The 72,089-nt window shown below is 42.3% G+C and overlaps 1 protein-coding gene across 1 annotated transcript; it reads left to right on the top strand.

Moving 5' to 3' along the window:
• The first annotated feature begins 37,892 nt into the window (after positions 1 to 37,892).
• On the top strand, positions 37,893 to 68,023 carry LOC132395104 (uncharacterized). The gene is made up of 8 exons (XM_059971417.1): positions 37,893 to 38,130; positions 43,672 to 43,786; positions 49,051 to 49,195; positions 53,045 to 53,149; positions 59,006 to 59,150; positions 60,577 to 60,725; positions 63,370 to 63,509; positions 65,223 to 68,023. Exons 2-8 carry the CDS (start codon positions 43,681 to 43,683, stop codon positions 65,321 to 65,323), a joined length of 891 nt encoding a protein of 296 aa, XP_059827400.1. The 5' UTR covers positions 37,893 to 38,130; positions 43,672 to 43,680; the 3' UTR covers positions 65,324 to 68,023.
• The last annotated feature ends 4,066 nt before the right edge of the window (positions 68,024 to 72,089 follow it).

Raw genomic sequence — 72,089 nt, 5'->3', positions numbered from 1 at the left:
GCAAACATAAAAGGCATAAAGCTAATCTGGGAGCAGAATATAAAAGAGTTTTTGCCATATGTTATCCCCTTTTTACCAGTTATGCTGTCTTTAATGTTCCTCATCAGCTATGGTTGCCTCATTCTCCCTTTAGTTTCTTAATCCTTGGGATAAAATTCAACTGTCTTTCCCAAATTGCCTCCTGTAGTTCCTGCCATTGCTGCTCCATCATCTTCCGTGCTGGGGTCCCCTTCCAATTAAATCCGAATCACTGGCATATGTCAAGACGTTTGTTGTCTTTGTAACGGCAATACAACAAAATACACAAAACAATAGAGAAAAAAACTGTGAAGTACATTAAAAACTGTTAAGTATATGAATATTTAATAGTTAAATTACATAAGTAGTGCAAAAAATAGAAATTATAAGAAGTTTTCAGGTAGTGTTTATGGGTTCAGAAATCGGATGGTAAGGGCGGAAGAAACTGTCCTTGTATCATTGAGTGTGTGTCTTTAGGCTTCTGTACCTCCCTTCTGATGGTAGCAATGAGAAGCCCTGGGTAATGGGGGTCCTTAATGATGGACACCACCTTTTTGCGGTATTGTTCGTTGACGATGTCCTGGATATTATGGAGATTAGTGCCCATGAAGAAGCTGAGTAATTTTCCAACTCTCTACAGCTTAGTATCCCCCCACCCCCATGACTACACACCAGACAGTGATGCAGCCATTTGGAATGCTCTCCATGGTACATCTGAAGAAATTTGTGAGTGCTTTTTGGTGACATACCAAACCTCCTCACGCATTCAATGATATATATGTAGCCACTGATGTGACTTCTTTATAGCTGCATCAATATGTTGGGTGTAGGCTAGGTCCTCAGAGATATTGACACCCAGGAACTTGAAATTGCTCACTCTTTCCACTTCTGCACTTCAATGAGGGCTGATGTGTGTACCCTTTCTGAAATCCACAATCAGTTATTTGGTTTTACTGATGTTGAGTGCAAGGTTGTTACTGCGACACCACTCAACTAGCTGGTATATCTTTCTCCTGTATGCCCTCTTGGCACTACCTGAGATTTTGTGAACAATGTTGTATTGTCAGCAAATTTATAGGTGGCATTTGAGCTGTGCCTAGCCACACAGTCATGGGTACATAGAGAGTAGAGCAGTGGACTAAGCACATGTCCTGAGGTACGGCAGAGTTGATTGTCAGCAAGGTGGAGATGTTATTTCCATTCTACACAGATTGTGCTTTTCCAGATAGGAAATTGAAGATCCAGTTGCACAGGGTACTACAGAGGCCCAGTTTCTGGAGATTTCTGTTCAGAATTATAGAAATAATGGTGTTAAATGCTGAGCTGTAGTCAATAAAGAACATCCTGACATAGTTATTTATACTGTGCAGGTGATCCAAGACCACATGGATTGTCAAGGATATTGTGCCTGCTGTAGGTTTATTGTGGTGATAGGCATATTGCACTGGGTCTAGGTCCTTGATGAGTTGATTCTAACCATAACCAACCTCTCAAAGCACTTCATGACAGTAGATGTGAGTGCTACTGGATGATAGTATTAAGGCAGCTCACACTACTCTTCTTTGGCCAGCCTCTCCCTCATTCCTCTGTAGTTACTTTTACTCACCTCTAATACCATCACATCAGTTTTCAGCTTCACTCTCTTAAACTGTATGGTGAATTCTATCATATTATAGTCAGCACTTCCTAAGGGCTCCTTGAGCTTAAGTTCCCTAATTAAGCTCGCTGCATTGCACAAAACCAAATTTTAAAAATAGCCTGTTCCACGGTGGGCTTTACCACAAGCTGTTCTTTAAAAATACATCTTGTAGGCATTCCACAAATTCCTTTTCTTGAAGTCCACTTCCAACCTAATTTTCCCAGTGTACCTGCATATTAAAGTCATCCATGATCATTGTAACATTTTTGATCTCCTGGTGTATTTTGTACGCCACATCCTGACATCCTGACTACTATTTGCAGGTCTGTATATAACTCTCATCAAAGTATTTTTACCCTTGTGTTTCTTCTATCTCTATCAACAAAGATGATTGGAAACTTTGTAAAGGTTTTCCGTCTTACATGCTGCATTTTAATTTGAAAAATAAAAATTTCCAAGGTATCTAAATTCTGTATTCTCGCCTCTTCAATCATCAAGGGCCATTTTTTTTTACTTTATGCACATTAAAGCAATAATCCCCAATAGGAAATCCATTTTGCTAAACTGGGAGCCAATGGGAAACCCTGTTATTTAAATCTTGCCAGAGATTTATGGCAGTAAGTGGTTGAAACCAAAGGAGTGATTCAAGTACTGTTTTACTAGCTCGCAATATTCCACTTGGTTTGATACTGTCACAGGTGCCAAGGTAAGTTTAAGAAACTTAGTTTTGCTTGCCATCTATATAGATAATTTCAAAACATAAGTACTTTGAAGAATTTCAAGGGAAAACAACATAATGCAGAATATAGTATTACTGTCACAGTTACAGAGAAAGTGCAATGCTGATAGCTAATAGGGTACTAGGGAATGACGCAGTAGATTATGAGGTCAAGAATTTATCATTAAGATATAAGAGGTCTGTTCAAGCTGTCCTTGAGCCTAGTGGTTTGTGTTTTCGCCGGACTGATGGAAGGTGAGAGAAGAGAGGATGCTCATCATGAGAGTGGGCTGCTTTCCAAAGGCAGCAAAAAGTGTAGGTAGAATCTGTAGAAGAGAGGCTACGTTTTGAGATGTGCTGAGATGCCTCTATTCTTGGGCAGAGCAGTTGTGATGCAGCTGTATAGACAGAGAATCTGAGAGCACCACAACATGCTTTTTGGCTCATCTATTCCCTGCTGAATTATGATTCTGACTAGACCCATCAATCTGCACCCAGAGCACAACCCTAATTAATCCTCCATCCATGTACATCCAAATTTCTTTTTAAATGTTGCAGTTGAACCTGCACCCATCACTTCCACTGACAGATCATTCCACACTATCACCACCCTCTGAGTGAAGATGGTCCCCCTCATATACCCCTTAAATATTTCACTTCCACTCTTAACCTATGACCTCTAGTTCTACACTCACCTAACCACAGTAGAAACAGCTGGCTTACATTTACCCTGTTGATTAGCCTGATAAATTTGTATACCTCTTTGTATAACTTTGCATGCAACCAAAAGCTTTGAATGACTGCCATCAAGTGACACTGATCTCACACATCTTGAAGTCCCTAAAGACGCTGGACCTGGCTCAGCTCTGACCCCTGGTCAGATCAGTCCTTGATCCACTGCAGTTGCCTGCCAGGAGCTCACTGGAGTAGACAATCCTGCCATTTGCCCGATGAACAGAGCCTTCTCCCACTTGGATAAACAGGGCAGCATTGTGAGGGTCATAGTTTTTGATTTCTCAAGTGCCTTCAATACCCTACAGCCCTCAGTACTGGGGGGGGGGGGGGAGCTCTGCTTAATGCAGGTTGGCACTTGCATTGTATCCTGGATAATGACTACCTGACTGATAGACCACAGTTTGTGCAGCTTCAGAGCTGTGTGTCACACATGGCTATAGGCAGCTCTGGGGCCCCACAGGGGACTGTATTGGCTCCCTTCCTGTTTGCACTGTATACCTAAGTCTTTAGAAAAAACACTGAATCATGTTATCTGCAGAAATTCTCTGATGACTCAGCAATAGTAGGGTATATAAAGGGAGGACGGGAAGATGAATTCAGGATCCTGGTGGAGGACTTTGTCAAATGGTGCAAACTGAATCATCTGCAGCTCAACTTCAGTAAGACAAAGGAGATGGTGTTGAACTTTAGGAAGACCAATTCTGCACTGCTGCTTGTCACTATTGGTAGTGAGGACATTGATCTGGTGAGGACCTGGGAGTGCACCTGACCAGACTTGAATGGAGCACCAACACAGAGGTTGTGTGCAAGAAGGGTCAGAGTTACCTCTACTTCCTGAGGAGGCTGAGGTCATCTGCAGTATGCAAGCCTTTCCTTCACATGTTCTACCTGTCCGCTGATGCCAGTACAGTCTCCTATGTGGTGGAGTGCTGGGGCAATGGCATTAACATGGGTGATGCCAACAGGCTCAATCAGCTGATCCGAAAGGCTGGTTCTATTATAGAAGTCAAACTGGACACACTGGAGGCTGTGGTAGAACAAAAAATCCTTCAGAAAATCCTGGCAATTCTGGACAATGTTTCCACCCTTTGCATGCCACTTTGGCTGAACAGTTATCGTAATAGACTAAGACAACTGCACTGCTCTAAAGAGTGCTACATGAAGTCATTAGTCTCTATAATGAGTCATCCTATAGACAATGAAGTGACCCTTTTCCTATAGCTCAGGTCCTCAAGACCCAGCAACATCCCTGTAAAATTTCAGACTTATTAATATATTTCCTGCAGGTAGGTGACCAAAATGCACACAACACTCCAAATCAGGCCTCACCAATGTCTTATACAACCTCAACATAACATCCCAACTCCTGTATCCAGTAATTTGATTTATGAAGGCCAATGTGCCAAAAGCTTTCTTTATGACCCTATCTACCTGTGACACCACCTTCAAGGATTTATGGATCTGTATTCCCGGATCCCTCTGTTCCATCGCACTCCTCAGTGCTCTACCAGTCACCATGTAAGACCAACCCTGGTTGGTCCTCCCAAAGTGCACAACCTCAAACTTGTCTGCATTAAATTCTCTCTTTCAGTCCATTGTTTCATTTAGCAATATAACTGTGTACTGTTGGATGACAATAAACATCTAGATACCACACCAAGTACTGAGTGCAGTTCTGCTCTCCCTGGTCTACAGATGAAGTCATTACATTGAAGAGGGTGCAAAAAAGATTTACAAGGACATTGTAGAACAATAGGGCTTGGGTTACGAGGAGAGGCTAGATAGGCTAGAACTGTTTTTCCTGGAGAATAGAAGGCTGGGAGGTGACCTTATAAAGGTTTATAAAATCACAAGGGGCATACAGTATATAATATAAATAACTAACATTTCCCCAGTGGAAGGGAGTCTAAAAAAGGGGCATAAGTTTAAGGTGAGAGGGAAGATATTTAAAGGGGAGCTGAGAGGAAACTTTTTTTCACAAAGAGCATGGTGCTCATATTGAATGATTTGCCACAAAAAGCAGTAGTCCTAAAATTATTATTCATAAGGTTAACCATGCTTCAGATATTGAACTGTGGATTTGTATTTAAATTCATTGCTATTGATGTATTGACATAAATTTTACATTCAATTTTCTTAATAGTTATTTTTCATTCAAAAATGTTTATTCTGTTTCACTCTGATGCAGATATCCCTTCACCATTCCAGTTTCTTCTTCCCTGCTTTACAATGATTTTAATTGTTTTTTTAATTTTATTGAAGCAAGCTTTCCATTTGTAAGTACAACTAAATTAGCTGAAACTGGGAGGATCCTTATTAATGTCAGCAAATGAAAAAAAGAAATAACATCTCCTCCATGCTGACAGTCTACACTGTTTATTTATTTAAATAATAACTTATAGCAGAAAAATACAACTGCAGATGCTGTGGATCAAAGAATACGAACACAACGCTGGAAGAACTCAGCAAGTCAGGCAGCATCTGTGAGAAAAGAGTAGCCAACGTTTCAGGCCGAGACCCTTCATCAGGCCCGAAATGTCAGTTACTCTTTTCTCACGGATGCTGCCTGACCTGCTGAGTTCTTCCAGCATTGTGTTCCTATAACTTATAGCAGTTTGTTATGCCTGCACTGTATTGCTGCCACTGAGCAACTAATATCACAACTAATGTCAGTGACAGTACTCCTGATTCGGAATCAGATGGTTGGGAGATTGCAGCTGTAGCTGTAGTTTTTCATGCAGAAAGGTACCATCTTGTCTGTCTTAAACACAAGAGACTCTGCAGAGACTGGAAATCCAGAGACACACACACACACACACACACACACACACACACACACACACACACACACACACACACACACACACACACACACACACACACACACACAGAGTCAGAGGGACTCAGCAGGTCAGTCAGCTTCCATGGAGAGGAATAAACAGTCAATGTTTCAGGCCAAAACAGTTCATTAAGTCTGAATGCATCTTGCCTGTCTCCTCTTTTCTTACTTCCTCATCCTCATATCCTGATTCCTCAGCAAGTCCCCTCATGATTGTGAGGTTGTATATCATGAAGTGGACTCTATCAGTGACAGATAGAGGTTGTCTTCACTAGAGTCTGGGCACTAGTCTGATTATGTCAGCATTGTCACATTTCTTATGACACCATGGCTCTCAGTGTTAGCGTGATGTGTCATCAGTGAATATAATGCACAAGGCTTCGATGGCTCTGGGCCTGAACTCGCTGGTGTTTCGAATGAGGCCGAATCTCATTGAAACCTAGCAAATATTGAAAGGCCTAGATAGAGTGGACGTGGAAAGGATGCTCACTAACATGCAGAGAGTCTAGGACAAGAGGGCATATCCTCAGAATACAAGGCAGAGCATGCCCACATGGTTCAGTTTGGTCAGTTCCCTCTCCATCAATACACAAATGCTAACTATCTTTTAATTAGTTTACTTCCAGATTACATTCAAAGACATTTGTAGAGTAAACTATTGCATGCACATTGTAGATACTTTTGTATTAAGTCATAGTGGAGCTAAAAAGAACTGCAGGTTTAAAGATGAAGACATAAGGAAAATCATCCAGTTTACTTCCATACAAGCAAACAGTCTGAAAAACATCCAAGGGAAATAAAAGCTCAATTATCAATTTGTTGCCAACACTAAGAGACCTGTTAAATCACTGAGCCACATCAATGCAGTGTACTAAAAAGCAACATATTACCAACACAACGAAAATGTCAAATCTGATTAAGAATTGCCTAACAAGAGTACATTTATTGACAGACATCCCTTCACTTAATCATCTGGATCCCAGCCACTTTCACAGTCATCATTCACATTATATAGATCATTAAATACATGGAGGAGCTTTCATTCTAATTGGTTTGACAATTGCATTGGACTCAAATCATAACATTGGAGTACGGTGGAATTGATAAAACAAGAAAAGAGGGCATTTGGCCATCAGACCTGCGCTGGTTCTCTTCAAGAGGAATCTAGTCTGTCCACTCCCAAATCTTTCACAGTGCCCTTCAATGTTTGTTTCTTCAAGTATCCATTCAATTCCCTTTCAAAAGGAATGATTGAATCTGCTTCCATTCGATTTCTAGGCATTGAATTTTAAACCATGCCTCCTCGCTGTCTGTAAAGACTTCATCCCTTTTGCCAATCATTTTGAATTTAGATCCTTTGATTCTTGGACCTCCTACCAGTGGAAATTGTCTATTATTGTTTTAAATCTGATTAGGTGTGCCGTGATTTTGAACTCCCCTAAAGTGGAGTCAGCTCTGATTCAGGTCCTTTGACTCAACCGGTCTCTGCTGACCAAGATTCCTTCCTAAGCTAGGAGCATTTGCTCAGCTTTGGCCTGCATTTCTTTAAGCCAGTAGTTCGGAACCTGGGGACCACAGACCACTTGGTTAGCAGTAGGGGGTATATGGCGTAAACGTTGGGAATCCCTGCTCTAATCCTTTCCTATACATTTACATTTTTAATGTTGCTAATGTATCTGGCTCAACCACTTTCTCTGGTAGTTCATTGCATATACTGACCAACCTTGGGTGAAAATGTTGCCCCTTGGGATCCTATTAAATCTTTTCCCTCTCACCTCCCATCTATGCCCTTTAGTTTTTGATTCAGCAAGCTTGGTGAGAACATTCACCTTCAACCCTCTTTTTTTTGGGGGGATGGATTCAAATTTCTCCAGACCATTTATTTGACTGAAGTTTTGCCCGTAGGAACAAACCGTCAATTCTGCAAATTGTCAGAAGACTTCATATCCTTCCAACAAAGCAATCAATAAAATTTGCCATGATTCCTTAGTTATGTCAGAACCAATTTTTCACAACCACCTCACCATCGTACACTGCACCTTTATTTATAGAGCACCGCGTACCATGTCTTATTCTAATCATTTCTTCATTCTGCAAAAGATTTCTACATGCATCTCCCAGTTATAGAAAAAACTAGATTTGAACAGAAATCATGAAGTGTATAAATTTATGGGCTGCCAAATTAAGGGAAGTATTATCCATTAAATGTGGCATCTTGGATGAATATTTCACTAAAAATCCACATTCATATTTTGGTTCTCTAGAAAACCATCTGTTGTACCTGCAGCTTCTGTAGGTGGTAAACACAAGATTCTGGAAATCCAGAGTGACACACACAGAATGTAGTTGAAGCCCAGTGATCCCTGTGGATGGATGTTGTGTCAGAAAGTGCTCTGGACCAAGACTAGCCCTCCCTGTGGTCAATGACTGAGATCAGTGGGTCCTGTGAACGGGGGCTGGTCATCTCTCAGACTGGTGGGTGCCGGAATTGGAAACCTATGGAGGCAGGAGCAATGTTCCCTCTAAGGTGTACACATGTGTGCGCACACACATCTTTTGCTACTAGAGTACAAAGGAATTTAAACTCTGCACGAAAAGTTGTCACCCTCTACCTCACTGGCACGTTAAGTACATCTCACGATCATACACAATCACTTCTCTTTTTCCGGTTTCTGATGCCGATGGTGTTGACAATGTGAAGTTTGTGATGATTTGTCTGCAGATTTTAGAACTGGCTGAGTTATCCTGTTTTTAATTGGAGAAATTATTGATACACTATGTCGAATTCCAAAGAAGCAAAAGGCTTGTTGCGCAACAGAACCGCGTGTACTGTCGTGATACTAAAGAACCGCATGTATTGTTGTGACACAAAAGTTGCTAGAGAATTTGCAAGGGGGAAGAAGTGGAGTGATAGTTGGAAACTTGACTTTTTAAAGCGTCATTTAACAAGCAAATCACACATGGATGGTGTGCAAAAGCTCTGGCAAGAAATTCCTTTGTTACCTGTCACAGGCCTGCTACGTATGCTTTGTGAAAGTGCAGATGAATGACAGCAGAGGAGATCAAAGTTCATATTGACAGAGTTTGTTAAAATGAATACCTCTATATATAAAATTCAGTGCTAACATGTTGTTGCCACTGGGCAAAAATTACACAGCACAAGATTTTTGCTCGCACTGGTCATTACAAATTAGAGAGAACATTGAACAGGAGGCACCAGGGCCAGTGATGCCCCCAAGGATGTCTAGTCCCTGGGTTGGAGTGAGTCATGGAGTGAGTCCCTGGGTGTGAGTCCAGAGTTCAATGCCTGGAGTTTAGGGGTCCTCTGCTCCGTGAGTCCTTGGGTTGATACTGAAAATAGTAGTCTTATGATCGAAGCCCTGTGTCGACATTTCTGGAACTTGGAGGCGCGATGTCCATGAGTCTGCAAGTCCACTGGAGGCTGAAGGCCTAGAGATGTGGTAAATAAATGAATCTGAATATTATTCTGAAAAATAAATAAATCAGAATATGAACTTTTCTCAGAAGCCCACTCGGAGATCTAATTACAGTCAGTTTCTGTTGGGCAGACCACACTGTTCACACACATCAATCTCCCAAAACAGTATAAACGCAATATAAGGCTCTTTGGTAGGATTAGACTACTGGACAAAGGAACCACGTAATTAAAAAAACCGGGTTCTTTGGAATCCCTGGTCTACAACCACTCAGATTGCGGTTAGAACATTAGGGGTAGCAAAGATAACCTCAAGACTGTGGGTTGAGTCCTCACAACTAAATAGAAGAAGCAAACTATGTCAAAACTACGCCAGCACCTTTTCCCATCTATGGCAGAGATCATTGCTTTCATTTTAAGTACATCAGTCATCTCCAAACAGAGAGCATTGGCGAGGAAACAAGTTCTGCTCAATCCCAAGGGGCTGCCTTAGAAGAAGATAATCAATCTCCAAAGAAAAAAGTGGAGGCCGAGAAATAGTTAGAGGTTCGACCTGCAAGAAATATATCAAGATTAAACATAAAATAAAGAGAATTGAGAGCAAGAGACGCCTCAAGTTAACTGACGGTACAAATTCTGAGGAAATAAATAAAGATGTAGAAAAGAAGTACAAAAAGATGATTTAAAATGAAGTGAGTGGAGCTGCTGTTAATAATGAGCTGAGTTGACCATACAGACAGGGGAATAGGAGTCAAAGATATAGAACTAGTTCTAGCCATTATAGTTTAAAAGAGTCATGATCGCACTGGGAAGGATATTATATCAGGATTCTTTTCACCTTATCCTCTTCAATGATTCTATCTTGCTGTGCACAGTCAGATATATAATCTCCAACTGCTTTCACCAGCAACATGGTGTGTGGGTTTCCTCCGAGTGCTCTGGTTTCGGCTCCAAAGACGTGTGGGTTAGTAGGTTGAATGGTCACATGATAGTGTGGTGTGGGTTCATTGGGTAGGAAGGGCCTGTAATGATGTTGTATCTCTAACTAACCAAATAGCTAGCTAGATAAATTAGATATATGTATGCAGATATGTAGGTGAATAGACAGACAGATAGATAGACAGATAAATACACAGATAGATAGATATGTAGAACACAAGAGATTCTGCAGATGCTGGAAATTCAGAGCAACACACAAAATGCTGGAGGAACTCAGCAGGCCAGGCAGCATTCAAGGAGAGGAATAAAGAGTTGACGTTTCAGGCCAAGGCCCTTCATCAAAACTGGAAATGAAGGGGGAAGAAACCAGATCTCAATATTACCCCCTCCTCTGTTATCACATTAAAAGCAACACTTGTCTTCTTACATTTCATATTCCAGAGTTTGGCATATATCTTGTTACAGTCAGTGACCATCTTACCTGTTTGTTGAAAACCATTCCCCCATGCTAGCTAGTGATTGGCCCATTTATGGCGCATTGCAGCCCCTCCAACTAGCAGCTATTTAGCTTATGATATCATAGCACCAGTGGAATATAAACCTAGCACACAGACACCACACATTCTCTGTTTGTTCTCAAGGTCACCGGTAGTAATAGGCCTCCGCTAGTCTCGACAGACCATGGATTTGCACCTTGGAAAGTTTCCAGGGCGCAAGTCTGGGCAAGGTTTTTTTTAATGGAAGACCGGCAGTTGCCTAAGCTGCAAGTCTCCCCCCTCCACACCACCGATGTTGTCCAAGGGAAGGGCATTAGGACCCATACAGCTTGGCACCGGTATCGTCGCAGAGCAATGTGTGGTTAAGTGCCTCGCTCAAGGGCACACACGCAGCCTCAGTCAAGGCTCAAACTAGCGACCTTCAGATCACTAGACCAACACCTTATACACTTGTCCACGCGCCAACACAGATCACAGGTCGCAGATCTCAAGGTCACCACAGGCTGTCGGTTATGGTGCTCTGGAAACTGTAAACAATGAAGGTGTGCTGCAGTAAAGAGGGTCCGGGCACACTCTTTAAATAAGTATTTGCCAAGGAGTGCGCGTTTTGTACAGCCACTTCAAGTGCTCAATCTAGATGTATGGAATGTAACCTGAAGGGTTTACTGAATGGTTAGTGTCTGTCTTGTCCTGTAAAAAAATTGTTAACCCACTTATTGGTAATCAGTGTCTTCAGTCCTAACTCAACAAACTCGTGAACCTGATTTCCCACAACAACTGGCAGAGAGCAGAGTTCAGTGACTGAACAGAAGATGAATATCTTTAGAAGGAAAAATAGTAGAAAGACCCCCCCCCCCCCACCCGCCCCACAGTTGAAGAGTGCTGACTCGTGGGGAAGATAGATAACAGTGTAAGACTGGGGAATCTCACAAACCTATGTCAGACCTGCACATATAGGCATCTCCCAGCCAACAGGAGTCATCTGCCATTTGTTTCGAATGCGTCTCCTGAAGCCTATATAAACCCAGCTCTCATCCACAATCCCTGTTCAACCATTGAACAAGCCAGCCTCAATCGGTTGCTCCTAGACTTCAGTTACCTTGTTGCCTTGTCGTACTAACTATCTGTTCTCAGTTGTTTTGTGCCCCCACCCCCATCCCTGTGGCTTGTTATTTTGGAGATTATTATTAAAGTTATTGCTCTGCACTAAATCATCTCCACTGATCTGTGCCTAGGTCAAGCCTCCTCTACATTTCCTGACAGGATGGGTGAACCGGTGATTGATGGAGCAGAATTCGTTCGCCTCAAGGAAGTTGTTTGCTGACACAAGTACACGCTCCAAAAGCAGCAAGAAACCATTAACTATTTGCACACCACTCTCAACCAACTCTGCCTCAATACAGCAATGCTGCACCAGTCACCCTCCTCCCTCGGAGCCCGAACTCCTCAGTGGATCTACAACCTGACGCTACAATTCCAAGTACATCTTCCACTTCAAACTCCAGCCATCTCTACATCCTATGGACCGAGCTAAGATTGCTTTCTTCATCTCTCTCTTGTCTGGGCCTGCTCTGACCTGAGTTGCCACTAACGAAGACAATAAAGCCACCATTTTCAACTAACTGCTGAGACGCCCTGGGTTTTTGACTATCTGGGAAGTGGAAAGGAGGCAGAAGATCAGATACTTTGCCTGCGTCAAGACTCGCACTCGGTGCTGGATTACACAGTGGAATTCAGGACCTTCACGGTAGACGGTGACTGCAATGCCGAAGTGTCACTGGCCTATTTACCATCCCAGCCTCTTGGAGTGCTTGAAAGATGAGCTACCTATCCAGGAGATGTCTACCGACCTCTGAAGCCTCATCACTCTGGCCCTTCATATTGACAAGCATCTTAAGAAACAGGCCTCCAGATCTTCTGCATCACGGAAGTGTCTTAGAGCTTGTGGTGTGCACACGATCTAGGCATTTGAGGATCAAAGAGCACAGCGAGTGCATCCCATTCATCCTCATCTACTCTCCCAACACTCATCTCATTTTGGGTTACCCTGGCTCTCCACTCACGACCCTTTCTTCAGCTGGTCATCCGGTTCATTGCCGAGTTTGGCACCCACCTGCGGGATCACCTGCCTACAACCACAGTTGACCTCATCCCGTAAATCTGAGGAGACAGAGGAAGCCCTTGACCCGACCAAACTCCTCCAGGAACACGACGACTTAGTCACCGTCTTCAGTAAAAGGGAAGGCAGCTCCCTGCTGCCTCACAGACCACGTGACTATGTGATGACCACCATGTCTACCCCCACCCCAAGGTGGCTTGCTCTCCCTCTCCTCTCCTGGGACGCACACCATGGCTTTCTTCGACCATCCCAGTCCCCAGCCAGTGCAAGATTCTTCGTCGTCAAGAAGAAAAGTGGGGGTCTCTATCCCTGTACCAACTATCGTGGACTCAACAAAATCACTGCTAAGAACTGTACCCTCTTGCCTTGATAGGTAGCAGTTTCAAAACAGTCCACTGGTCCCGGATCTTCACCAAACTGGATCTATGGTGCGTGTACAACCTAATCCACACCTGCCAGGTAATGAGTGGAAGACAACGTTCGTTATACACACTGGCTATTACAAATACTTGGTGATGCCCTTAAGACTTTCCAACAGTCCAGACAGTTTTCAAGCCTTCATTAACAAGATCCTCAAGACATGCTACATTGGTATGTGTTCATTTACTCTGACGACGTCACCATCTTCTCCAAGGGCCTGCAACACCATATCTGCCACAAACAAGAGAAAACCTGTAGATGCTGGAAATCCAAGCAACACACACAAAATGCTGGAGGAACTCAGCAGGCCAGGCAGGATCCATGGAAAAGAGTACAGTTGACATTTTGGGCCAAGACCCTGCATCAGGACTGGAGAGAAAAAAAGATGAGGAGTCAGAATAAGAAGGTGGGAGAGGGGAGGAAGAAACATAAGGTAATAGGTGAAACCAGGAGGGGGAGGAGTGAAGTAAAGATCTGGGAAGTTGATTGGTGAAAGAGATACAGGGCTGGAGAAGGGGGAATCTAATAGCAGAGGACAGAGGCCATGGAAGAATGAAAAGAGGGGAGGAAAATCAGAGGGAGGTGATGGGCAGGTAAGGAGATAAGGTGAGAGAGGGAAAAGAGGATGGGGAATGGTGAAGGATGAGGGAGTGGGGCATTACCAGATGTTTGAGAAATTGATGTTCATGCCATCAGGTTGGAGGCTATCCAGGCGGAATATAAGCTACTGAGGGCAACACCTTATAAGCGATGAAGACAACCCGACTGTGGCCTCATCGCAACAGTGCAGGAGGACATGGATCGACATAACAGAATGAGAATGGGAAGTGGAATTAAAATGGGTAGCCACTGGGAGATCCGGCTTCTCCTGGTGGACGGAGAGTAGTGCTCGATGATGCGGTGAAGCTATCTCCCAATCTACGTTGGGCCTCACCAATATACAGGAGCCACACCGGGAGCTCAGGACACAGTGGATAGATAGATAGATAGATAGATAGATACTTTATTCATCCCCAAGGGGAAATTCAACATTTTTCCAGTGTCCCATACACTTATTGTAGCAAAACTAATTACATACAGTATTTAACTCAGTATAAGTATGATATGCATCTAAAATCACCCTCCCAAAAAGCATTAATAAATAGCTTTTAAAATGTTCTTAAATAGTTTACTAACTTTCAGAACTTTAATTTAAGAACTATTTACTAGTTTACTTAAATAGATGACCCCAACAGACTCACAGGTGATGTGTCTCCTCACCAGGAAGGACTGTTAAGGGCCCTGAATGGTAGTGAGGGAGGAGGTGTAGTGGCAGGTGTAGCTCTTGTTCCATTTGCCAGGATAAATGGGAGCTCAGTGGGGAGGGATGAATGGACAAGGGAGTTACATAGGGAATGATCCCCATGGGAAGCAGAAAGTCGGGGGAGGAGAGGGATCCAGTTGAAGATAGTGACCTTAGGAGTTTACAAAGATTTGGCATGACATCTAAAACTTTTACAAACTTCAGTAGATGTGTGGTGGAGAGTATATTGACTCTCCACAGTCTAGTATGTTGGGGCAGTGGTGTGTAAAGGCAGGTTTACCACTTGTCATACTTGCAGGGAAAAGTACTGGGGAATATCAATGGGAAGGGTTGTATGGACAAGGTAGTCAGATAGAGAGCAATCCCTGTAGAAAGGGGAGAGTGGGGGGGTGGTGGACAGGCGGGATAGGTGTTGTGCTGTCTTTACGACAGTTATTTAGTTTATAATATTTTCGCTTAGTAATTCATTTGATAGTATTTTCTAGTTAGAATTAGAAGTGTTTAAAGCATATTCATTGCATGTAAAATATATCGGCATGCGATGACGTCCCATCTGGTTTCGCCGCATCTTGTGGGAAAGTACCGGTTTGAAATTAACGCGAGGGTGGGGGCTCACCACGAGGCACACCTGAGCAGAAGTTGTTTTGCAGGCATTAGAAATCACAGTGAGAGCAACGCTGTAAGTTAATAGATAATCGATATATTGAACTAAGATGTTAATGCCGATCCTGTTAAAAGTAACGACGGTCGATAATGTTTATGCTTTCGTTAGTTAAAGAGTTGCAGATAGTTTGCATTGAAGTGTATTTAAAGTAGTCAATGGCGCAGGTAAACTCTCCCTGTGTACTGCACCTTAGTGTAATGTAGTTATAGTCACCTTTACAAGTATTTACAATTGAAATGTGATATTAAGGAAGGAACAAATACTGTGTCAATCTTGTATTGTTTTATCAACAGTGTTCACCATATGTTAATGTGAAGAGTGAACAGTAAATGGTTAATCTTACTGCAAACTGGTTTCATTGACTGTGGTTTATCTCGACATTGAATTCGGCGTTATTAGTTACACCCGAAGGAGAACGTTACAGGTGTCCTTAGTGGTAAGATCCCATTGGAGATAGCAGAACTTACAGAGAAAGATGCCCCTCTCCCCACATTTTTATTCTAGCTTCTAACCCCTTCAATTCCAGTCTTGATGAAGGTCCTTGCTCTGAAACGTCAACAGTTTATTCATTTCCATAGATGCTGCCAGGTCTGCAGAGTTCCTTCAGCTTTTTTTGTGCGTTCCTCTGGATTTTCCAGGATCTGCACATTTTCTCATTCATGATAGTCAGACAGATTTGACACTGGAGACGTTCTATGACAAGACTTTGGGTCTCTGTTGTTACGAACCCGGTAACTGGGTCACTTACCAGCAAAGATAGAGAGGTCTGTTGAAGTCTGATGGTACTATTTTTAACAGTATTTATTGATAAAAATACAGAAAAATAATATCAATGCAAACATACAGATAATATATGTCGTCAATACCAAATCTAAAAGCGCGGGTATAATAATAAGCAATAAGAAATAGCTCTATTGTTTTCTAAGGGATAATGTATTGTCCGATGGAAATATAGAAGTCACTCAGTTCATTCAGGCTGCAGCTTTTGGTTAGAGAGAGAGACAGATTTTTAGAACTTGCCCATTTTCTTTTTTAAGATGTCGATCCTTCGAAATGTCGTCTTCCGTGGTAAGGCCTCAATCCCGGGCAACGGGAAAGGACACACGTGGGCCCTCCACCGGCTGTCGCTATTGAACGCTGTCAAGGGATTTCTAGCGTTTCTCCTGGTGCGTCTAGTTCCCCAGACCCTCTTTTACCCTGACTCATGGGGTCTCAGATGTCAATCAGGTTGGGATGATGCAATCCCTCAACCAGCCCACTCTGGTCATTCCCTGAGGGCTTCCATGAAGTACAGTACTCAATACACAATTCCGTCTCCAAGAGACAATGGCCGTTTCCCGTGGCTTTGTATCGCTGAGGGGCCAGGACATTCCAAACCCCTTGTGGATTCTGTGTCTCTCTCTCTCATTTCCTGGGTCCCAGACCCACATTAATAGTGATCTTGCGATTCTCAAAAAGGAGGGGGCTACTTTGTACCCCTCGGCCCCTCAGAGTTGGGGCACAGTCGTAACACTGTCAGCTCAGTGGAATTTTTGTTCCTATCCTTCCTAACATTGCACAATACAGCAGAGCAACTGTTCCAGAGATGAAGGGGTTAACCTATGAGGAGAGATCATCACCTGGGACTATCCTCATTGGGATTCAGAATAATAAGAGAGGGTCTTATAGAATTAAGATAGAAGAAGGAAAATTGTTTCCATTGATAAGTGAGACTAGAACTAGAGGACATAGCCTCAAGATTTAGGGTGGAGATGAAGTGAATCTGCAGATCTCAGCGAATAGTGAGTCTGTGGAATTCTCTGCCAGGGAAGTAGTAGAGGCTGCTGTGGTGAGCCACTTTCCAGCACACTTGAACCGGCTCACAAAACTGTGCGTGCCGGCAGAGAGGCCGGCCCCAAAAAGGGCGCCAGGCCTTCTTCACCAGCAAGGGGGAAAAGCCCACGTGCGGGAAGGGACTGTGAATATGCATGCAGCATTCCCGCCCGGGGAGGCTTAAAAGCGAGGCCGTGAAGTTTGAATAAATCTTTTATGCAACTGCAACTCACCGTCTGCGTGTCGTTATTCCAGCGCTGTGTGTAGCAGACCGCTACACTGCCTCATTTAAGACACAGATTTTTGCTTAGTAGGTGAATTAAAGGTTATGGGAAAAAGGCAGGACGTGGAACTGAGTCCACAGCCACATCAGCTGGCTAGGTTCTTAAGCAATGCTTCCATATTGGAAATCGATCGATAGGCCCAGAGAATGAACCCACCTCCCTCTCCACTCTTGGAAGGTTTCGGCTAATCTTTGCAGCCATAACTTTCAATACAAATTTTTAAAAATCTGCAGACTGATACAAATATATGGAAGACAATTTGAGTTTCTTGAGGGGAGTCAGAAGGATGTAGAAACAACAGTACCATTACGACTCTTCACTACAAGGACAGCATTCCTCTAGTTCCATAACATGGGTACAATAAAGAAATTCTCACTCATAATCCAGAACCATTATTTCTCTTTCAATATTTTTATTAATTTCTACAGAGAAGAATACAGAGTACAAGAACATATATAAGTCAAAAAAAGATAAAATAATACCAAATACATTATATTTGAATCACACTTGCAATCTCATTACCCTATATTCACGTAAATTAAATCGTAATATTGAAAAGTGATAAGTGGTTAAGAAAGCATACGGTGCTTTGGCCTTCATCAATCATACAACTGAGTTTAGGAGCTGAGAGGCAATGTTACAGCTACGTTTGACCCTGGTCAGACCCCACTTGGAGTACTGTGCTCAGTTCTGGTCACCTCACTATAGGAAGGATGTGAAACCATAGAAAGGGTACAGAGGAGATTTACAAGGATGTTGCCTGGATTGGAGAGCATGCCTTATGAGAATAGATTTTGTGAACTCGGCCTATTTTCCTTGGAGCGACGGAGGATGAGAGGTGACCTGATAGAGGTGTATAAGATGATGAGAGGCATTGATCGTGTGGATAGCCGGTGGCTTTTTCCCAGGGCTGAAATGGCTAACATGAGAAGGCACAGTTTTAAGGTGCTTGGAAGTAGGTACAGAGGAGATGTTGGGGTATTTTTTTTTACACAGAGAGTGGGGAGTGCGTGGAATGAGCTGCCAGCGGCAGTGGTGGAGGCGGATACGATAGAATATTTTAAGAGACTCCTGGACAGGTACATGGAGCTCAGAAGAATAGAGGGCTATGGGTAACCCTGGGTAATTTCTGAGGTAGGGACATGTTCGACACAACTTTGTGGACCGAAGGGCCTGTATTGTGCTGTAGGTTTTCTATGTTTCTAGAAAACCTGAATAGATAATCTATCTTGGTATCTTCTTTTGGTTATCACCATCATGACTGCTCATATTCATTTGGTTAGATTTACTCTGTTCTATAGTAACATAGGACCAAGAGCCAGATGCAGGAATGACATTAAGTCTAATACAGATATCTTGTCCACCAGAGAATACTATGCTGATTTCTTCCAATATCAGATTTTACAACAGTTCAAAAATTTGAAGTACAATAATTATTAAAGTATGTATGCCATATTTATTGTTCCTTTCCATGCATGGTGGTGCATTGGGTGGCAACCTTCCCATTTCAGAAGTGGAGAGAGTGAGCAGTTTCAAGTTCCTGTGTGCCAAGATCTCTGAGGATCTAACCTGGTCCCAACATATCGATGGAGTTATAAAGAAGGCAAGACAGCAGCTAAACTTTATTAGGAGTTTGAAGAAATTTGGCATGTCAACAAATACACTCAAAAACTTCTATAGTTGTACCATGGAGAGCATTCTGACAGGCTGCATCACTGTCTGGTCTGGAGAGGCTATTGCACAGGACTGAAAGAAGCTGCAGAAGGTTGTATATCTAGTCAGCTCCATCTTGGGCACCAGCCTACAAAGTACCCAGGACATCTTCAGGGAGCAGTGTCTCAGAAAGTCAGCATCCATTACTAATGACCTCCAGCACCCAGTGCATGCCCTTTTCTCATTGTTACCATCAGGTAGGAGATACAGAAGCCTGAAGGCACACACTGAGTGATTCAGTAACAGCTTCTTCCCCTCTGCCATCCAGTTGCTAAATGGACAGTGAAGCTTTGGACACTACATCACTTTTTTAAATATAGAATATTTCTGTTTTTGCACATTTTTAAATAATCTATTCTATTATTGTAATTGATTTACTTGTTTATTTATTATTGTTATTTTTTCTCTTTATGCCAGATTATGTATTGCATTGAACTGCTGCTGCTAAGTTAACAAATTTCACGTCACATGCCGGTGATAATAAACCTGATTCTGATTCTGATTTATTTAGCATTTTATCTGCTTTGCCATGAGGTCGAGTTGGTAGCTCTACGTTCAACCCAGCACAGATGAAAACCATGCAAGGAGCTGGGTAGATTCGAGGCCGGGATCACTCGCCTCCAAGTCCAGTGCAGATGCCACTACACCACCGACTGGCAGACGTGTGCTGCCTACAACCCGGAAATTTTTTCTTCCCATAGAGAGCCACAAAACAAAGTAACACCATGGAACTCTCTCTAAGAAAACACCAAAAGCCCAACATGCAAAAAAAGAAGAATTCATGCAAATGGAAAAAAATGAGTGAAAACAGAATATAAAATATTAAACCACAGAGTCATTGAAACAGTCTAGGAATTCTACCACAATACAGAAAATTACTCAGGTAGGAAAGACAAAATCAATCGACATACCACTCCTTCCATCCAGTCTCAGTTAGCAGCAACTGATGCTTGTGCAAGCCAGTGACTGTGCTATTACTGAGGTACTAAATATTTGCGTAACCGTGACCGAAGTATTTTTGGTCCACCTCAACCACTAAGAGAAACTGAAAATTTGTACACAATTTTTCTGCTGGAGACTGGCTGCGATATCAACCAGTTAGATGCAAGGAAGACCTCAGTCTGAGAGAAAGACCAAGTTTATTGAGATACCAAAGGTATTTCTGAGATACTATTAATGTTCAAAATACCAAAGAAATCACATTTTTGGAAGCTTCTGGTGGAATGGGAAAACTTTCCAGGAGGGAAAAGATGGCTACCCCTGGGGAATACCATTCTCCTGATATCCTTTTTAAAAAATCTATTCTGTTGCGATTTCTTTAGAAATGGTGATGTAATCTGAGGATTTCGAGGCTTATAAAGTGTCATATTGTCACAAGGTAGAATTATTTGAATGTGTTTTACTTGCTGTTTGGGAATGGGCACATATTACTCCCATAATGCAACAAGTAGGAGTAAGTTCTTTACTCAGAGAGTGGTGAGTGCGTGGAATGGGCTGCCAGTAACGGTAATGGAGGCGGATTCAATAGGGTCTTTTAAGAGACTTTCAGATAGGCACATGGAGCTTAGTAAAATAGAGGGCTATAGATAAGCCTAGTAACTTCTAAGGTAGGGATATGTTCAGCACAACTTTGTGGGCCGAAGGGCCTGTATTGTGCTGTAGGTTTTCTATGTTTCTATGTTTCTAAGTAGGATCACTAGGCCTATCAATACTACCATTTGTGTTATATTTAATGTTATCAGAACAATCTGCATCTTTGGTTGATGAAATCCCATGGTCTGACAGAACAGACTGGTTAAACCCTTGGTCAGTTAAAATGTCCTTGGAAAACAAAAGAGTTGGGAAGATGTGTCAATTCTTCTCACTGCATCAGAAGCAATGTGAACACCCCTGTGAAAGAAATGAACTATCTTCAGATCAGTGATAGACATTACCAGCTAACCTAACAAACTAATGGTGACAAAGACAATGATCAAAACTTGCATCAAGGAAACGGCAAGAAATGTTTGCAAAGAAGAAAACCTTAAAGGTGGACTAATATGGACCTTGATGCGTCATAACACATTTATGGAAAATTTCAGAAATGTGTGCAGCTGAGCTGAAGGAAATTAATATTTTAAAGAGAAAATCACATAAACCCTACATTGCGAGGAACTCAATGAATTTTTTAAGCATCAGATCACAGAGAGCTCTTCTAACATGGGGTAACGTATCGGAATGGTTGGTGGAATTTTCATCTGCTCCCAAGAGGAGTCAAATCTCAAAGCTGATTTCCATGAGGAGAGAAACTGAATTAGAAATTTTCACAGCGAAAAGGTGGGGGGGGGGTGATGATGAATATTCACTCTCTAGAGTCAAGGGGTCTGTCTTTCTTTTTTGCCAAATTCAGATTTCTAACTTAGCAGTTGAAACTTCTAGGGATCAAAGTATTGTTTTTGAGTAAGCTAAACTTCCAATGAATATCTTTATTTAGCTTCTTGACATATACAGGAGCTGGTTTTCAGTTTCTAATGTAAATAGAAAGCAATAATCAGTCTGAAGTTTGAAGGACAGTTTCGCAAACAAATAAACATACTGTCTGTAGATCACAGAATGCAGTTTAACAGCACCTAGGCTGATTGTTCAAGCGTTGCAGTGTAAGAAATTGAGGTTATTTAATTGGGTTCCTTTCAAACTAGATTATGTGGCTAAATTATTTACTGCAAGGAAGCCTGTAGACCAGATTGAGATTATCACTCAGCATATTATATAGCTGATCTGTTAATAGTAGGACTGGTTGTATACTCAAAGAGTCAGCATCATTAATCATTAATCATTAACCCACATCATTAATTGTGGGTACTGGGAATTCTGTCTCCAGAAGCTCTTAGACCATTTGTGTAAAAAGGTACCTGAAAAAAATATCATATACGCTTGAGGGCACCCAAGTAGCAGAAGAAACAGTATAAATGTAGAGAGTACTCAATCTTATTAGGAATGGTCCAAGAACACCAAGAAGAATGACAGAAAGACTGGGAAAATTAGAATCCATTCCTTAAATTTCTGTGATAGAGGATTTGTTCATCTGAATTGTTGGTATGGAGGTCAGCAGGAGATGCTCATGGAGTGAGTACTGTTTTAGATTAGGTCCATAACCTTCACTTTTTTTAACCTTTGATCACCCTTATTCAACTTATTTTTACCTACACCAAAAGATTCTTGCTATTTCTTTGGACTTATTGTTAAGAGTTTATTGTGAATTTTTGAAGATATGTACTCAGAAATGGCTCTTAGATCTAAAGGACGAGAACCTGGGCGGAACCCGAACGGTAATGGAAAGAAACAAACTCATCCGCAACGCACTGAATTAATTTATTAATTGTTATTGGAGGTTTTGGATAAAAAAATTTGATGAACAACAACAAATTTTTAAACAAGATATAAAGGCTTTTCAAGATTATATGGATAAGACAGATTCAGTAATTAACCAGCAGCAAGTTCTTATCGCATCTCTGCAAGAAGACGCTCGGAAATGAGATTTGATAATTGAAAAATTGCAACAGGACTTACTTTCGACCATTAAACTGGTGGAAACAATTAAAGCCAAGAGTGTCGACTTTGAGAATCGGTCCAGAAGACAGAACCTACATATACTTGGTCTTCCGGACGGTATTGAACAAGGCAACCCCATGAAGTACTTTGCTCAACTTTTAAAGGATGCGTTCCCATCTGTATTTCCAGATAGTCCTCTGTTACTTGATCGCAGTCATAGAATTATGCATCGATCACCGAGTGCTTCAGCTAACCCTTCGGTTGTAATTGTCTGGTTTCATTATGTACATGTTAAAGAACAAATTATTCGTGTGGCTCGGCGGGTAGGAATGGTTAAATTTCAGGATCACAATTTCCATTTAGTAGAAGATTTTAGTCCTGAAGTAATGAAGGCAAGGCTTCTTTTTAAACCTCTGATGTCTGAATGTTATGAGAAAAATCTAAAACCTGCGCTCTTATACCCTGAGAAGCTTAGAATCTCGCCGCCGAACGCTCCATGCAGGATTTTTCCTTTCTACATCTGAAGCAAGAAGTTTTCTGAACGAGAACTTCCCTATTGCTACGGACTCTCATGCCTAATAAATGAGTGATTTTGATCCTGTTAGATTGTTTTTGATTCCCCAAACCAGATTTTGTTTCTGGCTATTGGTGTAGGTTTATTCTATACTTTATACTCAAGTTAAAGTGTTCTTTCGACATATTAATCGTTTTGTTTTACACACTTTAACCATTATACTATATCGCTGGCTATTATTTCTGTTCCTTCGAAGGTGTATTTTTAACCCTTCGAAGGTGAATATTTTTTTTACTAAGATGGTGTTTTTTTGAAAAAACATTTTTGGTGTTTTTTTTAAGATGGTGCTTTTTTTCTCTCGTCTTCTTCCTACTATGCATCACTTATCACGGTTTAAATATTTTTTGGTTTGTTTGGGTTTTAACCCGATTTATAAGTTTCTAGTGTTTATATTCTCTTCGTTTTTTTTTACTACCAATCATATTAAGAAGTTTGGTTTTAGTATAGTGATTATAATTTTTAAAGTTTGGGTAGATTTTTTTTTAATATATATCCTTTATATACGGAGTGGTCTTCCGCTGATATGGGGGTAGAGTTAGTTTCATTTTTTCCTTTTCCCAGCCTATTTTTGGCTGTGGTTTTTTTTCTCTCTCTTGAGTGGGGGGTGGGTGGTCTTTTTTCTAATTCTATATTTCTTTTACCAGTTTTTTTTTAGTTTTTTCATTTGGGCTGATTTTGAACTACAAATATGTCTGTGATGTCATCACTTCCGGGTCTGCTCTTTATTTTTGTTCCTCTTCCGGGTGCATGCGTTTATAATTTGGTTAACCCTTTTTATACCAAAGGGTTGATTTTAGAAATATGGCTCAGACCATTAATTTTGTTTCTTGGAATACTAATGGTTTAAACCATCCGATTAAACGAAAGAAGATTTTCAAAGTATTCCAAAGACTTAATGCTCATATCATTTTTGTACAAGAAACTCATGTGAGGAAGGAGGATAATTATCTATTTTTTAGGTTTTGGAGGGGTCAACAGTACCATTCGAATTCGAATGCCAAAGTAAAGGGAGTTTCAGTTTTTATTGACTCATCTATTGCATTTGTCCAACAGGATATCTTTTCGGATCCGAATGGTAGATTTTTGTTAATTATGGGCTTACTTTTTAATAAAAAGGTTGCTATGGTCAATGTTTATGCTCCAAATGTGGATTGTCCTGATTTTTTAAAGTCCTTATTCACTTCTTTACCTAATCTAAATGAATATAAGTTAATAATGGGTGGTGATTTTAATTGTTGTTTAAATCCTTTGATGGACAAACCTATATCTATTCAGACTTTACCCAATAAGTCGGCCACTTGTATCAACTCTTTCTTGACTGATAATGGAGTTATTGATATTTGGAGATTTTGGCATCCTAAGGACAAAGAGTTTTCTTTTTTTCACATGTTTATCATTCTTATTCGAGAATTGATTATTTTTTATTGACTCTTGTTTGATTCCTTCAGTAAATGGTTGTTATTGTGATATTATAGCTATTTCTGACCATGCTCCATTAAAACTTTCTATTAAAATTTACGGATACAGTTCCTAATGTTAGACAATGGCGATTTGATTCTACCTTATTGCAAGATCCGAACTTTATTAAATTTATGATTGAACAGATCGATTTCCTCTTTTCAACCAACTCCATGGAAGATATTTCTTATGGACACTTTGGGACACTTTTAAAGCATATATACGTGGACAGATTATCTCTTACTCTGTTGGTCTGAGAAAATGCATAAAGAAGGAAGCTCTTTTATTGGTTGATAAAATTAAAGAGATTGGCAAGAAATATTTGATTACTCCTAGTAAGGAGCTTTACAAGCAAAGGGTTGAACTTCAAACAGAATATAGTTTACTACTTACATCTTCAATTGAAAATCGACTGATGAATTCCAGATCTGATTTTTATATACATAGTGATAAATCAGGTAAACTACTAGCTAGTCAATTGAAGAATGCTTTGGTTAAACGTCAAGTTACTAAGATCCGTCAGCAAAATGGGGATTTGACAGTTAACCATGATGAGATAAATAAATCATTTCAAGATTTTTATACTTCCCTATATCATTCTGAATTTCCTCAGGGTTGTAGTACCATGTGTGATTTTCTTGGGAAATTGAACTTCCCAAAATTATCACCAGATGATCTTTCAATATTGGAAACTCCTATGACTGATGCAGAAATCAAAGGGGTTATTTCCTCCATGAATTCAGGGAAAGCACCTGGTCCGGATGGGTATACAGCAGAATTTTAAAAATGTTTTTCCGCTACTCTCTCTCCTTGGTTAAAAAGGGTTTTTGAAGAAGCAATTAGATTGGGCAATTTGCCACAATCTTTTTATAGAGCTTCCATTTCTTTAATATTGAAGAAAGATAAAGACCCTACTGATTGTGCATCCTATAGACCAATATCCTTATTGAATGTAGATTCCAAGACTTTTTCCAAGTTACTTGCATCCAGGTTGGAGAAGATATTATCCCAAATTATCTCAGAAGATCAAACCAGTTTTATTATAAATCGTTATTCTTTTTTTAATGTTAGGAGGTTATTGAATATTGTGTATACTCCTTCACATAATATTTCAGAATGTGTTATTTCATTAGATGCGGAGAAAGCATTTGACAGAGTTGAATGGCCATACTTATTTAATGTGTTGGAGAAGTTTAATTTTAGTCCAACATTCATTTCCTGGATTAAACTGATTTATCATACCCCGGTAGCCTAGGTGTTTACTAATAATCAAAGATGTCCCTTTTTTTGTTTATTTCGGGGCACTAGACAAGGCTGTCCTCTTAGTCCACTACTATTTGATGTTGCTTTAGAACCCTTGGCAATTGCTATCAGAGAATCACAGGATATTCTTGGTATTAATCATGGGACAGATACTCATAAGTTATCTTTGTATGCAGATGATTTATTATTATTTATTTGTAATCCTGAGAAATCCATTCCTGTAGTTTTATCCTTATTGGCTCAATTTAGTGATTTTTCTGGGTATAAATTAAATCTTAATAAGAGTGAATTGTTTCCTTTAAATAGACAGGTCCCAATTTATGGAAACTTACCTTTTAAATTAGTTAATGACTCTTTTATTTACTTAGGGATTAAAATCACAAAAAACCATAAAGACTTATTTAAGGTTAATTTTGTACCCTTAATTGATCAGATTAAATGCTTGTTTACTAAGTGGTCACCATTATCTTTATCTCTGATAGGTCGGATTAACACTATTAAGATGGTTATTTTACCCAAGTTCTTATATATTTTTCAAGCGGTACCAATTTTTATTCCGAAATCTTTTTTTTACTAATGTTGATTCAAAAATTTCCTCAAATAGGTAAAATATACTTACAGAAGGCAAAGAAGGAAGGTGGATTAGCATTGCCTAATTTTAGATTTTATTATTGGGCAGTTAATATCAGATATTTGATATGTTGGTTGAAAGAGTGGGATGGATCTTTTAGCCCTCATTGGGTGAGCCTGGAAATTAAATCGGTACCAGGTTTTGCACTGGGTTCTATTTTGGGGACTTCTCTCCCTTTTGCTCTTTCTAAATTACCGAAATGAATTGACAACCCAATAGTTAAACATACTTTATGTATATGGTTTCAATTTCGGAAATTTTTTGGGTTGACTCAGTTTGTTTTAAATATTCCTATTGTATCCAATTGTTTTTTTCACCCTTCAATTATAGACCAAGCTTATTCGGCTTGGAAAACTAAAGGATTATTACGATTTTCTGATTTATTCTTGGATAATTGTTTTATGTCTTTTGAGCAATTATCTAATAAATATAATTTGCCTAGATTTCATTTTTTTAGATATTTACAGATTAGGAATTTTTTAAATACTGTACTTCCTACTTCTCCAAATTTTGTGTCTTCAGGCATTTTGGAGAATTTGTTTGAATTAAACCCCTTTCAGAAAGGGCTTATATCAAAACTTTATAATATAATTATGAAGATACATTCAGAGCCCCTTTATAAGACAAAAAATGATTGGGAAAGAGAACTTAACCTTATTATTCCTATTGAGAATTGGGATAAAATTCTTCAATGAGTTAATACATCATCTACATGTGCCAAACATTCACTAATACAGTTTAAGGTCGTACATAGGGCTCATATGTCCAAGGATAAGTTGGCTCATTTTTATTCCTATATAAATCCTATTTGTGATAGATGTCAATCTGAAATAGCGTCTTTAACTCATATGTTCTGGTCGTGTCCGCTTTTGAAAAGATATTGGAAAGATATCTTTGATATTATCTCTGCGGTATTGAACATTGATTTACAACCTCATCCTATTACCGCAATTTTTGGTTTACCAATGATGGACTCATTTCATTTATCTTCTTCCGCTTGTCGAATGATTGCATTTCTTACACTAATGGCTAGAAGATCTATTTTGTTGAATTGGAAGGAAATTAATCCTCCTACTGTATTTCATTGGTTTTCTCAAACTATGTTATGTTTAAATTTAGAAAAAATTAGAAGTGGTGTATTTGACACTTCTACTAAATTTGAAAAGATATGGAGACCATTTATTCAATATTTTCATATGATGTAATAGGACCCTGTTCCAAGCCTATTTGATTTTCCAGTTATGATTACATATATGTCAAGAGGATCGGATTTGACGACACTGATGATTTTGTATTTTTGTGAGATATTGCAAACAGCCCCTTTTTTTCTCTCTTTTTAATTTATTTTCTTTTTTTTTCTTTTTTGTTTTTTTCTTCTATTAGTTATTAAATTTTTAGATTAGTTTTTTTTGCATAATGATTTTTTTTCTTTTTTCCTTTTTCTTTTTTCTTTTTATTCTATATTATGATACACCTAGGTTTCCCTTGTCTATTTGTATATTGTATCATTTACGATGTGGGAATACTCATTTATACTGTAATCATTGTTTTTGTAATCTTTTATAGTTAGTTGAAATATGTACGTTTGTAAAACCATTATCTATGTACCAATTTTATTTTGTTGTTATTAATAATGATAATAAAAAGATGGAAAAAGAATTGTTGGTATGTCTTTAAAGGATTTGTAAATCCTTCTTTGTTTTAGAAATTGTTTGTAATTTGGAAATCCTTGTTAAGATAGGAAACCTCTGTGACTTTTAAGTGTGTTTTGATAAATTTTCTGTATTTAAAAGTGCAGCACTAAAAATAAATGAACTGTGTTTAAAATACTTTGTCAGCTGAAAGCATCTCATCCTTGGTGGGGGGGGGGGGGGGAGGGTCCCTCTACTCAAATAGTGGGTACTGGCAGCTAAACTCTCCATGGAGGATACACTGGGAAGTAAACTAGTCTTTGAAGAATAGGTAGTTACAGTATAATCTCCCTTTAGTGAGGGTTGCTGTAGCTATCTATATTTGATAAGGCTTAAGATCTTTGTTTGAGTTTAGAACTTTATGATTAGCAAACCAATACCAAACCAAGAGTAGGTTAAAATGTTGGAACAACATTGTGGGCTGAAGGGCCTGTAGTATGCTGTAATGTTCTATGTTCAAGCATCCTGAAGTTCCCTGGTCAACTTAGTTTTATTATGATTGTTAACAAGTATAAGGACAATTATTAAAAGCTGATGGAACTCAAAATGCACTGCTTTTCCCATGGTCATCTGTACATTCATTGCTCCAGAGTTGGGCACAAAAATAAAGAAAGAAGGCTTTCTAAAGAATGTAATAAGCAATCTGTACATTTTTATCCAGGATTCTAAAGAAAGAAATATAGTGTATAGTACAGTTGGACGCATTGTCCATAGGTATGCAGCCTACTTAAAGATAACACAATCAAATGTAATTTTTAGATACATACTTAATTTCAGTGCATATGCTTTTTAGTAATTTCAGTTAAAGGGATATTTTAACATCCTAATTATATTATTCATAGAATAATTGCATACTTAAGTTAGATCTTATTTCATTTACAAGATTAGAAAGCCCAAGTGCAATGAATTAAATGCAACCATTGTGATTGCCAGCATAATAATTGAACAGAGCTCGATGTAGCAACTAGTCAGGGAATAATTTTGGCACTCATTATATAGTGATTTGCTTGATTCAGTTGCTTGTCGTTTTTACTTGCACACACATCATGCACCAGCTACAAATTTGATTAACTCTAGGTTTCTTAACTGTAGGGGGTGGGGTAGAGATATGTCTCTACCAAAAGAGGTGTAAGGTGCTCCTTTCCTCTGCTATCCTGCAGGTCACCCTCGGGCAAGGTGTAGCTCCTGTTTAGTCCCTGGATCAGGGTCACTTGAAGCCAAGGCAGGAGGTGGTGGATGACTGTAGGAGCAGCTGGTGCAGATCATGAGTCCTGGTTATTCGACCACTGACGTCAGGCAATCCATCTCTAAAGAGTTATTGATATTGCCCAGAAGAAGGTAATGGCAAACCAGTTCTGCAGAAAGTTTGGCGAGAACACTCACAGTCGTGAGTCCAGGACTGCCTACATCATACGACACAGCATATAATGATGATGATGAGGTTTCCTCATTGGCTGCTTACACAGCAAATATGCAGGTATAAAGCTATAAAACAGAGCAGTCATATTGAAGGCACACTCAAAAACCGTGTCCTGGACAAAAATGTAGCAAAGTCAGATACTTGGTTTATTATTGATGAGGAATTTAATATTCTGCATGTATCAAAGTTAATAAGCTAAAATTCATTAAGTGGGTAATACAAATGCAGTGGAGATTTGGAATATATTCATCTAAGTCACATCAAGCAGAGTATATTATGAATATACTGGAGAAGGAACATTTCCAACATTGTTCATGTATCAATTCAATATTGTACCATCCACAGAATTAATTATTGATATAGCTATTTCTCAGTGAAGCCTTCTCTGAGATGTTCACTGCAGTGAATCAGGTTTCGGGACTATTACTGCAATGGTGGGGATATTTAATCACAATTCTCTCTCCCAGGGATCCTTGCTGAGCCAAGAGATCTTTTTAATTAATGTTAATGATAGTTACGATGAAGAGTTTTGAACTTACCATAAATCATTATGGTTGTTGCTAGTATTAAATGACAGAATTAATTGAGGATATCTCATAAATTGTCAGGATCATACATAATCCATTAAATCTTTTAAAGGTAGAGAAGAGTTGTTCCTCATAGCAGCACTTCATTCATCATAAGGCTCAATGGCGCTGGGCCTGTACTCACTGGAGTTTAGAAGAATGAGGGGGATCTCATTGAAACCTACTGAATATTGAAAGGCCCAAATAGAGTGAATGTGGAGAGGATGATTCCCATAGTCTAGGATCTGAGAATGGAAGGACCGCCCTTTAGAAAAGAGAGGTGATGGAATTTCTTTAAGCAGAGGATGGTGAATGCAAGAAAATCATTTCCACAGATGGCTGCGAAAGCCAAGTCATTGTGGTGTGTTTATAGCAGATGTTGTTAGGTTCTTGATTAGTGAGGGTGACAAGGGTTAGGTGGAATGGGGTTGAGGGGGACAATAAACAAGCCATGATGATGTGGCGGAGCGCACTTGATGGGTCGAATCCCCTAATTCTGTCTTACATTCTATAAGATGAGGATGCAGGAGGCAAGATCAATAAGTTCATGAATGACAGAGTTGTTAATAGTGAGGAAGCTGCTGAGAGGTATCAATGTTTTTCTGAAATTGGCTGAGAAATGACACTTTAATCCAAATAAAGCAGAGTGATGCATCTTGGGAGCGCTGTTGAAGCCGGGATATGCACTATGAGTTGGATGGTCTCAGTGTAGCGAAGAACAGAGAACTTGGAGTACAAGTCAAACAGTCCTCGAAGGTGGCAATGCAGATAGGTCAACATGTTTGGGAAGGCAAAATGGACACTCATCTTCATTAGGTGGGGAAACGAATGTAAAAGTAATGAGGTTATGTTCCTTCTTTATAAAACTCTGCTCAGACCTTAACAGCTTTGGTCATCAAGATATATGGTAGGAGGTGGTAGAAATGATGCAGAGGGGATTAAGCAGGATATGGCCTGAGATAGAGCAGTCCTTTTATGAGGAGAGACTGAAGAAGTTATGTCTGTCCTCCCTAGGATGGAAGAGGTTAAGAGGGGACATGTATAACATTATGATGGCTATGGAAAGGGTAGAGTGCAGGAAACTTCTCCCCACATCAGAAGAGATAAATCTATAGGACGCAGGTATAGGGTAAGGTGGAAGAGATTTAGAGAGGATATGAGGGAGACCATCTTCTCTCAGAGGAGAGTGACTGAATGCACCACCTGAGAGAGTGGTTGAGACTGGTTTGCTAACAGCATTTGAGAAACGTCCAGATGGAAACTTGAATTATTTTAGCTTAGATGGTTTCATTGAGATCTCTTGGGTCTGGACATAACCGCAATGCTCCATTTTCCTTCTTCTTGCAAAACTATATAAGTTTATTTACACAACAAATACACAAAGTACACACATTAAGTATTTACAAGATAGTGAATAAATTCAAATTAAAATAGGATTATTACTGTCTATAAAACAGTCAATTTCCTTTTGCACAATGAGCTCACCCAGTCTGTTGGTTCTTCAGTTTTCCGTATGACATTTATCCATTCCCTGTGTGCTAGTTCTTGTTTAAGTTTGTCTCTAACTGCAAAAAGAAACTTCCCTGCATGCCTGGACAGCAGCAGCTACTGCCTCATCTACGTGAATTTTGTGTACACCAGGTAAGCACCTGAGACCCTCAATGACACCTTGTACTGTTCTGTGAGTGAAGTGTGGAAACTTTTGGTCCGTGAAGTCACTACGAAAACTCTTTTCACCAGGTTGGGCTTTTCACATGCACTCAGACCTAATATTGGCTGTGCCTTCAATTTTTACAGGAGCTGTGCCTTCAATTTTTCAATGGTTTCTCCTGCTCTGCTGGCCGCTAAATATATATTGAATCGCTGTTTGCAGCATTTCCAGTTATCCATTAGATTGCCAGTAAACTGAAGTTCCACTCAGAAAGCATTGCCTATGATTGGACCACAGAGTTAACACGACGAATATTAATTTTTAAACTAGCATCAAATAAATACCACGTAAACTGTGAACACATTGTGAAATCAGGCTCCATTGATAGATATATTAATAAGAAATGGTGGACTTGACAATGACATCTGGGAACAGCGCTTCCGAACTCCCTCCAGTCCACAGTGTCCTGCCTCAACTTTTCCCTCAGCCTAACTTGGACCTACTGCAGTTCCTCAACCAATGCAAACTACTGTGGTTGCTGGAAATTTCAAATTACCGTAAATTCCGGACTATAAGCCGCTACTTTTTTCCCACGCTTTGAACACTGCGGCAACACTGCGGCCTATACTACGGTGCGGCTAATGCATGTTTTTTTTTCATGCCGCCAAAAACATTTTGTCTCGTAACAGTAGACCAATAAAATTGATGAGTAGTTCACAGAGGTCCAATGAAATTGTACGATAAATCAAGTGCACTTTCACAATTAAATTATTGTAAATCAGTCATTTGTACTCACCCTCATCAACATGGAAAACACTCGAAGAAAAGCATATGATGCAGCTTTTAAGTTAAAGGCAATGAATCTGGCGGTTGAAGAAGGAAATCGAGCTGCTGCACATAATCTTGGCATAAATGAATCGATGGTGAGACGGTGGAGATGCCAGCATGAAGAACTGAGTCAATGCAAAAAGACGACAAAAGCTTTCAGAGGTAATCATAGCAGATGGCCCGAACTTGAAAACCTTCTTGAAGACTGGGTTAACACACAGAGAGCAGGCGGCCGCGGTGTTTCCACCGTGCAGATCAGACTGAAGGCTAAAGCAATCGCCACCAAAATGAAAATCGAAGATTTTAGAGGTGGGCCATCGTGGTGTTTTAGATTTATGAGACGAAAAGGCCTGTTCGTCAGGGTACGCACGACTCTGTGTCAGCAGCTCCCTCCCGACCACGAGGAAAAACTTGCTAACTTCCGCACATTCACTCAAACAAAGACAGCGGAGAATTCCATCGGGCCAGATGATATCATAAATATGGATGAAGTACCTTTGACGTTTGACCTGCCTCTCACTCGGACTGTTAATAAAAAAGGTGACTCGTCCATCACACTGAAAACAAGTGGCCATGAGAGAACGCATTTTACTTGTATCCTGAGCTGCACAGCATCCGGACTAAAGCTTCCACCGATGGTGATTTTTAAGCGGCTGACAATGAAAGTTTAGTGAAAGCTGCCATCAAGAATACAAACTCAATTCCAGCTGTGATTCTTGGGGGCACCACGGAGTATTTGCAGTCACTGGACATCAGCGTGAACCGGGCATTTAAAGTGGCGCTGCGCGTTGAGTGGGAGGCTTGGATGACGAGCGGCGAGAAATCCTTTACCAAAACAGGACGCATGTGAAGAGCATCTTTAACTCAAGTCTGCCAGTGGATCCTAAATGCGAGGAGCCATGTCACAACATCCACCATCACCAGCGGGTTTTGAAAGGCTGGACTGCTGCATGATGAAGAGGACCACGTGCGCTCAAGTGAGAGCGACAACGAAGAGACGGAAGTGAGTGACGAGATCCTGAGGTTTTATTCAATTCGGACACTGAAGGACTTTGATGGTTTTAGTGTGCAAGAGGAAGATGAAGAAGGCGATCAATAACTTTTCCTGGTAGGCTGCAGTATATAAATTTTTTTTACCAGTCGTTAGGAGATATTGGAATGTTGTTCGTGCACTGTTCAGTGAAAAAGTATACGTAACGTAATTTGTGTGTTACCGATACGTGTGTATATTTAAAAGTAGCTGTGTTACAGGCACTGTTCGAAAAAAAGCATTTGCAATATGTATTTGTTTATGTTACCATACGGATTTAATTAAAAGTTAAAAAATCCTCACGTGTAATATCTTCCTGTGTAAATATCTCATATTACAACGTGGGACACCTGCGGCTTAAAATCCGGTGCGGCCTGTACAAGTACAAAATTGATTTTCTTTCTAAAATTAGAGCGTGCGGCTTTTAATCAGATGCTCTCTGTAGTCCGGAATCTACGGTAATGCAGAAGATGCTGGCAACATTGACAGCTCAGGAAACATCTATCTCTGCTGAAAGGTAATTATCCGGAGACATCAGCTCTGCTCCTTGCTCTATTCTCTCACTCTTCTTGAGGCTGACTAGTTGAACATTTCCAGAAGTTTACTGTTATTGTCCCATCTCAGTCAACCAATTCAGCAAAGAAACGGGTATTTTTGACTGGATTCACTGAATAGTTAACTGATTTGATCACAAGAACAGAAGTCTTGTTAAATGTTGCATGCTATAAAATTTCAGATTTATTTAGTTTGGGAAATTTTCATTTACTTGGGAATTACCCTTGTATTACAAAAACAGCATGGCACTCAGTGGCCACATTATTAGCTACCCTGTACAGCTGCTCATTAAAGCAAATATCATATCAACTTATCATGTGGCAGCAACTCAAGGCAGAGAAGACTGAAGACACGGTCAAGTTGTTGCTCAGGCCAAACATCAGAAAGGGGAAGAAATGTTACCTATGTGACTTTGACAATGGAATGAATGTTGGTGCCAGACGGGATGGTTTGAGTGTCTCAGAAACTGCTGATCTCCTAGGATTTTCACATACACCAGTCTCTGGAGTTTACAAAGAAGGGGGTGAAAAGCAGAAAAAATAAATAAATCCAGTGAGTAACAGTTCTGTGGGCAAAATTGCCTTGTTAATGAGAAAGGCCAAACTGGTTCAAGCTGACCGGAAGGCGACAGTAACCACGCATTATATCTGTAGAGTGCAGAAGCACATCTCCGAATGCGCAATATATTTAGCCTTGAAGTGCTTGGGCTGCAGCAGCAGAAGACAATGAGTGTACACTCAGTGGCTATTTCATTAGACACAGGATTTATTACTGAATGGCCACTGAGTGTATGAGGGGTGATTGGCCACAAACTTATCAATCACCCCTCGTATGTTTACATATAAGTAACTCAATGGACAAGAGACTCTAGGCAAAAATCTTAAGAACTGCAGATGTTGTGTTTTGTGTTGAGTTCTGGTCACCCAGTTACAGTAAAGATGCCATTAAACTGTAAAGGGTGCACAGCAGAATTATGAGGATAAGACTGCAAGATGTAGGAGCAGAATTATGTCATTCAGCCCATCGAGTCTGCTCCATCATTCCATCACAGCTGATTCATAATCCCTTTCAACCCCATTCTCCTGCCTTCACCCCATAACCTTTGACACCCTTACTAGTCGAAAACCTATCAACCTCCACTTTAAATATACGCAGTGACTTGACATTCACAGGCACCTGTGGCAATGAATTCCACAGATTCACCACCTTCTGGCTAAAGAAATTCTTCCTCATCTCTGTTCGAAAGGGGCGTCTTTGTATTCTGAGGCTGTGCCCTTTGGTCCTAGACTCCCCCACAGCTGGAAACATCCTCTCAATACCCACTCTGTATAGGGTATTCAATAGATTTCAATGAGATTCCATCCTCATTCTTGAAAATTCGAGTGAGTAAAGGCTCAGGGCTGTCAAACGGTCATCAGAACTATCGTTAGTGCCTGAACAACGGAGAGAGGTTGAGCAGTTGTTACTCTATTTATTGGAGTGTTGCAGGATAAGGGGTGACCTTATAAAAGGGTACATTATGATGGGCATAAATAGAATGAATACACATAGTCTTTCTCCTGGGGTATGGAATTGAGAACTCGAGGAAAGAACTTCACAGTGAGAGGGGAGAGGTTGAAATGGAACTTAAGGGTCAACTTCTTCACCCATAGGGTGGTCAGTATATGGAATGAGCTGTCAGACCAAGTGGTTACAACAGGAATATTATTAACATCTAAGGAACACTTAGACAGGTACATGGACAGGTAATGTTGGGCCAAACTGGGACAAATGGGACAGGCTTAGATGGGAACCTTCTTCTACGTGGATCACTTTGGTCTTAAAGCCTCTTTCCCTGTTGGAAAATTGAACTAAAAGCAGACCATGCAGGAAACCCTTCACAGGAGAGGCAGTGCTTGTGGGAAGAGAAAGGACAGTTAGTGTTTCAGTTCTGGGTCCCATTGGCAGAACTGGATAAAAGAGCAAGAACCAGTTATTAACATGAGAAAGTCTGCAGATGCTGGAAACCCAAAGCAACACACACACACACACACACACACACACAGCAGGTCAGGCAGCACCTATGGAATTGAACAGATAGGGTTGAAAAGGAAGGGGGAAGGTGTCAGGAAGGAGGAAGGAGTTTAGCTGGAAGGCGATATGTGAAGCCAGGTGGTTGAGAAAGATTAAGAGTTGGAGAAGAAGAGATCTGATAGGAGAGGACAGTGGACGATAGGAATAAAAGGAAGGAAGAGGGGACCCAGGAGGCAGTAATAGGCCAGTGAGAAAATATAAAAGGTCAGGGGGAGGGGAATTAGCTTATCAGAAGGAGGAATTGATATTCGTACTGTCAGGTTGGATGCTACCCAGTTGCTAGATAAGGTGTTGCTCCTCTACTCTGAAGGTGGAGAACGAGGCCATGGACCGACACATGGGAACGGGACGGGAATCGGAATTGAAACATTTGGCCACCGTGAAGTGGTGGATGGTGTGGAGGTGCTGGACGCAGCGGCCCCCCAGTTTACGACAGGTCTCACCAATGTAGAAGGAGGCCGCATCGGGAGCTCCCAGCAAGTTCGTAGGTGAAGCATTGCTTCGCCTGGAAGGACTGTTTGGTGCTCTGATGGAGGTGAGAGAGGAGGTATGTGCTTTCGATTGTACGGGGGATCTCAGCATTTACCGCCATTTGACTGCAGTGACAAGGGAGCACCAGGTACAGGAGTGGTGGGGACGCTTGACTTCGTAACTGTGTGTGTGTGTGTGTGTGTGTGTGTGTGTGTGAGAGAGAGAGAGTATATGTGTGTGAAAGAGAGAGAGAGTGTGTGTGTGTGTGTGTGTGTGAAAGAGAGAGAGAGAGTGTGTGTGAAAGAGAGAGAGAGTGTGTGTGTGAAAGAGAGAGAGTGTGTGTGTGAAAGAGAGAGTGTGAAAGAGAGAGAGTGTGTGTGTGAGAGTGTGTGTGTGTGAAAGAGAGAGTGTGTGTGTGAGAGTGTGTGTGTGTGAAAGAGAGAGTGTGTGTGTGTGTGTGTGAAAGAGAGTGTGTGTGTGTGTGAAAGAGTGTGTGTGAAAGAGAGAGTGTGAAAGAGAGAGAGTGTGTGTGTGAGAGTGTGTGTGTGTGAAAGAGAGAGTGTGTGTGTGAAAGAGAGTGTGAAAGAGAGAGAGTGTGTGTGTGAGAGTGTGTGTGTGTGAAAGAGAGAGAGTGTGTGTGTGAGAGTGTGTGTGTGTGAAAGAGAGAGTGTGTGTGTGTGAGTGTGTGTGTGTGAAAGAGAGAGTGTGTGTGTGTGTGAAAGAGAGAGTGTGTGTGTGTGAAAGAGAGACAGTGTGTGTGTGAGAGAGTGTGTGTGTGAAAGAGAGAGTGTGAGAGAGAGAGTGTGTGTGTGAGAGACTGTGTGTGTGTGTGAGAGAGAGAGAGAGAGAGTGTGTGTGTGAAAGAGAGAGAGAGAGTGTGTGTGTGGACCGTTGTCAGTGTCACATCCTACAGTTTGTATACAGGACCTGGAGAGCTGCTGACGCCTGCACCATTGAGCTGTGGCATCCGGCGTGTGACATGTGCCGCTGAGTGAGGGAGCTCAGCTCTGCCGACTGGTAATTGCCCGAGTTACAGACTTGGCATCAGGTTACGCTCTGCCGGCCCCGCCCCTCCCTCCGATCGGGTTGTGTAACTCATTCCCGGGTGGGCTGTGCCTGTTATGAAAGCTGGTACTGACTTTCTAAAGTTCGCAAGCAACGTCCGTAGTGATTCGTTTTCGGTGCTGACTCTCCGGTAAACGTAGAAACGGCTTGCCGGCTCGTCCAAAGGAAGTTAGTCCTACTGAGTACAGTAAGTCTTTTCGCTCAGAGCCTGGGAATTCGCTTATGTAAGCAAATACGGATGCCTAATTTCGCTTACTCCGTGTTGATGAGATGTTGTTAATTTATTGGCATGGTCTTTATTTTGATTCGGCAGAATTACCCCAGATCAGAAGTGTATTAGAACAAATTGTACCCTTTTATTGACCTTCCCCCTCCAATCTTCCGTACAAGAGATTCTTCCCAAAGTCGACCCTCCCCTCACCCCACCAAAATAAATGTGGTCTTTACCTTTAAACACGTGTATTTTTAAGAATTCCCCTCAAGTGAGGACGTGGCCCATGCTCTTGTCAATCAGAGCAAAAGTATATTTGGTGAAATGTGGTTATTAGAGAGGCCATTGGTAGGCAAGCACACTGGAGACTGTGTTCAATACTTCATTCCTGTACGAAGGAATCTTTCAGCAGTCAACGTCAACTAGCATCGGACATCCGTCCCCAAGTTACCAGCTCATGCCAGTACTTCTGGAGGAGGCCATGGAGCTTGGCACTTTAACAAAACGGGGCTGTTATGTTTTGTCACTAATCAAAAAGAAGTGGAAGTGCTGGCGATAGCTCAAATATGCTTGTTTTTTTTTGCTTTAGTGATTTATGCAAATAAAACGTGGTGAGGTGATGACTTATGCCATCTCGTATTTTTTCATATAACTTGTAATTAATTATGTAAACTAACAAGAATGCTTAATCAAACAATATATTCACATTATTGCTCATATATATAATACAACTTCTATAAAGCTACTATAAAGATATCCAGAGCAAATCAAAATGTAATTGTACCATCCAAACCTGAAGATATAATCGCTGTGGAGGCGTTGGTACTTTGGTGGGAGAACATCTTACCTGAGAGCTAGGAAGGTCCCTGTGTTTCCCAAGTGAGGCTTGTGGCTGCGAAACGATCTTAGGTTCTGGGACCTCCTCCTTGGTGGTTGACTATCGGACTGCAGGAAGTGGATTTGACAGCTGTGGACACCTTTCTTCTGGATGTGTTGGCATCCTGAACAGTGCTCAATCTGCTGAGCCATCCAAGGCCATAGACAGAGCTTTGATGCACTATTTTCATTTTGGCCACACCTAGATGCCTAGCAGGTAGCTCCTCTAACACTTTAGCTCTCAGCTTAGATGGTACAAAGACTCTCAGTCTCCACATGAAGCAGCCCTGATCAAGGGCAAACACAGGGGAACTGGGATTTCTGGTGCACACTCCAGCTACTTTGGGTGCCATGTAGATCTGAGACAGTGGGGGATCTTTTCTAGTTTCCCTTTAGATCATCTCTGCCATGGTAGGGAGTCTGTCAATTTGCATTTGGGAGAATACGTCAAGACGACTGCACTGACGCTGCCTCCTGCACGCATGCTGAGCTCGTTGACTTCTTTAACTTTGCCTCCCAACTTTCACCCTGCCCTCAAATTTACCTGGTCTATTTCTGAGACCTCCCTCCCCTTTCTTGATCTTTCTGTCTCCATCTCTGGAGACAGCTTATCTACTGATATCTACTATAAGCCTACTGACTCTCACAGCTACCTGGACTATTCCTCATCACACCCTGTCTCTTGCTATCCCCTTCTCACAATTCCTCCGTCTCCGCCGCATCTGCTCTCAGGATGTGGCTTTTCATTCCAGGACGAAGGAGATGTCTTCCTTTTTTAAACAAAGGGGCTTCCCTTCTTCCACCATCAACTCTGCTCTCAAACGCATCTCTCCCATTTCCTGCACATCTGCTGTCACCCCATCTGCCCACCACCCCACTCAGGATAGGGTTCCCCTTGTCCTCATCTACCACCCCACCAGCCTCCGGATCCAACATATAATTCTCCATAACTTCTGCCACCTCCAACAGGACCCCACTACCAAGCACATCTTTTCCTCCCCTCCCTTTCTGCTTCCCACAGGGATCGCTCCCTATGCGACTCCCTTGTCCACTCATTCCCCCCCATCCCTTCCCACCGATCTCCCTCCCGGCACTTATCCTTGCAAGCAGAACAAGTGCTACACCTGCCCTTACACTTCCTCCCTCACCACCATTCGGGGCACCAGACAGTCCTTCCAGGTGAGGCGACACTTCACCTGTGAGTCAGCTGGTGCGGTATACTGTGTCCGGTGGTCCCGGTGTGGCCTTTTATATATATTGGTGAGACCCTACGCAGACTGGGAGACTGTTTCACGGAACACCTACGCTCTGTCAGCCAGAGAAAGCAGGATCTCCCAGTGGCCACACATTTTAATTCCACGTCCCATTCCCATTCTGATATGTCTATCCATGGCCTCCTCTACTGTCAAGATGAATCCACACTCAGGTTGGAGGAACAACACCTTATATACCATCTGGGTAGCCTTAAAACTGATGGCATGAACACTGACTTCTCTAATTTCCGTTAATGTCCCTCCTCCCCTTCTTACCCCATCCCTGATATATTTAGTTTTTTTCCCCTCCCTTTTTTTTCCTCTCTCTGCCCATTACTCTGCCTGTTCTCCATCTCCCTCTGGTGTTCCCTTTCCCCTTTCTTTCACCCTAGGCCTCCCATCCCATGATCCTTTCCCTTCTCCAGCTCTGTATCCCTTTTGCCAATCACCTTTCCAGCTCTTAGCTTCACCCCACCCCCTCCAGTCTTCTCCTATCATTTCATATTTTCCCCTCCCACTCCTACTTTCAAATCTCTTACTATCTCTCCTTTCAGTTAGTCCTGACGAAGGGTCTCGGCCCGAAACATCGACAGTGCTTCTCCCTATAGATGCTACCTGGCCTGTTGCGTTCCACCAGCATTTTGTGTGTGTTGCTTGAATTTCCAGCATCTGCAGATTTCCTCGTGTTTGTCAAGAGGAGTGTCGTCTTTTGTAAATTTTTCAGGTATTTCCTTTCCCAAGGGTAAAAGGGACAATCCATCAGCATTTACGTGGTTACTTGACTTCTTGAATTCAATCTTGCAATTGTGTCTTCCAAGAAACAGTCCATCTCTGCTTTCATTCAGCTGTTGTTAGCGGAACAACCTTCTGTGGATTAAAAATGGACTCTAGTGGTTGATGATCAGTAATGAGGGTAAACTCCTTACCATTGAGTATCGGTTGAAACGTTTTACACCCCGAACCAGACTCAAAGCTTTTCTCTCAATCTGTGCATCATTTTTCTGTGCAGCGGTAAGGGAACGTGATGCAAAGGCTACGGGGTGTTCACTTCTGTCACTCATAACACGTGACATGACTGCATCTATACCATAAGGCGAGGTGTCACAAGCAAGCGTCGTTGGATGATGTGGATCATAATGTGTGGGTATAGTATCTGACGTCAGTGTTTCCTTTGCCTTTCGAAAGCCACACACTGCTTTGTCCGTACCATTTCTTCCTGATCTGTCATAATGAGTTCAAGGGGTGGAGCTCAGTAGCCAGGTTTGGCAGGAACCTGTTATGGTAATTGACAAATCGTGAGAAGGATTGCAACTGCGACATATACTTTGGCCTTGGGACATCCAACATTGCTTGAATTTTCTCTGCAAACTTGTGTAACTGTTTGTGTGTCAATGGTATGACTAGTGTAAGTGATGCTTGGTTTAAAGAATTCATACTTGTGTCATGCTCTTTACCCATAATCTTCTAATCTTTTTCACACTGTCTTGAGATTGTGGAGATGTTCTTTGTCATTCTTACCAGTAACAATGACATTATCCAGGTCATACTACGAGCCTGACAACCTTGCAGCATCTGTTCCATTTCTGTAGGTGCAGATGCTACTCCAAAATTGAGCCTTCTTTGGCATCTGTTAGTCTCGTGAGACCATGGATCTGTGCCTGGAAAATCTTGCTTCTCTCTGTTGGTGGAGCAGCATCTGCTGTGGCTGTCGAGACCCGCACGGGAGTGACAGTCTCGGCTGCAGCGACTGCATTTGAAGGCGCTGTCCTCCGGTGTTGTCTTGGTGCTGCTTTTTCAGAGAGTGCATTTTTCTTCAGCAGCAAGCCTCAGCTTCTCTTCTCCTCCTTTTAGACCTCTGCATATTTCCGCTCTCCAGCGAGAGCGATCGCTTGCAATGTCCTCCCACCTCTGCGTAGTTCCGTCCTCCAGCGAGAGCGATCGCTTGCAATGTCCTCCCACCTCTGCGTAGTTCCACCCTCCAGCGAGAGCGATCGTTTGCAATGTCCTCCCACCTCTGCGTAGTTCCACCCTCCAGCGAGAGCGATCGCTTGCAATGTCCTCCCACCTCTGCGTAGTTCCACCCTCCAGCGAGAGCGATCGCTTGCAATGTCCTCCCACCTCTGCGTAGTTCCGTCCTCCAGCGAGAGCGATCACTTGCAATGTCCTCCCACCTCTGCGTAGTTCCGTCCTCCAGCGAGAGCGATCGCTTGCAATGTCCTCCCACCTCTGCATAGTTCCACCCTCCAGCGAGAGCGATCGTTTGCAATGTCCTCCCACCTCTGCATAGTTCCACCCTCCAGCGAGAGCGATCGCTTGCAATGTCCTCCCACCTCTGCATAGTTCCGTCCTCCCACCTCTGCGTATTTCCACCCTCCAGCGAGAGCGATCGCTTGCAATGTCCTCCCACCTCTGAGTAGTTCCACCCTCCAGCGAGAGCGATCGCTTGCAATGCCCTCCCACCTCTGCATAGTTCCGTCCTCCAGCGAGAGCGATCGCTTGCAATGTCCTCCCACCTCTGCGTAGTTCCATCCTCCAGCGAGAGCGATCGCTTGCAATGTCCTCCCACCTCTGCGTAGTTCCGTCCTCCAGCGAGAGCGATCGCCTGCAATGTCCTCCCACCTCTGCGTAGTTCCACCCTCCAGCGAGAGCGATCGTTTGCAATGTCCTCCCACCTCTGCGTAGTTCCGCTATCCAGCGAGAGCGATCGCTTGCAATGTCCTCCCACCGCTGCGTAGTTTGTTGGTTTAGTTGGAGCAGTACAACTTTTAAGCAATCTCTATTCCTTTCCACCGAATGCACAAGGCAAAACTGCAACACAGCAATTGGCTATTTCAGTTGCTTCAAAATACTGCTCAGTTCTCGCAGTATACAATATCCAGGTATCTCTTCTGTAATCGAATGTGTTTACCTTTCGGATGTAGCCGGTAATGTGTGATTTTTTATTTATGATTATTATTAGCCTGTGCTCACTTTTTATGAACCCATGGATTTGATCTATTTTCTGTCTGTTTTTTAACTCCACCGTCTCTGTCACGTGCTGTGCTTCTCTGTACCTCAAATGCCTCACTGTGCTATTTTAATTTACATGTTTTGCTGCACCTTTTTAAAAAACTCTAATGTCTTCCTGCACTTCAGAAGGTAGGTACTCATCTCAGGTTTGTTTAAAACTTACGCGCCATCACTGTGGTGAACACCAAACTCCAATAGCTCAAGCTGTAATAGTGTTGCATTTATCACTGTGTTACCATTGCACCCAATAATATTTCATCTAACATTGGAATGGATTCTTGGTCAACTGCACTATTAGAATCTATGATTTAAAATAAATTTGTTCTCTTTTTTTTGTACCAATTCACTATGCTAATATTCAATTAAATTGATCAATTAGGATTTCTAAATGGCCAAGATAAACGTATGGAGGATTTGCCTTCTGGTCTTCACCTTAGTAGTCTACATCATCACCTTGGTTATGAACGCTCTTGCAGGGAGTGGACCAAAATCAGGTAGGAAAAGCATGATTCTGCTATGTGAAACTAGAGAATATCTGAGAACATGATTTGGGACACAGTTAAATCCACTTAACCTACTTTGATGAGTAGAATAAGTTTGTTTATCACAGAAATGGATTGTATAATTGTCATGCTCTTATTTGGTTGGAATTTTAATTGGAAGATTTAAGTCAGTAATCATCCAGATTTGGAAATCTGTTACAATTCCTTTGCCGCTTTGTCAAAATCCTTTATTTGAAGATTAACTTTATTTGTCACATGTACATTAAAAAAGCAGTGAATTGCATTGTTGGCGTGAGCGGCCAACACAGTCTGAATGTGCTGGACGCAGCCTGCGAGTGTTGCCATGCTCCCAGCAGCGAAGTATCATGCCCACAACTTTTCACTCCAACTTGTCTGTCTTTGGAGAGAGGGAGTTTTGTGTTCACTCGCTTATAAATGCTGATGAGACCCAAAGCCAGAAAACAGAACCTTTATTCAGTAAAACCATCCAGTTACAAACATCTCAAGAATGCATCCCAAAGAATGACTATTTAAACTGTTTACACAAGAACATTCGAGACATTATTTGGAACCATGGCTAACCAATGAAATTTAGCCTGGGATTAATTGTTTCAGCTCACCATAACAGAGAGGAAACCGAAAGAACCTCCATTTCATGTAGATTGAGCTCATCTACATGGAATGTTGCCATAGAAAAGTAACATCCATCATCAAAGATCCTCACCACCCAGGCCCTGCTCTCTTCTCACTGCTGCCATCAGGTAGAAGGTACAAGTGCCTCAGGACTCACACCACCAGGTTCAACAGCAGTTACCACCCCTCAACCATCGGGCTCTTGAACAACAGGGAATAACTACACTCATTCCACTTCTGGAGTTCCCACAACCAATGATCTCACTTTAGGACTCTATCTTGTTATTTCATGCTTTCATTATTTATTGCTGTTTATTTATATTTGCATTTGCACAGTTTGTTTTTCATTGATCCTGTTTAGTTACTGTTCGTTAGACTCGCTAAGTATGTCCACAGGAATAAAGAATCTCAGGGTTGTATGTGGTGTTATGTATGCATTCTGATATTATTTTTTTATTTTGAACTTTGATCTTTTTGAACTTCTGAATTTTGCACCTGAAGGGAATCCAAGTGGTTATGGGGAGAAAGTAAAAACTTCTTCCAGACAGCAGCTGTAAAGCATTGTGCTAACTGTTATGCTACTGTGCTGCTGTCACCTGACAACAACGTGAAGGTACAACTACCAGATGGACTACAGTAACTCGAGACACTCATCACAGTCAACTCATGTAATTCGCGTTGGGTGATGAGTTCTAGCCTTGTTAGCAGCATTGGAGTCACTTAAAGTTAATCATTTTAAAATGTGATCTTACCACCCATATAAATAGCCTTCATGATTCCTTTTTCCCAGCACAGAATATGCCTAAGAGGCATTGATCTTTACATTTACTCCTGGTGGACTCCACTGTCTTGCACCTTTATAGTGTGCACAACAACTGCATGTTCAAGTACCTTCTGAAGATCCGTGAATGCAATATTAAGGGGCTGAAATCTTGTCAGTGCTCCCTGTGGACATGGGGTTACTTCTTGCATGCATGCCAAGACATTCAGCTCCTTCTCCTCTACACCATTCTCTACACTCTTTGTGCAATCCCACTGATTGCCAAAGATCCAGTTTGGAATGAACTATCTCTGCTTCGAGTTCAACTGTGCTAAGTTCATTTCAGGCACAGTCACAATCTGGCTCATTCACAAATAGCTCCATAAATTTGCTTGGGCACAGTTTCAGACTAAATTATCTTGTTTTTAATCTGTACTATTCTGTTGTGTTGGAAATGAGAAAGAATCTTTGGGTTTCAAGGCAAGAGCTCTGGACACACAGTTTTAATAATAAGGAGTTTATTTACAAGGGGAGAAAAAGCATGGGAACAACACAAGCGGCTATAATATTTGCAAAATCGTGCTTAGAATAGAGGAGCGTGGGAAAAGTTGGATCTGCAGTACAATACATGGGAAAACGGTGTGGGGACGGAGCACAGGTACACATACAAGCAAGGAAAAAGTAAATACAATATCTGCCCCCCTTGGCTATGGGCAAACACGGCTCTTTGCCAAAGGGACAACAATAAACGCTCCCACAACCCTATTCAATGCACACCTTACCACGTGTCTCCAGCGCTGTTCTGCAGCCTTCAGCCCGGACTGAAGCAGGGTGGTCCCTCAAGGATGGCAAAAGAGAGCAAGCCAAGCACGTGTAGCACCCTTTATAGGTCAGGGGGCCAACGACTTGGTGCTAGACAGGTTAACCCAATTAAGGTGGCCAATGGTTAAGTGTGCATTGGTTAGTTGGAGGGGGGGGGGCGAAATGTTGACTGGCAGGTGGTGTGACCTCCGACCAGGTGAGGGCAGTGCTGTCATGGGACAGGCACGGCTATATACCTCTATAACATTTTTTTCAACATTCTGCCTGATCCAGCTTGCCTGCCACCAAAATAATTGTCCATGGCTTAGCCTGCACTACATTGATGAAGATGTTATTATGGTGCTCTTTGTGTAGCCTTCATTTTTCATAAATTTGAGGTGCCCCAAAACTCTGCTCTTTGTATCCTGTTCTATACCGAGTCTTAGATATTTATCTCCATTGTTGCCCATTTCCAGTCGGTATCTCAAATAATAATACCGTATATTGCCTATAGTTTCTCGGTGGGATAATTGCACAATGTTGAGGTTTGCACATTGCATCACAACGCCAGTTGTACAATTAGGGTTCAATCCCCACAGCTGTCCGTAAAGAGTAACAAGTTCTCCCTGGGCTTCCTCTGGTGCTCCAGCTCAGGAGTGAGACAGGTCAACTAGTGGAGTGGTGCCACAGCAACAACCTGGCACTCAACGTCAGTAAGACAAAAGAGCTGATTGTGGACTTCAGGAAGGGTAAGACAAAGGAACACATACCAATCCTCACAGAGGGATCAGAAGTGGAGAGAGTGAGCAGATTCAAGCTCCTGGGTGTCAAGATCTCTGAGGATCTAACCGTGTCCCAACATATCGATGTAGTTATAACAAAGGCAAGAGAGTGGCTACACTTTATTAGGAGTTTGAAGAGATTTGGCATGTCAACAAATACACTCAAAAGCTTTTATAGTTTTACCATGGAGAGCATTCTGATAGGCTGCAAAACTGTCTGGTATGGAGGGGCTACTGCACAGGATCGAAGGAAGCTGCAGAAGGTCATAAATCTAGTCAGCTCCATCTTGGGCACTAGCCTAGAATGTACCCAGGAAATCTTTAGGGACCGGTGTCTCAGAAAGGCAGTGTCCATTATTAAAGACCTCCAGCACACAGGCCATGCCCTTTTCTCACTGTTACCATCAGGTAGGAAATACAGAAGCCTAAAGGCACACACTCAGCAATTCAGGAACAGCTTCTTCCCCTCCGCCATCCGATTCCTGAATGGACTTTGAAGCTTTGGACAATACCTCACTTTTTTTTAATATATAGTATTTCTGCTTTTGCACATTTTTAAATAATCTATTCAATATATGTAATTGATTTACTTGTTTATTTATTATTATGTTTTAATTTATTTATTATTATTTTTCTCTCTCTGTGCTAGATTATGTATTGCATTGAACTACTACTGCTAAGTTAACAAATTTCACATCACATACCGGTGTTAATAAAACTGATTCTGATTCTGAAGACATACGGTTAGGAGTAGTGAGTTGTCGGCATGCTACGTTGGCACCAAAAGCATAGCAACTCTTGCAGGCTGCCCACAGTGCAATCTTCATTGCTTTGATTTGACAGAAACAATGCATTTTGTTGTATGTTTCAATCTGCATGTGATAAATAAAACTAATCAAATCTTTATATAATGCTTAATTTAGTTTGCAACTCCTCGGCAAGTGAAGTAGTCCACGTCTGTGTGAGCTTTGAACTATGAACTCCCCCCTCCATCGACAACCTGGAGACACCATTAACTGGAAACGCACCTGATGAGACACAAATATAGTTGCTACTGGAACAGGACAATGGGTTGTTATTATGTAACGACAGGCTCACCTCCTGATACTCCAAAGTATTTCCACCAAGTAAGGGGCATGGGTCAGCAGCACAATAGAATACTTCCCTCTTGCACTGAATCTCCAACAGTATTTCAATACCACCCAGTACAAAATGCCAAGGACAGGAGGGAGGGAGTGAGAGAAACAAAGAATGAGAATATTGGTGGGTTTGCAAGAACAAATTAATTCGCTGCTGAAGATTTGAAGTTAAGCATTATCACAAGGAAGTCATGACTGCACTTCTACTTTCCTATAAGTTTCCTATCAGTATGTCACCTAAAATTTGACAGACTTCTATGGGTGCACATTGGAGAGCATCCTGACTAGTTGCATCATGGCATAATATGGAGACAGTAATACCCAGGAATGGAAAAGTGTACAAAGGATGGAATGGAAAGTGGTGGATGCAGCCCACTCCATCACAGGCAAAGCCCTCCCAGCTATTGAGTACACTTATGCAGAGAGCTGCCACAAAAAGCAGCATCCATCATTAAACTACCCCACCACTCAGGCCATGCTCTCTTCCCTCTGCTACCATTGGGCAGGATGCACAAGAGTCTTGGGTCCCACACCAGCAGCTTCAGGAACAATTATTACCCCATGACCATTAGGCTTCTGAACTGGCATGCAGACTTCATCTTCACTCACCTCAATGCTGAACTCACTCCACAACCTATGGGTTCACTTCGAAGGACTCTAAACTCATGTTGGTGATGTTTTTTTTATTTGCACGATTTGTCTTACTTTGCACAATGGTTGTTTATTAGTCATTGTCTATGTATAGATTTTAATAAATTCTACTTATTTTTTTATTTTCCTGTAAAAGACTACAGGCAAATGAAACTCAAGTTGAAACTCAACCGGTGGTGACATATAAATACCTCGACAATAAATTTATTTTGACTTTGACTTTGAAAAAGGAAGAAAAGGCAGGCTATATTGTTGATTTATTAATTTATGTTTACAATTAATAATTTTGCGAGTTTAATTCAAATGGAAATTGGAATGGTTGGTTGCCCAGAGTTGTCAAGTATCTAATGAGCTTCTTTGAAGATGGACATTCCTGGAAGTGAGATGCCAGTAAATTAAATAGTAGAAACAGAATTCAACAGGCTTTTGAATTGACATCATATGACCTATGATTATAGCTTGTACTAATTGCATCTGTAAATATATTAGGTATTTTTCTTCAGAGTGTTGCAAATATATCAAGCAAGTTCCACACTGAAATCACGCCTGCAGGATGGACGTTTTCTATATGGGGAGTCATTTATACATGGCAAGCTGTGTGGCTTGTCTATATCTTCATTGGATTATGTCGAAGGTAAGAGTTGCTTCTGTTTATAGTTGTATGCATAGCTAGAATAAGATTATGCTTTGAACACCATACCGTTTTCTTCACTGTGTTCAATGTAACAACTTCAGTAAGTTAAGACAAAATAAGATGGAAAAAAGTGCTATCTAACTTTAACCCAAATGCAGACTATGCATTTTACTCACTGTGATCTGTCTCGCTTCCTGCTGCTTTTAGATGGAAGAAGAAAATAAGTTTAAGTAAGCGTGCATTCCTGAGATTGAACGTAAGCATTTAGAAAGTTTAAACTTTTTGCTGTATGTATGATATTAATATTTCTGCATTTTGCTTCATTCTTGTGGACAAGTTTGTGACACCTTCGAAGCTGAAGTAACTGATATTGAACGTTGCTGTTGACAGCAGGGTGCAATTGTTCAGAGAAACTGTCACGGTCCGGACCATTGATTCCTTAATTCTGTTTATTCCCTTTTCCCCGTGTGCTACCGGACTCCTTGATTGAGGCACCTGAATCTCATCTGAACCGGCAGCATAAAGGCTCCAGCTTACATCTACTCAGAGTGGGATTGTCAACCTGTGTACGTTCCGGGCCGCCAAGAAAGCTGGACCGTCACCTGAGCCAGTGCGACAATGCACGTTCTGGGCCACTGTGAATTGTGAACTCTAAGTTGCTTTGGGAATTCTGTTGTGTTTGTGTCCAGCTGAGTTTTGCCAGCTGTTTGCAGCTACTCCGAATCAAGATACAAATTCTGTCATTTTTGAAGACAGCTGAGTATCGCAGGCTGTTTGCCGCTACTCTGAGCCAAGATATGAATTGTCTGTCATAGTTTGGTTTTGTTGTCTCATGTCCAGCTGAGTATTGCAGGCTGTTTGCCACAACTTCAAGTCCAAGTCCAGGCTCCCAAGTCCAAGACCCGGCTCTGTGTGCAAGTCCGAGTCCAGGCTCCGTGTCCAAGCCCGAGACCTGGCTCTGTGTCCAAGTCCAAGTCCAGGCTCCGAAGTCCAAGTCCGAGTCCAGGCTCCGTGTCCAAGCCCGAGACCCGGCTCCATGTCCAAGTCCAAGTCCAGGCTCCGTGTCCAAGCCCGAGACCCGGCTCCGTCCAAGTCCAAGTCCAGGCTCCGAAGTCCAAGTCCCGGCTCCTTGTCCAAGCCCGAGACCCGGCTCCATGTCCAAGTCCAAGTCCAGGCTCAGAAGTCCAAGTCCAAGTCTAGGCTCCGTGTCCAAGCCCAAGACCCGGCTCTGTGTGCAAGTCCGAGTCCAGGCTCCGTGTCCAAGCCCGAGACCCAGCTCCATGTCCAAGTCCAAGTCCAGGCTCAGAAGTCCAAGTCCAAGTCCTGGCTCCTTGTCCAAGTCCGAGTCCCGGTTCAGTGCCCAAGTCCACGTCCACGTAAGCATCTAATCCTCGCTACCTGGCCTTCCTTACAACTATTAATAAAGACACTTCTGTTAATGCTACTTGCGTGTCTGTGTCCTGCACTTGGGTCCACTCCCAGTCGTCCACTGCAACAGAAACAGTTCAGATCTAGGAACTGGAGTGGTACTTTAAACATAAACCAGATTCTGCATTTTGGAATATAATACACCTGTGAGGTTTGTATTATACAGTTTTTAAAAGTGGTGAGACAAAACAGCATATGTAATACAGCAACATGCACTCAGAGCTGGAGGAACTCAGCGACTCAGGCAGCCTCTATGGAATGGAAAAAACAGTCAACGCATTGGGATGAGACCCTTCATCAGGACGGGAAAGGAAGAGAGCAGAAGCCCGAATATAAGGGTGAGGGTTGGGGGAAGGAGTATGGGCTGGTAGGTGGTAGGAGAGGGTGAGGGTTGGGGGAAGGAGTACAGGCTGGTAGGTGGTAGGAGAGGGTGAGAGTTGGGGGAAGGAGTACAGACTGGTAGGTGGTAGGAGAGGGTGAGGGTTGGGGGAAGGAGTACGGGCTGGTAGGTGGTAGGAGAGGGTGAGGGTTGGGGGAAGGAGTACAGGCTGGTAGGTGGTAGGAGAGGGTGAGGGTTGGGGAAGGAGTACAGGCTGGTAGGTGGTAGGAGAGGGTGAGGGTTGGGGGAAGGAGTACGGGCTGGTAGGTGGTAGGAGAGGGTGAGGGTTGGGGGAAGGAGTACAGGCTGGTAGGTGGTAGGAAAGGGTGAGGGCTGGGGAAGGAGTACCGGCTGGTAGGTGGTAGGAGAGGGTGAGGGTTGGGGAAGGAGTACAGGCTGGTAGGTGGTAGGAGAGGGTGAGGGTTGGGGGAAGGAGTACGGGCTGGTAGGTGGTAGGAGAGGGTGAGGGTTGGGGGAAGGAGTACAGGCTGGTAGGTGGTAGGAGAGGGTGAGGGTTGGGGAAGGAGTACCGGCTGGTAGGTGGTAGGAGAGGGTGAGGGTTGGGGAAGGAGTACAGGCTGGTAGGTGGTAGGAGAGGGTGAGGGTTGGGGAAGGAGTACCGGCTGGTAGGTGGTAGGAGAGGGTGAGGGTTGGGGAAGGAGTACAGGCTGGTAGGTGGTAGGAGAGGGTGAGGGTTGGGGAAGGAGTACAGGCTGGTAGGTGGTAGGAGACGGTGAGGGTTGGGGGAAGGAGTACGGGCTGGTAGGTGGTAGGAGAGGGTGAGGGTTGGGGGAAGGAGTACAGGCTGGTAGGTGGTAGGAAAGGGTGACGGTTGGGGGAAGGAGTACGGGCTGGTAGGTGGTAGGAGAGGGTGGGTTGGTGGAAGGAGTACGGGCTGGTAGGTGGTAGGAGAGGGTGAGGGTTGGGGAAGGAGTACAGGCTGGTAGGTGGTAGGAGAGGGTGAGGGTTGGGGGAAGGAGTACGGGCTTGTAGGTGGTAGGAGAGGGTGAGGGTTGGGGGAAGGGGTACGGGCTTGTAGGTGGTAGGAGAGGGTGAGGGTTGGGGGAAGGGGTACGGGCAGTTAGGTGGTAGGAGAGGGTGAGGGTTGGGGAAGGAGTACAGGCTGGTAGGTGGTAGGAGAGGGTGAGGGTTGGGGAAGGAGTACAGGCTGGTAGGTGGTAGGAGAGGGTGAGGGTTGGGGAAGGAGTACAGGCTGGTAGGTGGTAGGAGAGGGTGAGGGTTGGGGGAAGGGGTACCGGCTGGTAGGTGGTAGGAGAGGGTGAGGGTTGGGGGAAGGAGTACAGGCTGGTAGGTGGTTGGAGAGGGTGAGGGTTGGGGGAAGGGGTACGGGCAGTTAGGTGGTAGGAGAAGGTGGATGGATAGGGGATGATGGAAAAAGCTGGGAGGTAAAAGGTAGAATGGGTAAAGGGCTGAAGAAAAGGAATCTGATGGGAGAGGACTGAGGACCAGAGGAGAAGGGGATGGAGGAGGGGGGATCAGAGGAAATTGATGGGTAGATGTGGAGAAGAGAAGGGCTGAAACACCATTTTGTGTGTTGTTCAAGATTTCCAGCATCTGCAGAATCTCTGGTGTTTACAATGTAACCCAGTAAATGCTTTGGAAGCATAAAACTGAAAGATGGAATCTCAACAATGATGATCTAGAAAGTAAAATGGAATTTTTATAGTACTTGACGCATTACATAGCATAAGATTGATTATTTCACAAAGGTAGCGGATAGGGTTCTTGTCAATATTGAGAGCAGAGATGTATTAATAATTGTTGATGACCCTTTCTGTTCCACTGAATGGAACAGAGTAATTAAGCCAGACAGACATAATTCACAGACTGTTAAGGAGTGCAGTTCCAATAATAGTTTAATCCCTTCAAAATAAGACATTTCACTATGTAGCATAAACTGTTATTCTCTTACATACACATAATTCTCTTACCACACATAATTCTCTTATCAATTTATTTTCTCAATACAATTTACTAAATCACCATTGTTACTAACATATGTTTCTTTGTTGTTCTCACAGCAATACCTTGCAATGGATGCCTTCTGTGCTGCCTTGTTTATTTTACGTAATTTGGATTATAAACAACCTCTTCAACATAGGCTGGCTCTTTCTGTGGGATAGAGAGTAAGTAATGCAATTTACTTTCATCAGAATCTGAGAAGAATGGTTCTTGGAGAAAATATTGGACACTTTATCAAAGTGCTTGAACTTCCTTCTTTTTATTTACATCAGTCTTAATAGAATAATGTGATGCAGGGGAACTGTACTTGGGCTTGCATTGCGGTAGCTTTCAGATAATTAGCATCGAGATCAAAGAATACTTCCAGAAATAGGTGAGGCAATTGACGTGCACACAGTGCCATTTCTCTCAAGTTAAACGTCCAACAAGACACATACCAACAGCAAACACTGTCTTCCCTGCAGTGAAACTGAATCTTTTTATTTTGTTTGTACAGGTAACTTGTTTAGCTCAAGGATTTGAGAACTCATCACCTCTACCCCCTTTGGAATAGAGACAACTATCTATAGAGATAGAAATTTTAGACAGCTTTATGTAAAATCTACAGACTTATTTTTTAGCAACACACACAAAATGTTGGAGGAACTCATGCAAGCCAGGCAGCATCAATGGAAAAAAAGTACAGTTGACATTTTGGACTAAAGCCTGGCAGTCCTGCTGAAGGGGTTTGGCCCGAAATGTCGACTGTGCTTTTTTCCATAGACGCTGCCTGGCCTGCTGAGTTCCTCCAGTGTTTTCTGTGTGTTGCTCAGATTTCCAGCATCCATAGACCTTCTCTTGTTTGAGATTTATTTTAGTATAATGCATCAGAAAATGCCTTTCTACCTCAGCTTTTCCCCTTAGATGTCTGAAGGGGATGAAATATTGACTCTGCTCAATGTTATATTAATGAGACATACATATTCTAAAATGGTATCTTCTCCAATGACTGCAGGAAACTTTAACTCTCCTTTTTCCTCAATCCTTTACTTCATCCTGTTAATCTCTTTGCACATATTACCGTCTCTTTGTTTCTGTTCTAGTGATGCTAACTGCTCCATGTGCAGTCTGAGTGGTTTCAGAAGAAATCCTGAACTCACACCTTTATCTCTGATGATTTCTGACTACTCCACTGCCCTTGAACACTAATCTGCAGTGTTTTACACTCCCCTGTACTGAACATCTGTTTAACATGCACCCTATGAATGTTTCGAAATCACTAAGTCCCTCATCAACTTGTACAGTTACCTTGAATTACAGGTGGCATACTCTGACTAGGATACGTCAGCCTAGGGATTCTGGAAGACCCCAATGATAACCTTCAGTTAGATTTCTGCCGAAGATTTAAGATAGATCTGAAGATCAGTTGTAACTGGTGCTTGTTCGCCTTCCCCTCTCTCCAGCTTCTTAATCTGGCTTCTTCGCCCTTCCTTTCCAGTCCTGATGAAGGGTCTTCACCTGAAGCATTGACTGTTTATTCCTTTGCATAGATGCTGCCTGATTTGCTGAGTTCCTCCACCATTTGTTTGTGTTTCATAAGACCTGTTCTTTAATCCAGGTTGCATCCTGGTGAATCTCCTCTGCACCCTCTCTGAAGTATGCACAACTTTATTGAGGGGCCAAAACTGAAAACAATGTTCTAAGTATGGTCTAACCAGGGCTTTATAGCACTGCAATACAGTTTCACAGCTTTTGAACTTAATCCCCATATGAAAGCCAACACACCATAGGCCTTATTAACAGCTGTATTAACCTGCATGGAAGCTTTGAGGGAACTGTGGACATGGACCCCAAGATCCCTCTGATCCCCACACTACCAGGAATCCTGCCATTAACCCTGTACTCTGCTTTCAAATTCAACTTTCAAAAGTGTGTGTGGGTTAGTCTGTAGTCGAAAGTTTAGATTCAGATTCAGATTTATTCATTTATCAAGCATACATCAAAACGTACAGTGAACTTATGTAAACAACCAAGTCCACTTAAGGACGTGCTGGGGCAGCCCTTCAGTGATGCTGACACAGCATACCCCTGGTGTTCAGCAGAACAATGGTAACAGCAATAAAGCAAGCCCCTTTCCTTTCTCACACGCACACAGGCCTCTAAGCCTGGGACTCTCTGTGGAGGTGCCGCTGGGACTCCGTTCACTGGCGGCTTTTCTTTTTAAGGGATTAGGGTGACTGTTGACCACAGGTCCGTTCAGGGACGTTTGGGTGGGGGTGTGAAAGGAGGGACGAGTGTTGGAGCTAAGTGGCAATGGCTGCTATTTGGGGAGGTATGGCTGATAAGGAGTAAGTCAGGGAACGGGGAATGGGGTTGCTGAAGGGTTTAATGAACTGTGGAATAGGGAAGGCACCACTGAGCACTGAGAGGTTAGTAAATGGCTACGAACCCAGTCTACAAGAGCTGCTGTCCCAGGACTGAGTTCCTCTTCCACATTCTGAAATGATGCCCTCGTCTCGTCTCCACATGACGTCCTTGTCATGTGGAAGACATTTAAAGGTCAGTTGGTCAGAATTCAGGACGGACATGTTTCTATGAGGAAGAAGGACAAGGATGGCAAGGTTTGGAACCTTTGAATGGTGAGAGGTTGCAAATTTCTTGAAGCACAATATATGGTTTAGGAAGTTGAAGTTGATCAAGGTCTCTAAGGAACATAGAGGAAGCAGGAGAAAACTCAAACGGGAGCGGGTAGGCTAAACAAGGCCATGAAATGTTCTTGAAAATAGGATTAAAGAGAATAACAGGCCATTTTATACATGCATTAAAACAAAGGGGGTAATTAGGCAGAACCATACAAGGACAAAGGAGGGAATTTATGCCCAGAGGAAGACAAAGTGAGTGAGGTAGTCTGTGCTGGGGTTCAAGGACTGTGTAGGTGCATTGGTGGGTGGGAGGAACAGGGCTAGTTTTGTTGTTGCTGGTGGAACACAGCAGGCCAGGCAGCATCTGTAGGAAGAAGCACAGTCGATGTTTTGGGCCGAGACCCTTCGTCAGGACTAACTGAAAGAAAAGATAGTAAGAGATTTGAAAATAAGAAGGGAGAGCTTCTCCCTATAGATGCTGCCTGGCCTGCTGCGTTCCACCAGCATTTTGTGTGTGTTACTTGAATTTCCAGCATCTGCAGATTTCCTCGTGTTTGCCTAGTTTTGTTGTTGCTTTGTTGCTTGGTAATTTCTATTTGTTGCTGTTCTGCCAAGCACGGTGGGCATGGTGTGTTGGTGCCAGAATGTGAGGTGGCAATTGCGGGCTGCCCTCAGCACTTCCTTAGGTTGCGTTGATTGTCAAAGCAAACGACACATTTCATGGTATGTTTCAGTGTGCATGTGATAAATAAATCTGAGTCTAAACCTAGGAAGAGTACTTTGCATCACTATGCACCGAGGAGAAGGACATTGACAATACAGGTTTGTGGAAGGATATGCTAAGGTTCTAGGGGTTGTTTATATCTAGGAGGAGGATGAGTTAGGATTTAAAATCTGATCGGCTATAGAAAACAGAAGTTAGTGGTGGAGGTCTGTGCCCCAGTGTTCTGTGAGGATGAGAGATCTCTGCCGTTTGCAATATGTATTGGAGGGGCGACCAGTAAATCAACAATTGTCGGAGTTGTGGATGGTGAGGAACATTGTTAAAGATTCATCAGGGTATAGTGGATTTGGAGTTATGGAAGAGGAATGGCAGATGAATTAATCTGGACTAAGTGTGAGATGTTGCATGTTGGGAGAAAAATATACTGTAAATGGCAGGACACTTTGGAGCACTGATGTGCAGAAAGCTCTTGGGGAGCAAGTCCATCACTCTCTGAAAGCGGCAACAGAAGTAGCCACATGTTCCAGTCTATAAGACATAGGAACAGAATTAGGACATTCATCTCATTGTGTCTGCTCCACCATTAAATCATGGCTGATTTATTATCCCTCTCAACCCCATTCTCTGCCTTCTCTCCATAACCTTTGACACTCTCATAAACAGAGCCTATCGACTGCCTCTTTAAACATACCCAGTGACTTGGCCTCCAAAGCTACCTGTGGCAATGAATCCCATAGAATCAGCACCCTTGGGCTAAAGAAATTCCTCCTCATCTCTGTTCTGAAAGTAAGTCCTCATATTCAGAGTCTTTACCCTCTGGTCCTAGACTCCTCTATTATCGAAAATATCCTCTCCACATCCACTCTATCTAGGCTTTCAATATTCAATAGGTGAATGAGATCCCCATCATTTTTCTAAACTCCAATGAGTATAGGCCCAGAGATATCAAACACTCCTCATATATTAACCATTTCCTTCCCAGAAACATTCCCCCCAACCTCCTCTGGACCCCCTCCAGTGCCAGCACATCTTTTCTTAAATCAGGGGCCCAAAACTGCTCACAATTCTCTAAATGTAGTCTGACCAATGCCTTAAAAAGCCACAGAATCACATCCTTGCTCTTACATTCTAGTCCTCTTGAAAAGAATGCTAGCATTCCATCTGCCTTCCTTACTGGTGACTCATTTGCAAGTTAACCTTCAGGGAATTCTACACAAGGACTCCCAAGTCCCTTTACACCTTTGATTTCTAAATTTGCATCCTATTTGGAATCATTCCTTTGACCAAAGTACATGACCATACACTTCACTAGACTGTATTCCATCTGCCACTTCTTTACCATTCTCCTAAACTAAGTCTTTCAGCAAATTCGCTGCTTCCACCTATCTTTGGAAAAGAAGATGTCCATCGGTTGTGGTGTCCCATATCTACGTAACAAAGTGATGTTGCAGCTGTACGAAACAGTGCTCATGCCGCATTTGCAGTACTGCATGCAGTTCTGGATGCTATACTGTAGGAAGGATGCAGAGGCTGCAGAAGAAAATCAGCAAGTTGTTGCTGGATTAGCGAGTATTGGCTTTGAGGAAAGGTTGGACATACTTGTATTGCTTCCCCTGGAGTGCTGGAAGCTGGGGGGGTGACATAACAATATATAAAATTAATGGAGACATGGACAAGGCAGATAATCAGAACCTTTATCCTGAGGTGAAGATGTTAAATATTACAGGACAAAGCTTTGATGGGTGGTGGGGTAGTTAAAGGAGATTTATATGGGAAGTTTTTTTTACACGGAGTGGTGTGGGCTGCCTGAAGTTTTATTTATAGCAGTACAACATGGAGTAGGATCTTCTGGCCCTTTGGCCCAGGAACCATTTACAGTGACCAATTAACCTACCGACTGGTACATCCTTGGACTGTGGGAGGAGTACACTGCCAAAAGCAGATGCAACAGCAAAGTTTCAGAGGCATTTAGTTAGACAAGTGAGCAGGTAGGGAATTATAGGATGTAGACCATGAACAAGCAGATGTGCAGTTCAACAGACATTGTAGGTTCTGGTGCAATACTTTTTTTAACTTTTATAGTCACCAATGAAGCAATCCCTTTGTTTAAAAAGACCCTTGTTCTCAACACTTATAACCATATCCTCTTTCTTTCCGACAATGTACCTCCTACAAATACTGGTGTGGCAATTACATTACTGTTTACTTGGGCTGGCACAACTTTTTACAGTACAGGCGACCTGGGTTCAATCCCCACTGCTGCCTGTAAGGAGCTTGTACGATCTCCCCATGGCCGTGTGGGTATCCTCCAGGTGCTCCGGTTTCCTCCCACAGTCCAAGGATGTACCAGATGATAGGTTAATTGGTCACTGTAAATCGTCCCTGGGGGTTAGTCGGGGATTGCTGAGCGGCATGGTCGAAGGGCCAGAAGATCCTACTCCATGTTGTATTGCTATAAATAAATAAAGGAGTAAATAAATCACTAAGTAAGTTCAGAAAGGGGATTTGTTGAATCGGCAAAATCTGCTTGAGATTAGAGATATTTAAAATAGTTGTAGAAAGAAAATCAATAATTATAAATTTTTGTAAATTTTTGCATCTTCCAACCATGAGTTCTGTCATTATTTTGGTGTTATCTGTTTCTGCTGTTTGAAGCAAATTTTCTTTTATTTCAGGCACATTATACTTGCCCTCATTTTCCTGGCATTAATCGCTTTCACAAACTATGTGGTTCTTTTCTTCTCCTATCGTGGCCTATTTACACAGGGTCCTTGGCTTCAGGAGTACAGAAAGGTTGATTTGTGGCTTGTCCGAATACTGGTATGTATTTATCTAATACCTAAATGCTGCCTTGCCTAACACTTCATAAGATTGGTTGGAAATATTTTTGCACCGCACACTTCGGGTTCTTATGGAATTCTTATTACCACCCATTTCTGGCTCTTATGCCTGATGGCAGGAAGTGAAAGAGATTGTGGGAAGGATGACTGTCTGTGATTCAGGGGGATAATTGGATCCTGGAAACGGACGGAGGTCTGTGTTAAACATTTCTAAAGTGCACCTGAAATTAGGGGAGGGACACCTGCCCAGGTATTCCTCTCCAGAAGAATGCAACAATTCAATGCCCTTTACTTTTATAATTATTTTGGTGTGATTCAAAAGGGGCAAAATTGTTAAGTCAGTCTATTTTTTTTAGATTTGAAAAGCATTCTTTGTGACTTTAAGTTTATTGTTCAGCTTCCTACTCAAGCACAGAATCATGCTCAGTTCTCAAATGGAATCAGGCACCTGCATTGAGATAATTACTCTATATCAGGAAGCAATATTTCAATTAAAATTGTACTGGCCACCCAGTGTATGTTCATTGTCTTCCACTTTGACATGTTGTGCATTTAGGGGTGATCTTCTGCACGTGACTGTTGTAACGCATGGGAATTTGAGTTACTGTCACCTTCCTGTCAGCTTGAACTAGTCTGGTCATTCTCGTCGGGCCACGCTCACTGTCAAGTAGCTTTTGCTCACAGAGCTACCACTCAGTGGATTTTTTTTGTTTTTCTCGTCATTCTCTGTGAACTTCAGAGACCGTTGTGCGTGAAAATTCCAGGAAATCAGCAGTTTCTGAGGTACTCAAACCGCCCCATCTGGCACCAATAACCACTCCAGGGTCAAAGTCACTTCCCCATTCTGCTGTTTGGTTTGAAGAACAACTGAATTTCTTGACCATGTCTGCATGCTTTTATGCATTGGGCAGCTGCCACATGATTGGCTAATTAGACATTTTCAATAATGAGCAGCTGTACACATGAACCTAATACTGTGGCCACTGAGTGTATACTTACATGGTTGTCCCTGATAATGAAAAAAAAACAAAAGCAATCATTTTAAGGATTCAGTAATTTCTGAGAAAAGTACCCTTCCTATGGTTAGAACTTCTAGATGACCCAGTAGAGAATGGAATGAAGATTTGTGTATACAACAGATGGTAGAGCCGTTGAGTACTGATACGCAGGGAGGTTGTGAGGTACAGGTCTATAATTTCTGATAGTGGCAAGATTAATGGATAGAGTGGTAAAGAAGGAGTACAGCATGCTCGCCTTCATCAGTCTGGGCACTGAGTATAACATTTGGGAAGTCATGTTGCAGCTGTATAAAAGTTTCAGTCCTGGTGATCTCTGGATGCAATGTTTAGGACAATGTGAAATGAACTTTAAGCAGATATGTTTCCTTACCTTTGTGCATGTTACAGGTACAGAATGGAATAGCTGTTTATGCAACATGGACAACCATAGCAACACTACTTAACTTTGCAGTTGTACTGACTTACAGTGCGAATATTGCCATGGTAACATCTGGTACAATCTGCCTTTCTCTCCTGGCCGTTGAAGTCATCTTATGGTACGTACCAATATGAAGTGCTCCCTCACTTAGAGAAATTCTAGGTAAATGGGCTGTGTCCTGTGACACAATGTCTTCAAACCAAGAACAACTAATTCACTTCTTGGTCAGTTGGAATTCACGGATCCCAGTCAAAATGCAACATGTGAGCATACAAATTAGATCACTGAGACCCTCAGACTCACTCCTGTACTTGATAAAATCATGGTCAATCTAGTTGTAACCTCTGATTACCTTTCATTCCCTTTCTTATCAATGGTCTTTATATCTTTGCCTTAAAAATTATTCAGCCGTTACGTCCACTAACCCTTGAAGTACAGAATTCAAGAAATTCACAGCTCTCTGAGGAAATGTTTTTCCTGCCATCTGCCTTAAATAGGTGGCCCCCTTATTCTTAAACTCATTGGTTTAAGATTCACCCACAAGCAGATATCCCCTCCACACTCTGTCAAGACTCCTCTGTATTTCTTCTTGGGCCCTGAGCTCCCAGTGAAGCACAGGCCATTGATGCCCTCCAGTCTCCATCAGCCAAAGTCGATGGTATGGTTGGAGTTCATCAATGTTTCTGTGGCCCATTGTATCCACTGTACAGGGGATTAGCCTGTGCAGCCTCACCAGAGCCCTGTTGGCCAGCCTTACCCACTTCCACCTCTCACATTGGGCTTGTAGGGTTGGATTTTAAGAGGCTCTCTGCATTTCGTATGTTTTAGTTAAACCCCTCCTGCTTTTAAATCCCCATTTCATTTCTGTGTTCCTGATTAAGGGTAAAGATTCAGATTCAATTACTTATCACAGGTACATCAAAATATACAGTAAAAAGGATTGTTTGCATTAGTAACCAACACAGCCATGGATGTGCTGGAGGCAGACAGCAAGGGTCACCACACATTCTGGCAGGAATTCTTCAGATTCAGAATTAGCTTTATTATCATTTGACACATTTTGTGAGATCTGTTGTCTTGCAGTAGCAATACAGTACTGATTCACTAACTAAATTTGAAGTTTAAGACTCAATGGGCTGACTTTAACTAGCTCGTGTCAAAGGAGAGCTTGGAAATTGATGAGAGGCTCTTGTTTCATAAACCAAGCATTTTAGTCAAAAACAAATTTCACTCATATCTTCACTAAAAAAATCCACAATCTCTGCTTAACTAATAAAATCAAAAACAACTTACATTGAAAAACTCCTTTTACTCATCTTTATCTGAACTGTAATTGTATAGTTGAAGGTATTTCTTTCTCCATTCTGTTCAGTGGTCTATTTGGCACGGTGATTACTGAGTGTAATCTCCTGCTATGGTCCTAAAATTGCCTCTTGAGGAGTTTAATTACTGAACTGCTACCAGAGTTTAAGGTTCCAAGTTAACTTTTTCAATTTTATTTATTATATATTTTTATATCTATCTCAGATTGCTTATCATCCCTTAAATTACAGTTCTCGAGCCTTTCCTCATTATCCAAAACTGTGAAACCCATGAGCAACATCTCAGAGGTTGTACTACCTTCAACAACCGAATATCTTCGTCTTTTTCACATCATCCTCAGCTACATGAATGAATCATGTATATAATGTTTGTATTAGTGTAATTAGCCATTATTGAGGTACTGACATTTTATTTGGCTTATTCTGTGCTTCATGGATTTCCTTCTTTATGTCCGCTGACTCTCGTACTTAAAAAATAGTACAAAGAACGAAACAGCCAACAATGTCGTACCAAACTTTTAAACTACTCTAAGATCTATCTAACCCTTCCCTCTGACATAGGCGTTCATCTTTCTATCATCCATGTGCCTGTCTAAGAGTCTCCTTAATGCCCCTAATGTATTTGCCTCTACCACCACCTCTGGCAGGACATTCCATGCACCCACCACTCTCTGTAAAAAAAAACTTACCTCTGATATGCCCCTAAACTTTTCTCCAATCACCTGCAACATATTTGCAAATTTAATCAACTTGGTTTAAACTCCACTTGGAACAGCTCAAAATAGAGAGGGTAAAATTGTCATAAAGCCCTTAAACGAGGCTATAAAATCTGATGTATGGAACTATCTGTCTGGATTTATGGTTTAAGATGAGCTTTATTTGTCATGGGTACATCGAAACATACAGAGAAATGCATTGTTTGCAGTGAGGATGTGATGGGGGCAGCCTGCAAGTATCACTGTGTTTCCAATGCCAACGTGGCATGCCCACAACTTAAACCTAACTTGTACCTGCTCGGATAGCACACAAACAAAAACTTCGCACTGTATCTTGGTACATATGACAGTACACATGTGTGAATATTGGAAAAGCCCTGGGCTGGCATTGTCATCTGGTAACCTACTGTACTGTTTCTCTAACTACTAATGAAGAATGAACAGTGACTCACTGGCCAGTGCCTTTAGAAAAGTAGTGAGTAGGGGTCAAAACTGGTAAACTGTTGTTCACTCTGCTATTCATTGAAACTGGCCAAGCATCAGAAGAACGTTGCACTTGGGCAATGCTACGCTTTTCTTTAATTAGTGTTATTGAATTTCTTGTTTTAAACCACGTGTAGCATTAAAGCAATGTTCTTTTTGCCAAGTTATGATATTGACTTAAAAGTGACTTAAATTTAATAATTATTATTAAAAAAAAATTTTTTAAAACTTTTGTCCATAGGTTTGGGTTGGAAAATTTTGTGTTTGATAAGTATGTGCGATACACACTTACAATCTACCCTGTTATCATTGTGGCATTATCAGGATCTTTGGACAATCTTTACAATGCCACCTCACCAACCAGGAACAACATTTACATCGGTGAGTAGCTTTCATTTCCATTAGTGCACTGTTTATAGGAAACTGGTTACTAGGTTAGTTTAGGGTAGTCGTCATTGAGTAATAGTTTAAAGAATAAGTTGAAGTTAGTGTGGAGTAATTTGCTGAATTATGGTAAGGATAACACACAGAAAGACCTACAAAATGCCAGAGGAACTCACCAGCTCAGACAGTATCTGTGGAGAGGAATAAATCGTTAAAGTTTTGGGCCATGACCCTTTATCACAGGTTTTCTCCAGACTTGCTGAGCTCCTCCAGCATTTGTGTGTGTTACTCTGGATTTCCAGCATCTACAGAATCTCTTATTTATACAGAAGGACCTGCAAGTTCTAGTGTCACTGTCTATAACTCTCAAAGAATTCAAAGAATTCCTTTCTCAAAGAATTGCTGCCAGAATATGGGAGGTATGAGGCTAGTAGATACAGTTGTGCGTTGGGAGTTACTTCAGATGTTCTCCACAGTAAGCATTAGGCATGTTGAAATTCTGCCATCTGTTCCCCTCCTCCCCAATAGATAAATAATAAATAGCTTCATTTTGGTGCACAAGATGAGCTTTACACAATGGGGTCTTGTTCAGACTGCTTTAAGCATCAGTGGCTCCCGGGATCTCAAGCTATCGTGACCTTGGTGCTACGAGGATCGGGGCATTACACAAGCTCCCACAGGTTCGGAGAAACAGGTTGGGTCATGAGCATTTGGGATTGTAGGTTTCAGCCTGCTGTCAGGCCCTATAGTGGAAAAAGTAGAGGTGTTTATGGAGGCTGTGGAAGAGAGAGGTTTGGGGATGGTGGGGGAGGGGGGGTTGCTGGTGCTGGTCTCCCCGGATTGTGTTCAGCACTCTACATTGGGATGGGTCAGAGCCACACAAGTGATGGGGTGGTGCTGGCTGCTTAGTAACGACCTGATGAAATGTAAAAAATCTTCCTCCCTAAGTGCCCAGCAATAGTTATTTCTGAGACAATCTAATCCACATTCCTCTCACAGTCATTAAAAGGTGTTTATACATTCCCCCCCGTGACCTCGTGGGTTTCCTCCCACATTCCAAAGATGTACAGGATGTACAGAGATTCTGCAGATGCTGGACATCCAGAGTAACACACACAAAATGCTGGGGGATCTCACAGGTCAGCCAGCATCTATGGAAAGGAATAAACAATGAATGTTTTGGGCCAAGACCCTTCATCAGGACTAGAAAGGACCGGTGGGGGGGGGGGGGGGGGGGGGGGAGCCAGAATAAGGAGCTGGGGTGAGGGGGAGGGGAACTGGTTAGAAGTTGATAGCTGAAACCTGATGTGTGGGGGATGAAGTAAGAAGCTAGGAGGTGATAGGTGAAAAAAACTAAAGGGCTGGAGAAGAAGGAATCTGATAGGAGAAGAGAATGGACCATTGATGATAGGGGAGGAGGAGGGATACCAGGGGGAGGTGATAGACAGGTGAAAAGAGGTAAGAGGGGAGATAGGCAGGTGTGTTGCTCCAGTAGGATTCTGTTGCATTTAGTATTCAGGATCTATCTAAAATTCACTCACTTAACACAATAATTGTGAAGTTGTCCAAAGCTATTCACAACCCAGAGACCAAGTGAGACCACATGAAAGCATTCCTGTGTTTTATTTTGGCGGTATTCTCCCCATTGTACATTATATTCATCACATAATTGAATTGCAAACTAGTAACACTGTTCTCTTCTTCCCCCAGCTGTGCTGCTGGCCATAGCCTGCATCGCCTTCGTAGTGCGCATTGCCATGGTTACTTGGCGACATTTCAAATGCCCTCTCTATCAGAGCACAGAGAACTGATGCAAGAGAAGTGAAGATAAAGTGCATCCATTTAGAGCAACAGTTCCCTTCAAACTGGTTAAGGAACAATAGGAACGGAAATAGAATCATTGCTGATTAAATTCAAGAACCCGACTCTGCTTGTCTTTCCAGGCTCTGCTGGTGTACATTCGAACCCTGGCAGTCTCCTCACTTTATCAACTGAAACTTGATTCCATTTCATTCGGTGAAATAACTGAGGAAGACTATTGTTGGCAATTGGATCAATTAAAATTTGAGAATGTTTGTGCACTAGGGCCTAAATTTTGCTGGGGGTTGTTGATAATGGATTATGGGAGCTGGGGAGTAGTAAGCCTCCATGGTTCGCTTGCGCAGCTGTGAACCAAAGGCATTTTTTGTACATGTTTGCAAGTAGAAACAGAAGAGCAAAGCTGTAGATCTGCATTTTATTCAAGAGCTTGGCTTCATTTTCATGTTATAACTATCCTTGTCACTTCTAGATTCATTCAGACAAAAAAACTGGTTTAATAAAAATATAAAGAACCCTGGAACTCTGAGAATGCACTAAACCATGCTGTATGCTTTTGGAACAAGAGGTCGTGGGTTAAGAGTGAAAGGTGAAATTCTTCACTCAGAGGCTGGTGAGAGTATGGAATGAGCTGCCTGAGGAAAGTGGTGGAATTTATTTAATTACCGAGATATAGCACAGAATAGGTCCTTCTGGTTCATCAAGCCCTGCCACCCAGCAACCCCTGATTTAACCCTAGCCTAATCACGGCACAATTTACAATGACCTTTCAACCAATACACCTTTGGAATGTGGGAGGAAACTGGAGCACACGGAGGGACCCATGCAGTCATGGTGAGAACGTACAAACTCCTAACAGGCAGTGATGGAATCCATGCTGGATTTCGTAGGGGCCACAAGTCAAAACAATATGAAACTGGAGTTTCTGAATGGGCCATAATAATTTCAACATTTAATAGAAATGTGGATAGGTGCTTGGATAGGAAGAGTGTGGTGGACTATGGTCCAGGTGCAAATCAATGGGATCTGGCAGATTCATAGTCTGGCACAGATTAGATGGGCCAAAGAGCCTGTTTCTGTATTGCAGTATTCTATGTCTGTGAAGAAAGAGTTTGAGTTAAAATTGAATCAACCTCGCACCCCAATTGCTACATGATTTCCCTGCAGGTTTCTTCCCCACATAATCCTGGTGGGGAGGTTTGCAAAGGCTTCTGGGGAGAGTTTAAACTAGAATTGCTGGGGGGGTGGGAACCGAACTGAAGTGACGGAAGAATGGGCAGTTGGCTCACAAATAGAGAAAGCTTGGAGACAGTGTGAAAGGAAGGATAGGCAGGTGTTAAGAAAAGGGACGTGCTCAGACCGATGGTTTCAGGTGTGTCTATTTTAATGCAAAGAGAATTATGAACAAAGCAGATGAGCTTACAGCATTGATCAGCACTTGGAGCTATGATGTTGTGGCCATTTACAGAGACTTGGATGGTGCAGGGGCAGGAATGGCTACTTCAAGTTCCAGGCTTTAGATGTTTCAGAAAGGACAGGGAGGGAGGCATAAGAGGTGGGGGCATGGCACTGTTGATCAGAGATAGTGTCACGGCTGCAGAAAAGGATGAAGTCATGGAGGGGTTTTCTACGGAGTTTCTGTGGGTGGGAGTTAGGAATAGGAAGAGGTCAATAACTCTACTGGGTGATTTTTTATAAACCACCAAATAGTATCAGGGATATCAAGGAGCAGATAGGGAGACAGATTTTGGAAAGGAGTAATAATAACAGGGTTGATGTGGTGGGAGATTTTAATTTCCCAAATATCGATTGGCATCTCCCTAGAGTGAGGGGTTTAGATGGGGTGAAGTTTGTTAGGTGTGTTCAGGAAGGTTTCTTGACACAGTATGTAGATATGCCTACAAAAGGCGAGGCTGTACTTGATCTGGTGTTGGGAAATGAACCTGATCAGGTGTCAGGTCTCTCAGTGGGAGAGCACTGCGGAGATCTGCCGTGCCCAGTTTGAGCTTTGACTGCCTTGGCCCGCACGCTCCTGTTTCAGGTCAAGTGGATCAATTCATTGGTGTTCATTTCCAGTTCTCTGGCTGCTGTCTCCATCATCATTTGTCTTTGCCTTCCTCTTGCTTTCTTCCCTTCAATCTTTCCCATAATTACCGTGCATTCTAACTCCTCTTTCCTAATCACATGTCCAATGAAGTTACGTTGCCTTTTCATGATCTCATACATTATTTCTCTTTTTGTGCTGGCTCTGTTCATGACATCCTCGTTAGATATTCGTTTCATCTATGATATTCTTTGCATCCTCCTCAAAAAACATATGTAGAAACATAGAAAACCTACAGCACAATACAGGCCCTTCGGCCCACAAAGTTGTGCTGAACATATCCCTACCTTAGAAATGACTAGGCTTACCTATAGCCCTCTATTTTACTAAGCTCCATGTACCTATCCAAAAGTCTCTTAAAAGACCCTATCTTATCCGCCTCCACCACTGTTGCCGGCAGCCCATTCCATACACTCACCACTCAATGCATAAAAAACTTACCCTTGCCATCTCCTCTGTATCTACTCCCCAGTGCCTTAAACCTGTGTCCTCTTGTGGCAACCATTTCAGCCCTGGGAAAAAGCCTCTGACTATCCACACAATTAATGCCTCTCATCATCTTGTACACCTCTATCAGGTCACCCCTCATCCTCCGTCACTCCAAGGAGAAAAGGCCAAATTCACTCAACCTCAGATTACTGAAATATTACGTTTATCCAGTTATGTTATATGGATCAGAATGTTGGACAGTATCTAGTAACACAAGGAAACGGGTTGAAGCAGCGCAGCTCAGGGGAATCTTGGGGTCCAAATCCATAGGACGCTCAAAGCAGCTGTGCAGTTTGACTCTGTGGTTAAGAAGGTGTGTGGTGTATTGGCCTTCATCAATCATGGAATTGAATTTAGGAACCGAGAGGTAATGTTACAGAGGAGATGTCAGGGGTAAGTTTTTTACTCAGAGAGTGGTGAGTGCATGGAATGGGCTGCCGGCAATGGTGGTGGAGGCAGATACGATAGGGTCTTTTAAAGGACTTTTGGATAGATATATGGAGCTTAGAAAAATAGAGGGCTATGGGTAAGCCTAGTAATTTCTGAGGTTGGACAACACACACTAAATGCCAGTGGAACACAGCAGGCCAGGCAGCATATATAGGAAGAATCACTTTCGACGTTTCGGGCCAAGACCCTTCGTCAGGACTAACGGCCCAAAACGTCGACAGTGATTCTCCCTATAGATGCTGCCTGGTCTGCTGTGTTCAACCAGCATTTTGTGTGTGCTGTTTGAATTTCCAGCATCTGCAGATTTCCTCGTGATTTCGAAGGTTGGGACATGTTCGGCACAACTTTGTTTCTATGTTTCTGTTCCAATGAGAGAGGGAAAGGATGGTAGGGTACAGGAAACGTGGTACACAAAGATTGTTTTAAATCTAGTCAAGAAGAAGATCTTATGGAAGGTTAAAAAAAAGGTAATGATAGAGATCTAGAAGATTATAAGGCTAGTAGGAAGGAGCTTAAGAATGAAATTAGGAGAGCCAGAAGAGGCCATGAGAAGGCCTTGGCAGACAGGATTTAGGAAAACCCCAAGGCATTCTACAAGTATATGAAGTGCAAGAGGATAAGATGTGAGAGAATAGGACCAATCAAATGTGACAGTCGAAAAGTGTGTATGGAACTGGAGGAGATAGCAGAGATATTTTGCTTCAGTATTCACTACAGAAAAGGATCTTGGTGATTGTAGGGATGACTTACAGCAGATTGAAAAGCTTGAGCATGTAAGGAAGAGGATGTGCTGGAGCTTTTGGAAAGCAGCAAGTTGGATAAGTCACCGGAACCAGACGGGGTGTACCCCAGGCTACTGTGGGAAGTGAGGGAGAAGATTGCTGAGCATCTGGCAATGATCTTTGTATCATCAATGGGGATGGGAGAGGTTCCAGAGGATTGGAGGGTTGCGGATGTTGTTCCAGAAAGGGAGTAGAAATAACCCAAGAAATTATAGACCAGTGAGTCTTACTTCAGTGGTTGGTAAGTTGATGGGGAAGACCCTGTGAGGCAGAATTTATGAACATTTGGAGAGGCATAATATGATTAGGAATAGTCAGCATGGCTTTGTCAAAGGCAGGTCGTGCCTTATGGGCCTGATTGGATTTTTTGAGGATGTGACTAAACACATTGATGAAGGTAGAGCCGTAGATGTAGTGTATATAGATTTCCGCAAGGCATTTGATAAGGTACCCCATGCAAGGCTTACTGAGAAAGTAAGGAGGCATGGGATCCAAGGGGACACTGCTTTGTGGATCCAGAACTGGCTTGCCCACGGAAGGCAAAGAGTGGTTGTAGACGTGTCATATTCTGCATGGAGGTCAGTCACCAGTGGTGTGCCTCAGGGATCTGTTCTGGGACCCCTACTCTTCATGATTTTCATAAATGACCTGGATGGGGAAGTGGAGGGATGGTTTAGTAAATTTGCTGATGACACAAAGGTTACAGCGGGACATTGATAGAATGCAATACTGGGCTAAGAAGTGACAGATGGAGTTCAACCCGGATAAGTGTGAGGTGGTTCATTTTGGTAGGTCAAGTATGATGGCAGAATATAGTATTAATGGTAAGTGTGGAGGATCAGAGGGATCTTGGGGTCCGAGTCCAAAGGCACTCAAAGCTGCTGCACAGGTTGACTCTGTGCTTAAGAAGGCATACAGTGTATTGGCCTTCATCAATTGTGGGATTGAGTTTAGGAACCAAGAGGTAATGTTGCAGCTATATAGGATCCTGGTCAGACCCCACTTGGAGTACCGTGCTCAGTTTTGGTCACCTCACTACAGGAAGGATGTGGAAACCATAGAAAGGGTGCAGAGAAGATTTACAAGGATGTTGCCTGGATTGGGGAGCATGCCTTATGAGAATTGTTTGAGTGAATTCGGACTTTTCTCCTTGGAGTGATGGAAGATGAGAGATGATCTGATGGAGGTGTATAAGATGATGAGAGGCATTGATTGTGTGGATAGTCAGAAGCTTTTTCCCAGGGCTGAAATGGTTGCCACAAGAAGACACAGGTTTAAGGTGCTGGGGAGTAGGTTCAGAGGAGATGTCAGGGGTAAGTTTTTTTACGGATAGAGTGATGAGTGCGTGGAATGGGCTGCCAACGGCAGTGGTAGAGGTGGAAATGATAGGGTCTTTCAAGAGACTCCTGGATAGGTACACAGGAGCTTAGAAAAATAGAGGGCTATGGCTAACCCTAGGTAATTTCTCAGGTAAGGACATGTTCAGCACAGCTTTGTGGGCCGAAAGACTTGTATTGTGCTTAGGTTTTCTATGTTTCTATTTCTATCCTGTTTCAGTTAGACCAGGGGTCAGCAACCTTTACCACTGAAAGAGCCACTTGGACCCGTTTCCCACAGAAAAGAAAACACTGGGAGCCGCAAAACCCGTTTGACATTTAAAATGAAATAACACTGCATACAACGTTTTTTTTGCCTTTATGCTATGTATAAACAAACTATAATGTGTTGCATTTATGAAATTGATGAACTCCTGCAGAGAAAACGAAATTACATTTCTGCATGCAACAAAAACATTTTGAACTCCGAAAAAAAGACGATGGGTTGAAGGTTACTTTTAAGTAAAATACTCAATGTCTATTTGAGTCCTTCTTGTATTTATGAAAAACGCTGAACTTAAATTTTCCACCAGCAGCAAACCAAAAATAACGTCAGCCAGCTGTCAACCTGAAAAATAAAATGACTATTTTAATGAACAATGAAAAAATATGAATATAAGTAAAACAATAGGCAATTAAAATATTTATCATACTTGGTTAATTGGATTTCTGCTCCTGGACCTCAGCGCACAGCATCTGCACATCAGGGCTGTATGACGTCACCTTCATCTTTACACAGGATCGCAAGCTGTCATCTGTGAGGCGTGCGCGATGTTTGTTTTTAATAAAGTTCATGTTGGAGAACACCTGCTCACATACATACGTGGATCCAAAGATCGACAGGACTCCAAGCGCATACTTTTTAATGTTTACATACATGTCGGGGATAGCATTCCATGTTTCGAACACAAGTTTGTCCGGTTTTGGGAGGTTTTCAGTATCACTCCATTTGTGATTCTGAGCAAGAACGGCCTTCTGACGGGCAACATCTTCAAGGTCTGCTGTCAAGCGTCTAAACTTGGACACCCATATGTCTTTGTCGGCTATGTCGGCCAGTTCCATCAGGTTTACTCACACCTGCCAATGCAGTCGTATTCAGTAGGGATGGATTGATGCTTATGAGAGTGACCGGGAAGGATAATGTGTTTTTTTTTCCTCTCTGAACTCACAGAAGCGTTTCCCAAACGATGTTTGCATTGCGATGATTGCAGAATGTAAATACTCCGAATTTATCATGTCGTGACCTTGTTTGAACTCTCTCAAATTGGGGAAGTGAGACAAAGTGCCTTTCTGTCAATCTCTCGCAAGCACTGTCAACTTGCGCTCGAATGCCAAAACATCCTCCAACATGTGTAGGGCTGTACGTCCTTTCCCCTGAAGAGCTGTGTTCAGCGTGTTCAGGTGCGCTGTCTTGTCTACCATGAAGTGTAGCTTTTCCAGCCCTTTGCTGCCCAGGAAAGTTTTCACTTCTTCCAGACACGCGACAAAGCGTTTCAGCACCTCCCCTCTGGACAGCCACCGGACTTTGTTGTGCAGCAGGAGATCAGAATATGCGCTT

This window comes from Hypanus sabinus, chromosome 1, assembly GCF_030144855.1.
Source record: "Hypanus sabinus isolate sHypSab1 chromosome 1, sHypSab1.hap1, whole genome shotgun sequence".
NCBI classification, from domain to species: domain Eukaryota; kingdom Metazoa; phylum Chordata; class Chondrichthyes; order Myliobatiformes; family Dasyatidae; genus Hypanus; species Hypanus sabinus.
The sequence above is the reverse complement of the archived record's forward strand: the minus strand, read 5'-3'. Positions and strand labels throughout refer to the sequence as shown.

Coding starts and splice junctions, on each gene's coding strand:
- LOC132395104 (XM_059971417.1), top strand. CDS start 43,681: ATGGCCAAGATAAACGTATGGAGGATTTGCCTTCTGGTCTTCACCTTA. Junction 43,787..49,050: donor AGGGAGTGGACCAAAATCAG/GTAGGAAAAGCA, acceptor TAAATATATTAG/GTATTTTTCTTCAGAGTGTT. Junction 60,726..63,369: donor GCCGTTGAAGTCATCTTATG/GTACGTACCAAT, acceptor TTTTGTCCATAG/GTTTGGGTTGGAAAATTTTG.